The 72089-nt window shown below is 38.7% G+C and overlaps 1 protein-coding gene and 2 pseudogenes across 1 annotated transcript; all 3 read right to left on the bottom strand.

Moving 5' to 3' along the window:
- Window positions 1–33543: 33543 nt before the first annotated feature.
- On the bottom strand, window positions 33544–34440 carry Vmn1r226 (vomeronasal 1 receptor 226). Its single transcript, NM_134191.1, has one exon. The coding sequence runs from the start codon at window positions 34438–34440 to the stop codon at window positions 33544–33546; it is 897 nt and encodes a 298-aa protein (NP_598952.1).
- A 24206-nt stretch (window positions 34441–58646) lies between these two features.
- Gm52311 lies at window positions 58647–59873 on the bottom strand (annotated as a pseudogene).
- On the bottom strand, window positions 59880–60466 carry Gm5492 (predicted gene 5492; annotated as a pseudogene).

Raw genomic sequence — 72089 nt, 5'->3', positions numbered from 1 at the left:
CAACCCCATCCCTCACTTGATGTCCTGTCTTCCTGCTGGAGGTGGACTCTACAAGTTCCCTCTTCTGACTTTCAGGCATTTCATATAAGGTTCCCCCATTTTTTTCCATTTTTTATTAGGTATTTAGCTCATTTACATTTCCAATGCTATACCAAAAGTCCCCCATACCCACCCACCCCCACTCCCCTGCCCACCCACTCCCCCTTTTTGGCCCTGGTATTCCCCTGTACTGGGGCATATAAAGTTTGCAAGTCCAATGGGCCTCTCTTTCCAGTGATGGCCGACTAGGCCATCTTTTGATACATATGCAGCTAGAGTCAAGAGCTCCGGGGTACTGGTTAGTTCATAATGTTGTTCCACCTATAGAGTTGCAGATCCCTTTAGCTCCTTGGCTACTTTCTCTAGCTCCTCCATTGGGAGCCCTGTGATCCATCCATTAGCTGACTGTGAGCATCCACTTCTGTGTTTGCTAGGCCCCGGCATAGTCTCACAAGAGACTCCTTTTGATTCCTGAGAATCTCTGACCTCCAAGGTCTCTGGTGCATTTGGAGGGGGGGTCCCCACAAGCTTCCATTTCCTGAGGTTGCCTGTTTCCATCCTTTCTGCTGACCTCAGGGTTTCAGTCCTTTTCCCTCAGCCAGTACTAGGTCAGGTTCCCCACTCTATTCTCCCCACTCCCCCTGCATCCACTTTTCCTCCCAGGTCCCTCCCTTCTTCCCCAGTTGTGATTGCTTTCTTCTCTCTCCCAAGTGGGACTGAGGCATCCTCACTTGGGAACTTCAGCTTGTTGAGCTTTTTGAGCTCTGTGGACTTTATCTTGGATATTCTGTACTGATTTTGTTTTTGTTTTTTTTGTATCCACTTATTAGTGAGTACATACCATGCATGTCCTTTTGGGTCTGAGTTACCTCACTCAGGATGACAGTTCCATCCATTTGCCTGCAAAACTCAGGATGTCCTTGTTCTTAATAGATGAGTAGTATTCCATGTGTAAATGAACCACATTTTCTGTATCCATTCTTTAATTGTGGGACTTCTGGGTGGTTTTCAGCTTCTGGCTATCACAAACATGGCTGCTATGAACATAGTGGAAGATGTGAGCCAGTGGCATGGTAGGGTATCTTTTGGGTATGTGCCCAAGAGTGGTATAGCTGGATCTTCAGGTAGATCTATATCCAAATTTCTAAGGAATCTCCAGATTGATTTCCAGAGTGTTTGTAACAGTCTGTAATCCCACTAGCAATGGAGGAGTGTTCCTCTTTCTCCACATCCTCCCTAATATGTGCAGTCACCTGAGGTTTCAATTTTAGCCATTCTGATTGGTGTAAGGTGGGATCTCAGGGTCTTTTTGATTTGCATTTCCCTGTTCACTAGGGACTTTGAACATTTCTTTGAGTGGTTGTCAGCCATTCGAGATTCCTCTGTTGTGAATTTTGTTATTTCCTACCTCCTTTTTTTGATTTGGTTGTTTGGTTTTTAGCTGGGTAGCTTCTTGAGTTCTTTTGTATTTTGGATACTATCCCTCTATTAGATGTGGGGTTAGTGAAGACTTTCTTCCAATCTGTAAGTTGCCAATTTTTCCTATTTGTTATGTCTTTTGCCTTACCAAAGCTCTCCAGTTTCATTTGGTCCCATTTATCAATTTGTGATCTGAGAGCTTCAGCCATTAAAGTTCTGTTTAGGAAATTTCCCTCTGTGCCAATATGTTCAAGGCTCTTTTCCACTTTCTCTACTATTAGATTGATTGCATCTGGTTTTGTGTTGAGGTCCTTTATCTACTTGGTCTTGAGCTTTGTGACAGGTGATAAATATGGATCTATTTTCATTTTTCTACATACAGACTGCCAGTCAAACCAGCACCATTTATTGAAGATGCTTTCTTTTTGTCCTTTCATATTTTTGGCTTCTTTGTCAAAGATGAAATGTATGTAAATGTGTAGATTTTCTCGGTTTTTGATATGAAAATCCAATAACATAATCCACTATATAAACAAACTCAAAGAAAAAAAACCACGTGATCATCTACTTAGATGCAGAAAAAGCATTTTACAAAATACAACACTCGTTCATGTTAAAAGTATTGGAGGTATCAGGAATTCAAGACCCATATGTAAACATAATAAAAGCAATTTACTGCAAACCAACAGGCAATATCAAATTAAATGGAGAGATACTTGGAGCAATCCCACTAAAATTGGTAACAAGACAAGGATGCTCACTCTCCCCTTATCTATTCAATATAGTACTTGGAGTTCTAGCTAGAACAATAAAATAACCAAAAGAGATCAAAGGGGTAGAAATTGGCAAAGGAGACATGAAGGTATTACTATTTGCAGATAATATGATAGTATATATAAATGACCCCAAAAAAATCTACCAGAGAACTTCTACAGCTGAAAAACAACTTAGACAAAGTGGCTGAATATATAATTAACTCAAATAAACCAGTAGCCTCCCTTTATTCAAACGATAAACAGGCTGAGAAAGAAATTAAGGAACCAACTCCTTTCACAATAGCAGCAAAGTATATAAAATATCTTGGGGTAAATCTAACCAAACAAGCGGAATATCTGTATGAAAATAACTTCAAGTTTCTCAAGAAATAAATCAAAGGCCCTTTCGGTCCTAGCAGCACCAGGGTAGCTAGGGCGCACAGTCGGCTGACTACCGCCAGCTAGCCACAACACCCACCAAGCAATCTTAAGACTTCTGGTGAGTGGAACACAGCATCTGCTCCAATCCAATCGCACGGGACTTGAGACTGCATTAGTCAGGGAAGCAGAAAACCTGGTCTGAATAGGGGCACAAGCCCCTTTCGGTCCGAGCAGCACCAGGGTAGCTAGGGCGCACAGTCTGCTGACTAACGCCAGATATCCACAACACCAGCCACGCAATCTTAAGAATTCTGAGGATTGGGATCTGCCCGGTGAGGAGCGCTTTGCCTGAGCATTGGCAGCAGACATCTCGGTTCCCGGACCCTGCCAAGTGTATCCTGCACAGACAGCTGGCCATTTTCCCGGCCAGAGGATAGGGATCTGCCCGGCATGGGAGCATTTTGCCTGAGCATTGGCAGCAGACATTTTGGTTCCGGGATCCCACCGAGTGTATCCTGCACAGGCAGGTGACCATTTTTCTGGCCAGAGGATAGGGACCTGTCCGGCGCGGGAGCTCTTTGCCTGAGCATTGGCAGCAGACATCTTGGTTCCGGGACCCTGCCAAGTGTACCCTGCACAGACATCTTGGTTCCAGGACCCCGCTGAGTGTTTCCTGCACAGCTCCAGAGAATACCAGATGGCGAAAGGCACTCCCACGCCACCTAGTCCTGGGCACCCCAACACAACCGAAAAGCTAGACCCGGATTTAAAAGCATATCTCATGATGATGGTAGAGGACATCAAGAAGAACTTTAATAACTCACTTAAAGAAATACAGGAGAACACTGCTAAAGAGTTACAAGTCCTTAAAGAAAAACAGGAAAACACAACCAAACAGGTAGAAGTCCTTATAGAAAAACAGGAAAACACATCCAAACAGGTGATGGAAATGAACAAAACCATACTAGACGTAAAAAGGGAAGTAGACACAATAAAGAAAACCCAAAGTGAGGCAACACTGGAGATAGAAACCCTAGGAAAGAAATCTGGAACCATAGATTCAGCAACAGAATACAAGAGATGGAAGAGAGAATCTCAGGTGCAGAAGATTCCATAGAGAACATCGACACAACAGTCAAAGAAAATAGAAAACGCAAAAGGATCCTAACTCAAAACATCCAGGAAATCCAGGACACAATGAAAAGACCAAACCTACGGATAATAGGAGTTGATGACAATGAAGATTTTCAACTTAAAGGGCCAGCAAATGTCTTCAACAAAATTATACAAGAAAATTTCCCAAACCTAAGGAATGACATGCCCATGAGCATACAAGAAGCCTACAGAACTCCAAATAGACTGGACCAGAAAAGAAATTCCTCCCAACACATAATAACCAGAACAACAAATGCACTAAATAAAGAGAGAATATTAAAAGCAGTAAGGGGGAAAGGTCAAGTAACATATAAAGGCAGACCTATCAGAATTACACCAGACTTTTCACCAGAGACTATGAAAGCCAGAAGAGCCTGGACAGATGTTATACAGACACTAAGAGAACACAAATGCCAGCCGAGGCTACTATACCTGGACAAACTCTCAATTACCATAGATGGAGAAACCAAAGTATTCCACGACAAAACCAAATTCACACATTATCTTTCCAGGAATCCAGCCCTTCAAAGGATAATAACAGAAAAGAAGCAATACAAGGACGGAAATCACGCTCTAGAACAAGCAAGAAAGTAATCCCTCAACAAACCAAAAAGAAGACAGCCACAAGAACAGAATGCCAACTCTAACAAAAAAATAAAAGGAAGCAACAATTACTTTTCCTTAATATCTCTTAATATCAATGGACTCAATTCCCCAATAAAAAGACATAGACTAACAGACTGGCTACACAAACAGGACCCAACATTCTGCTGCTTACAGGAAACCCATCTCAGGGAAAAAGACAGACACTACCTCAGAGTGAAAGGCTGGAAAACAATTTTCCAAGCAAATGGTCTGAAGAAACACGCTGGAGTAGCCATTCTAATATCGGATAAAATCGACTTGCAACCCAAAGTTATCAAAAAAGACAAGGAGGGACACTTCATATTCATCAAAGGTAAAATCCTCCAAGAAGAACTCTCAATTCTGAATATCTATGCCCCAAATGCAAGGGCAGCCACATTCATTAAAGACACCTCAGTAAAGCTCAAAGCACACATTGCACCTCACACAATAATAGTGGGAGACTTCAACACACCACTTTCATCAATAGACAGATCATGGAAACAGAAACTAAACAGGGACACAGTGAAACTAACAGAAGTTATGAAACAAATGGATCTGACAGATATCTACAGAACATTTTATCCTAAAACAAAAGGATATACCTTCTTCTCAGCACCTCACGGGACCTTCTCCAAAATTGACCATATAATTGGTCACTAAACAGGCCTCAGCAGATACAAAAATATTGAAATTATCCCATGTATCCTATCAGACCACCATGGCCTAAGGCTGATCTTCAATTACAACATAAATAATGGAAAGCCAACATTCATGTGGAAACTGAACAACACTCTTCTAAATGATACCTTGGTCAAGGAAGGTATAAAGAAAGAAATTAAAGACTTTTTAGAGTTTAATGAAAATGAAGCCACAACATACCCAAACCTATGGGACACAATGGAAGCATTTCTAAGAGGGAAACTCATAGCTCAGAGTGCCTCCAAGAAGAAACGGGAGAGAGCACATACTAGCAGCTTGACAACACATCTAAAAGCTCTAGAAAAAAAGGAAGCAAATTCACCCAAGAGGAGTAGATGGCAGGAAATAATCAAACTCAGGGGTGAAATCAACCAAGTGGAAAAAGAAGAACTATTCAAAGAATTAACCAAAGGAGGAGTTGGTTCTTTGAGAATATCAACAAGATAGATAAACCCTTAGCTAGACTCACTAGAGGGCACAGGGACAACATCCTATTTAACAAAATCAGAAATGAAAAGGGAGACATAACAACAGATCCTGAAGAAATCCAAAACACCATCAGATCCTTCTACAAAAGGCTATACTCAACAAAACTGGAAAACCTGGATGAAATGGACAAATTTCTAGACAGATACCAGGTACCAAAGTTAAATCAGGATCAAGTTAACGATCTAAACAGTCCCATATCCCCTAATGAAATAGAAGCAGTCATTAATAGTCTCCCAGCCAAAAAAAAAAGGCCAGGACCAGATGGGTTTAGTGCAGAGTTCTACCAGACCTTCAAAGAAGATCTAATCCCAGTTCTGCACAAACTATTCCACAAAATAGAAGTAGAGGGAACTCTACCCAACTCATTCTATGAAGCCACAATTACTCTAATACCTAAACCACAGAAAGATCCAACAAAGATAGAGAACTTCAGACCAATTTCCCTTATGAATATCGATGCAAAAATCCTCAATAAAATTCTCGCTAACCGAATCCAAGAACACATTAAAGCAATCATCCATCCTGACCAAGTAGGTTTCATTCCAGGGATGCAGGGATGGTTTAATATACGAAAATCCATCAATGTAATCCATTATATAAACAAACTCAAAGACAAAAACCACATGATCATCTCGTTAGATTTGGAAAAAGCATTCGACAAGATCCAACACCCATTCATGATAAAAGTCTTGGAAAGATCAGGAATTCAAGGTCCATAACTAAACATGATAAAAGCCATCTACAGCAAACCAGTCGCCAACATCAAAGTAAATGGTGAGAAGCTGGAAGCAATCCCACTAAAATCAGGGACTAGATAAGGCTGCCCACTTTCTCCCTACCTCTTCAACATAGTACTTGAAGTCCTAGCCAGAGCAATTAGACAACAAAAGGAGATCAAGGGGATACAAATTGGAAAGGATGAAGTCAAAATATCACTTTTTGCAGATGATATGATAGTATATATAAATGACCCTAAAAATTCCAGCAGAGAACTCCTAAACCTGTTAAACAGCTTCGGTGAAGTAGCTGGATATAAAATTAACTCAAACAAGTCAATGGCCTTTCTCTACACAAAGAATAAACAGGGTAAGAAAGAAATTAGGGAAACAACACCCTTCTCAATAGTCACACATAATATAAAATATCTTGGCGTGACTCTAACTAAGGAAGTGAAAGATCTGTATGATAAAAACTTCAAGTCCCTGAAGAAAGAAATTAAAGAAGATCTCAGAAGATGGAAAGATCTCCCATGCTCATGGATTGGCAGGATCAACACTGTAAAAATGGCTATCTTGCCAAAAGCAATCTACAGATTCAATGCAATCCCCATCAAAATTCCAACTCAATTCTTCAATGAATTAGAAAGAGCAATCTGCAAATTCATCTGGAATAACAAAAAACCTAGGATAGCAAAAGCTCTTCGAAAGGATAAAAGTACCTCTGGTGGATTCACCATGCCTGACCTAAAGCTTTACTACAGAGCAATTGTTATAAAAACTGCATGGTACTAGTATAGTGACAGACAAGTCGACCAATGGAATAGAATTGAAGACCCAGAAATGAACTCACACACCGATGGTCACTTGATCTTCGACAAGGGAGCTAAAACCATCCAGTGGAAGAAAGACAGCATTTTCAACAAATGGTGTTGGCACAACTGGTTGTTATCATGTAGAAGAATGCGAATTGACCGATTCCTATCTCCTTGTACTAAGGTCAAATCTAAGTGGATCAAGGAACTTAACATAAAACCAGAGACACTGAAACTTATAGAGGAGAAAGTGGGGAAAAGCCTCGAAGATATGGGCAAAGGAAAAAAATTCCTGAATAGAACAGCAATGGCTTGTGCTGTAAGATCGAGGATTGACAAATGGGACCTCATGAAACTGCAAAGCTTCTCAAGGCAAAAGACACCGTTAATAAGACAAAAAGACCACCAACAGATTGGGAAAGGATCTTTACCTATCCCAAATCAGATAGGGGACTAATATCCAATATATACAAAGAACTCAAGAGGGTGGACTCCAGAAAATCAAATAACCCCCTTAAAAGATGGGGCTCAGAGCTGAACAAAGAATTCTCACCCGAGGAATACCGAAAGGCTGAGAAACACCTGAAAAAATGTTCAACATCCTTAATCATCAGAGAAATGCAAATCAAAACAACCCTGAGATTCCATCTCACACAAGTGAGAATGGCTAAGATCAAAAATTCAGGTGACAGCAGATGCTGGCATGGATGTGGAGAAAGAGGAACACTCCTCCATTGTTGGTGGGATTGCAGGCTTGTACAACCACTCTGGAAATCAGTCTGGTGGTTCCTCAGAAAATTGGACATAGTACTACCGGAGGATCCAGCAATACCTCTCCTGGGCATTTATCCAGAAGATGCCCCAACTGGTAAGAAGGACACATGCTCCACTATGTTCATAGCAGCCTTATTTATAATAGCCAAAAGCTGGAAAGAACCCAGATGCCCCTCAACAGAGGAATGGATACAGAAAATGTGGTACATCTACACAATGGAGTACTACTCAGCTATTAAAAAGAATGAATTTATGAAATTCCTAGCCAAATGGATGGACCTGGAGGGCATCATCCTGAGTGAGGTAACACATTCACAAAGGAACTCACACAATATGTACTCACTGATAAGTGGATATTAGCCCCAAACCTAGGATTCCCAAGATATAAGGTACAATTTGCTAAACACATGAAACTCAAGAAGAATGAAGACTGAAGTGTGGACACTATGCCCCTCCTTAGAATTGGGAACAAAACACCCATGGAAGGAGTTACAGAGACAAAGTTTGGAGCTGAGATGAAAGGATGGACCATGTAGAGACTGCCATATCCAGGGATCCACCCCATAATCAGCATCCAAATGCTGACACCATTGCATACCCTAGCAAGATTTTATTGAAAGGACCCAGATGTAGCTATCTCTTGTGAGACTATGCAGGGGCCTAGCAAACACAGACGTGGATGCTCACAGTCAGCTAATGGATGGATCACAGGGCTCCCAATGGAGGAGCTAGAGAAAGAACCCAAGGAGCTAAAGGGATCTGCAACCCTATAGGTGGAACAACATTATGAACTAACCAGTACCCCGGAGCTCTTGACTCTAGCTGCATATGTAACAAAAGATGGCCTAATCGACCATCACTGGAAAGAGAGGCCCATTGGACACGTAAACTTTGTATGCCCCAGTACAGGGGAACGCCAGGGCCAAAAAGGGGGAGTGGGTGTGTAGGGGAGTGGGGGTGGGTGGGTAGGGGGGACTTTTGGTATAGCATTGGAAATGTAAATGAGCTAAATACCTAATAAAAAATGGAAAAAAAAAAAGAAAATTGGACATAGTACTACCGGAGGATCCCGCAATACCTCTCCTGGGCATATATCCAGAAGATTTCCCAACCGGTAAGAAGGACACATGCTTCACTATGTTCATAGCAGCGTTATTTATAATAGCCAGAAGCTGGAAAGAACCCAGATGTCCCTCAACAGAAGAATGTATACAAAAAATGTGGTACATTTACACAATGGAGTACTACTCAGCTATTAAAAAGAATGAATTTATGAAATTCCTAGGCAAATGGTTGGACCTGGAGGGCATCATCCTGAGTGAGGTAACCCAATCACAAAAGAACTCAAATGAAATGTACTCATTGATAAGTGGATATTAACCCAGAAACTTAGTATAGCGAGATATAAGGTACAATATGTAAAACATATGAAAGTGAAGAAGAACAAAGACCAAAGTGTGGACACTTTGGTCATTCTTAGAATTGGAAACAATTACCCATGGAAGGAGTTACAGAGACAAAGTTTGGAGCTGAGACAAAAGGATGGTCCATCTAGAGACTGCCATATCCAGGGATCCATCCCATAATTAACCTCCAAAGGATGACACCATTGCATACACTAGCAAGCCTTTGTTGCAAGGACGGTGATATAGCTGTCCCTTGTGAGACTAGGCCAGGGCCTACCAAACACAGAAGTGGATGCTCACAGTCAACTATTGGATGGATCACAGGGCCCCCAATGGAGGAGCTAGAGAAAGTATTCAAGGAGCTAAAGAGATCTGCAACCCTATCGGTGGAACAACATTATGAACTAACCAGTACCCCAGAGCTCTTGACTCTAGCTGCATATGTATCTAAAGATGACCTTGTCGGCCATCACTGGAAAGAGAGGCCCATTGGTCAAGCAAACTTTATATGCCCCAGTACAGGGGAACGCCAGGGCCAAAAAATGGGAATGGGTGGGTAGGGTAGTAGGGGGTGGGGGTGGGGAACTTTTGGGATAGCATTGGAAATGTTATTGAAGAAAATACGTAATAAAAAAAAAGAAAAGAAAAGAAAAAAAAAGAAAAAGAAAAAGAAAAAGAAAAAAAGGAAAAAAAAAAAAAGAAATAAATCAAAGAAAACCCCAAAAGATGGAAATATCTCCCATGCTCATGGACTGGCAGAATTAACATAGTATAAATGGCCATCTTGATAAAGGCAATCTACAGGTTCAAAATAATTCCCATCAAAATCCCACAATTCTTCAAAGACATGGAAAGATCAATTATCAAATTCACGTATTTGAAAAAGCAAGAAACCGAGAATAGCGAAAATAACTCCTAACAATAAAAGAAGTGCTAGGAGAATCACCGTCTTTGACCTCAAGTCATACTACAGAGCAATAGTGATAAAAACTTCATCATATTGGTACAGAGACAGACAAGTTGATCAATGAAATCAAATAAAGACTTTGTAATTTTTACTGGAAAAAAAGTCTGTTTTTAGTTGTGGTGTAACTTAGCCTTACCACAGACCTTAATCCAAAAACTTTCTGCTTGAATATTTTAAGCAGGATTAAATAAAGTCAACCATATGTCAAAACCCATAAGGACCATATCCAGTCTTCAGTTGAGAGGCATTTGAGCTTCTAAATATTTCCAAAGTACTCTACTTCTGATCAAAAGTCATTGAGATTTGCCATCCTGAAGTATGCATCTATTTCACATGGATCTCTTTTATATACGCAGTAGATTTTATCTTACACTTTGAGTGATGCTTTATACAATTTATCTTTTCATGTATGCATGTGTATGTGACATCATTCCTTTTAGCTCTAATATAAAATAATCACTACCTGAGTAGATATCAGTGTTCAGATTTGTTCCCTTCTTTCGCCACTTGATTACTTTTTATAATGTTGAGCATAGAATTGCTTTTTAACTCTTGGTAACATTTTTTTATCTTCATAATATTGTTAACTATTTCTTTTTTCCTCTCTTAATCTCTCTGTTGTTGTTCTGAGTTGGGAGAGTTGATCAGAGAAAGAGGGTCATTCTAGAATATAGTCAGTCTCTGAGGCAGCAGAGTTCACCCTAGACAAAACAAACTTTGAGAAGCCATAAAAAACTATATTTACCAATTTTTACAGCAAAGCCACTAATTTAATCTCAGGCCTCAGGCACAGAAGATACTATAGAAAACACTGACACAACAATCAAAGAAAATGCAAAATGCAAAAACATTCTAATTCAAAACATCCAGGTAATCCAGGACAAAATGAGAAGACCAAACCTAACAATAATAGGTATAGAAGAGCTCAAAGATTCCCAAATTAAAGGGACAGTAAATATTTTCAACAAAATTATAGAAGAAAACTTCACTAACCTAAAGAAAGAGATGCCCATGGACATAAAAGAAGCCTAGAGTACACCAAATAGGTTGGATCAGAAAAGAAATTCCTCCTGGCACATAATAATCAAAACACCAAATGCACAAAACAAAGAAAAAATATTAAAAGCAGTAAGGGAAAATGGTCAAGTAACATATAAAGGCAGACCTATTAGAATTATACAAAACTTCTCACCAGACACTATGAAAGCCAGAAGATCCTGGGCAGGTGTCATATACACCTTAGAAGAAAACAAATGACAGCCCCGGCTACTATACCCTGCAAAATTCTCAAATAACCAGAGATGGAGAAAGCAAGATATTCCATGAGAAATTTACACAATTCCAAAAATGTACACATTATCTTTCCACAAATCCAGCCCTTTGAAGGGTAATAAATGGAAAACTTCAATACAAGGGGGGAAAATACACCCTAGACAAAGTAAGAAAATAATCTTTTAATAAGCCAAAAAGAAGATAACCACAAAAAACATATTTCCCCTTCGAACAACAGAAATAATAGGAAGGAACAATCATTTTTCCTTAATATCTCTTAATATCAACGTACACAAATCCCTAATAGAAAGACAAAGACCAATGGACTGAATATATAAACAGTACCCAAATTTTGCTGCATTCAGGAAACCCACCTCAGTGACAAACACAGACAAACCTCAGAGTAAAGAGTGGGAAAAAATTCTCCAAGCAAATGGTACCAAGAAGTATGCTGGAGTAGCCATTCTAATATCAAATAAAATCAACTCCCAAACTAAAGTTATCAAAAAAAATAAGGAAGAACACTTCATATTCATCGAAGGAAAAATCTACCAAGGAGAACTCTCTATTCTGAATATCTATGCTCCTAATTCAAGCGCACTGACATTCATAAAAGAAACTTGACTAGAGTTCAAAGCACACATTGCACCTCATACAATAATAGTGGGAGACTTCAACACCATACTCTTAGCAATGGACAGATCATAGAAACAGAAACTAAACAGAGACACAGTGAAAATAACAGCAGTTATGAACCAAATGGATTTAACAGATATTTATAGAACATTTTATCCTAAAAAAAAGTACATACCTTCTTCTCAGCACCTCATGCTACCTTCTCAAAAATTGACCAATACTCAGTCACAAAACAGGCCTCAACAGATACAAGAAGATTAACATAATCCCATACACCCTATCAGACCACCTCTGTTTAAGGCTGGTCTTCAATAAAAACATAAACAAAAGAAAGCCCACTGTATTAGTCAGGGTTCTCTAGAGTCACAGAACTTATGGATAGTCTCTAGATAGTAAAGGAATTTATTGATGACTTACAGTCGGCAGCCCAATTCCCAGCAATTGTTCAGTCGCAGCTGTGAATGGAAGTCCAAGGATCTAGCAGTTACTCAGTCTCACGCAGCAAGCAGGCGAAGGAGCAAGAAGAAGAGCTAGACTCCCTTCTTCCAATGTCCTTATATTGTCTCCAGCAGAAGGTGTAGCCCAGATTAAAGGTGTGTTCCACCACACCTTTAATCCCAGATGAAAGGTGTAGCCCAGATTAAAGGTGTGTTCCTTAAACTCGGATTCAATCTTCTGGAATCCATAGCCACTATGGCTCAAGATCTCCATACCAAGATCCAGATAAGGATCTCCAAGCCTCCAGATAAGGGTCACTGGTGAGCCTTCCAATTCCGGATTGTAGTTCATTCCAAATATTGTCAAGTTGACAACCAGGAATAGCCACTACACCCACATACAGGTAGAATCTGAACAACACTCTACTCAATGATAATTTGGTCAAGAAAAATAAAGAAATTAAAGACATTTTAGAGTTCAATGAAAATAAACCCACAACATTTCCAAACTTATGGGACACAATGAAAGCAGTCCTAAGAAGAAAACTCATAGCTCCGAGTGCCTCAAAAAGAGACTGGAAAAAGCATACACTAGCAGCTTGACAGCATACCTGTTGAAAGCTCTACAACAAAAAGAAGCAAATTTACCCAAGAGGTGTAGATGCCAAGATATAAACAAACTCAGTGCTGAAACCAATGAAGTGGAAACAGAAAGAACTATACAAAGAATCAACCAAACCAGGAGCTGGTTCTTTGAGAAATTCAATAGATAAACCCTTAGCCAGACTAACTAGAGGGCACAGGGACAGTATCCTAATTAACAAAATCAGAAATGAAAAGGGAGACATAACAACAGAAACTGAATAGATAAGACATATAAGTGACAGAGATAGATACTATCTCAGAATAAAAGATTGAAAAAGATTTTTCTAGAAAACAAGCCCTATAAATAAGCTGTAGTAGCAAATCTAATATCTAGTACAATACATTTTAAACTAAAATTAATCAAAAGGGATTGGAAAGAACACTTTATACTAATCAAAGGAAAGAGCTATCAAGATGACCTATCAATTTTGAATATCAATGTCCTAAATGCAATAGCACCCATATTTGTAAAAGAGAGATTACTAAATGAACCCACATTCCTTTTGTTACTTGATCTAGGACAAAGGAGCTGTATTAGTCAGGGTTCTCTAGAGTCACAGAACTTATGGACAGTCTCTAGATAGTAAAGGAATTTATTGATGACTTCCAGTCGGCAGCCCAATTCCTTACAATCGTTCAGTCGCAGCTGTGAATGGAAGTCCAAGGATCTAGCAGTTACTCAGTCTCACACGGCAAGCAGGCGAAGGAGCAAGAGCAAGAGCAAGAGCTAGACTCCCTTCTTCCAATGTCCTTATATTGTCTCCAGCAGAAGGTGTAGCCCAGATTAAAGGTGTGTTCTGCCACACCTTTAATCCCAGATGAAAGGCGTAGCCCAGATTAAAGGTGTGTTCCTTAAACTCGGAGATTCAATCTTCTGGAATCCATAGCCACTATGGCTTAAGATCTCCAAACCAAGATCCAGATAAGGATCTCCAAGCCTCAAGATAAGGGTCACTGGTGAGCCTTCCAATTCCGGATTGTAGTTCATTCCAAATATTGTCAAGTTGACAACCAGGAATAGCCACTACAATCCACCCCTTGTCAACTTGACACAAATAATATCTCATGTTCACATGAAACAATAACAAGGTTGTAAATACGCCTAACATGATATAACTATCCCTCGTACAATCGCAAACGCATTAGTAAATTTACAATGGGCATTCATATTACTTTATAATCCTCGTTTCTGCAACTGGTTACGTGGCCTTAATTGGTATTTATAACTACCTTCCTCTACTACCCATTCTGTATTTCCTTCACCTTCAGCCAGCACCTCAGCAGGTCTTGGCTCTTTTCCTGGAGGATTGACCCATACCTTCATTCCTGATGGGTCTGCGTCCTTTGTCATCCTGCTTGGATTAGGCTGTTGTAGTTTCCCATTGACTTTAATCACAGGACATGGTAGTACTAAGAGACGCCCTAAGGGATCTCCTACACTCCAGACATAATCTTGCTTACCACCATTGTGAAGAGGTAGTCCAATTTCCCCATGGTAATCTGGATCTATCACCCCTCCTAACACTGTTATTCCTTTTTTAGCCTGTTGGTTTAAGGGCATTAGAAGCCCAAAATGACCAGGGGGAAGTCTGAGCTTCCAGTTCAATGGAATGTTTGTTGTAGCTCCTGGTAGGAGCACTCCCCTCTCTGGAGCCAAAACTTCTAAGCCAGCAGATCCTAGAGTTATGGGGACAGGAAGCAAAAATTTTCCTAGAGGGTCACTAGGAGTGATAGTAAGTGGAACTATTCCTTTTTCCACCCCTTGATTCCTGGACCCATGAATCCTGGCTATGGGTGAAACTGTACCATATATCGAGCGCTGATTCAAAGCATATACTGCCTTCTGAAGAACTCTACCCCAGCCTTCCAAGCTGTTACCACCTAATTGGCGCTGTAACTGCGTCTTCAAAAGGCCATTCCATCTTTCTATCAGCCCAGCTGCTTCAGGATGATGGGGAATGTGGTAAGACCAGTGAATTCCATGATCGTGGGCCCACTGTCGTACTTCTCTGGCTGTGAAATGAGTTCCTTGGTCAGAAGCAATACTGTGTGGAATACCATGACGATAGATAAGGCATTCTGTCAATCCGTGAATGGTGGTTTTAGCAGAGGCATTACGTGCAGGAAAGGCAAATCCATAACCAGAATAAGTATCTACTCCAGTAAGAACAAAACGCTGTCCTTTCCATGAAGGAAGTGGTCCAATGTAGTCAACCTGCCACCAGGTTGCTGGCTGGTCACCTCGAGGAATGGTGCCATATCTGGGGCTCAGTGTTGGTTTCTGCTGTTGGCAGATCTGGCAATCAGCAGCAGCTGTAGCCAGGTCAGCCTTGGTGAGTGGAAGCCCATGTTGCTGAGCCCAAGCATAACCTCCATCTCGACCACCATGGCCACTTTGTTCATGTGCCCATTGAGCAATGACAGGGATGGCTGGGGAGAGAGGCTGACTGTCCACAGAACAGGTCATCTTATCCACTTGATTATTGAACTCCTCCTCGGCTGAAGTCACCTTTTGATGAGCATTTACATGGGACACAAATATCTTCACATCCTTTGCCCATTTGGAGAGATCTATCCACATACTTCTTCCCCAGATGTCTTTCTCACCAATTTTCCAATTGTGATCTTTCCAAGTGCCTGACCATCCAGCCAATCCATTGGCTACAGCCCATGAGTCAGTGAATAATCGTACATCTGGCCATTTCTTCTTGCAAACAAACTGTAAAACCATGTGTACTGCCCGAAGTTCTGCCCACTGTGAAGATTTCCCTTCACCTGTGTCTTTCAAGGTTGTCCCAGAAAGGGGTTGTAATGCTGCAGCTGTCCACTTCTGGGTGGTGCCTGCATAACGTGCAGAGCCATCAGTAAACCAGGCTCTAGTCTTCTCCTCTTCGGTCAGTTGATCATAGGGAACACCCCATGAGGCTACAGGCGCATGCTTGGCAGCAGATGGCATTGTAACAGGAGTAGAAACCATAGGCATTTGAGCAACTTCTTCATGTAACTTGCTTGTGCCTTCAGGACCTGCTCTGGCCCGATCACGTATATACCACTTCCATTTGATAATAGACTGCTGCTGTGCGCGTCCCACTTTATGACTTGCAGGGTCTGATAGTACCCAGCTTATGATCAGGTCGCATAGTAACTTGGTGTCCTATTGTCAAACGTTCAGTTTCCACTAAGGCCCAATAGCAGGCCAAGAGCTGTTTTTCAAAGGGAGAATAGTTGTCTGCAGATGATGGTAGAGCTTTGCTCCAAAATCCCAAAGGTCTTTTCTGTGATTCACCTACAGGGGCCTGCCAGAGGCTCCAAACAGCATCTCTATCAGCCACAGACACCTCAAGTACCATCGGGTCTGCTGGGTCATATAGTCCAAGTGGTAGAGTAGCCTGCACAGCAGCCTGAACCTGTTGAAGGGCCTTCTCCTGTTCCAGGCCCCACACAAAGCTAGCAGCTTTCCGAGTCACTTGGTAAATAGGCCTAAGTAACACACCCAAGTGAGGGATGTGTTGTCTCCAGAATCCAAATAGGCCCACTAAACGTTGTGCTTCTTTCTTGGTTGTAGGAGGGGCCAGATGCAATAACTTATCTTTCACCTTAGAAGGAATATCTCTGCATGCTCCACACCACTGGACTCCTAAGAATTTCACTGAGGTAGATGGTCCTTGAATTTTGGTTGGATTTATTTCCCATCCTCTGATACGCATATGTGTCACCAATGAGTCCAAAGTGGTTGCTACTTCCTGCTCACTTGGTCCAATCAGCATAATGTCATCAATATAGTGCACCAATGTGATATTTTGTGGAAGATCCAAATGATCAAGATCCCTTCTAACTAAATTATGACACAGGGCAGGAGAGTTAATATATCCTTGAGGCAAAACTGTGAAGGTATACTGTTGGCCTTGCCAACTGAAAGCAAATTGCTTCTGGTGGTCCTTATGGACAGGTACTGAGAAGAAGGCATTTGCCAGATCAATAGCCGCATACCAGGTGCCAGGAGATGTGTTAATTTGCTCAAGTGACGAAACTACATCTGGTACAGCAGCTGCAATTGGAGTTACTACCTGATTTAGTTTTCGATAATCAACTGTCATTCTCCATGATCCATCTGTTTTCTGCACTGGCCAGATAGGAGAGTTAAACGGAGATGTGGTGGGAACCACCACCCCTGCATCTTTCAAGTCCTTGATAGTGGCAGTAATTTCTGCAATGCCTCCAGGAATACGATACTGTTTTTGATTCACTATTTTCTTTGGCAAAGGCAACTCTAAAGGCTTCCATTTGGCCTTTCCAACCATAATAGCCCTCACTCTACAGTTCAGGGAACCAATATGAGAATTCTGCCAATTTCTGAGTATATCTATCCCAATTATACATTCTGGAACTGGGGAAATCACCACAGGATGTGTCCGGGGACCTACTGGACCTACTGTGAGTCGGACATCAGTCAAAACTCCATTAATCACCTGCCCTCCATAAGCCCCTACTTTAACTGGAGGGCCACAATGTTTCTTGGGATCCCCTGTGATCAGTGTCAACTCAGAACCAGTATCCAGCAGACCCCGAAAAGTCTGATTATTTCCTTTTCCCCAGTGTACAGTTACCCTTGTAAAAGGCCGTAGGTCCCTCTGGGGAAGAACTGGAGAAAGGGTAACAGCAAAACCTTTGAGTGTCTTATCAAGATCCTTCCTCAGCGGAACCTGGCCACCCCTTCATTCAAGGGGTTCTGGATCTGCAAACTGTCTCAAGTCTGGAAATTGATTCACTGGCCGAGATTGCTGTTTACCACGATCTAATGTAGCCTTTCTTTCATTTGGCTGTTTACCACGATCTAATGTAGCCTTTCTTTCATTTGATTGAGAATTTTTCTGCTTATACAGATCAAACAAATATGCAGTAGGCTTCCTATGTATTTCATTCCTGGAAACACCATGATTGGTTAGCCAGTACCAAAGGTCCAACCGAGTCATGCCATTATAAATTTCACCTCTCCTGTGCTGACCATTACTGGGTATGTTATTATAAACATTCTTTTGTCTACGCTGTCCATTATAATAACTAGAATCACCTTGTCTCCGGCGATTCAATGCTGCCAACTGGCCCTTGTTACCTCGGAATCCAACTAAACCCAGTGCATTTAATTCATCTAATTGAGCAGAAGCATCCCCAATGCTAAGATCTGGCACAAGGAAAAGGGAAAGAACAAAACCCTTCAAATGTGCTGGTGCCCCTCTCACCAATTTGCGTCTTATAGAGCTGGTGAAAGGCATATCTTCTGGACCTTCCCATTGTGGACAATTATGCTTTACACAATATATCCACTCTAGCATTGCAATTTCTCTAAGTCTTAAAATCCCTTCATCAACACTAAGCCACGGAATATCAGGCATCTCCAAGTCATTTCCAGTAGGCCATCTTTTGATAAACACCTCAGCCAACCATTCAAACAAACTTTTGACACCTTTTTTAACTATGCGAGCTTCCATATTAAACCTAGAATCTCTACTCAGAGGACCCATGTCAATAAACTCAGCCTGCTCTAGTCTTATGTTCCTTCCACCCTTATCCCATACCCTTAAAATCCATTCCCACACATATTCACCAGGTTTCTGCTTGAATGAATTAGCAAACTCATTAAGCTCCTTAGTAGTGTAGCAAATTTCCTCATGGACTACACTTTCTACCTCCCCTCTAGGAGCCTGTTTTGCTTTGAGTCTGGTTACAGGTCTAGAAGAAACTATTGGTGGGCCTTGAGAAACATCAGTAGTGAAAGTCATTGCTGGTTTATCAGACTCTGCAAAATTAATTTCCTCATGTGGGGAAGGCATTATTTCAAGGGGTGGGGCTGAGGGTACTACTTCCTCAGGTGGGGCAAACCCTTGAGAATCTGAAGATTCAAAATTCTCAGCTTCAACATGGTCTTCAAAATTCTCTGAGCTCCCAGGAGGGAGAGAATCTGTAGAGGTTTCAATAGTTGAAAGTGCTGGTGGATCAACAAGCCAATTCCAGTATTTTAAAAGATTCATCCTTGTACTTCTGTTACTCTACCCCACTCCTGGTACCAACTTCTGTATTAGTCAGGGTTCTCTAGAGTCACAGAACTTATGGACAGTCTCTAGATAGTAAAGGAATTTATTGATGACTTCCAGTCGGCAGCCCAATTCCTTACAATCGTTCAGTCGCAGCTGTGAATGGAAGTCCAAGGATCTAGCAGTTACTCAGTCTCACACGGCAAGCAGGCGAAGGAGCAAGAGCAAGAGCAAGAGCTAGACTCCCTTCTTCCAATGTCCTTATATTGTCTCCAGCAGAAGTTGTAGCCCAGATTAAAGGTGTGTTCCGCCACACCTTTAATCCCAGATGAAAGGCGTAGCCCAGATTAAAGGTGTGTTCCTTAAACTCGGATTCAATCTTCTGGAATCCATAGCCACTATGGCTTAAGATCTCCAAACCAAGATCCAGATAAGGATCTCCAAGCCTCAAGATAAGGGTCACTGGTGAGCCTTCCAATTCCAGATTGTAGTTCATTCCAAATATTGTCAAGTTGACAACCAGGAATAGCCACTACAGGAGCTAAAACCATTCAGCAGGAAAAAAAAAAAAAAGACAACATTTTGAACAAATGGTGCTGGTTCAACTGGCCATTAGCATGTAGGAGAATGCAAATTGATCCATTCTTATCTCCTTGTACAAAACTCAAATGTAAGTGTATCAAGGACCTCCACATAAAACCAGATACACTGAAACTTATAGAGGAGAAAGCAGGGAAGAGCCTCAAGTACATGGGCATAGGAGAAAATTTCCTGAACAGAACACCAATAGCTTAATGCTCGAAGACCAAAACTTGACAAATAGTACCTCATAAAATTACAAAGTTTCTGTAATGCCAGGGACACTGTCAATAGCACAAAACTGCCACCCACAGATTCAGAAAAGTTATTTATCAACTCTACATCCAATTGACGGCTAATATCCAATATATGCAAAGCACTTAAGAAGTTAGACTCAAGAGAAACAAAGAACCCTATTAAAAATGGGGTACAGAGCTAAACAAAGAATACTCACTTGAGGAATACCAAATGGCTCAGAAGCACCTAAATAAATGTTCAGCATCCTTAGTCATCAGGAAAATGCAAATCAAAACAACACTGAGATTCCACCTCACAACACTCAGAATGGCTAAGATCAAAAACTCAGGTGACAGCAGATTCTGGCAAGGTTGTGGAGAAAGAGGAACACTCCTCCATTGCTAGTGGGATTGCAAGCTGGTACAACTACTCTGGAAATCAGTTTGGTGGTTCCTTAGAAAATTCGACGTAATACTATATAAGGACTCAGTAATACCACCCCTGGTCATTTAACCAGAAGATGCTTCAACATGTAACAAGGGCATATGCTCAACCTTGTTCATAGCAGTCTTATTTATAATAGCCAGAGCTGGAAAGAACTCAGATGTCCCTCAACAGAGGAATAAATATAGAAAATGTGGTACATTTACACAATGAAGTACTACTTACCCATTAAAATTGACTTTATTAAATTCTTAAGCAAATGGATGGAATTAGAAAACATCATCCTGAGTGAGGTAACCCAATCACAAAAGAACACCCATGGTATGCATTTACAGGATTTTAATGGAGAAGTTCAGAATACCAAAGATACAATTCACAGGCCACATGAAGCTCAAGAAGAAGGAAAACAAAATGTGGCTACTTCAGTCCTTTTAGAAGGGGGAAAAAAGTTTTCCCACCTGGGGATCCATATAATATATTGTTACCAAACACAGACACTATTGTGGATTCCAACAAGGGCCTGCTGACAGGAGCCTGATATAGCTGTCTCTTGAGTGGCTCTGTCAGAACCTGACAAATACAGAATTGGATGCTCACAGCCAAACATTGGACTGTACACAGTGTCCCCAATAGAGGATCTAGAGAAAGGACCCAAGGATATGAAGGGTTTTGAAGCCCCATAGGAGGAACAACAATATGAACCAACCAGTACCCCTAGAGCTCCCAGGTGCTAAACCTCCAACCAAAGTGTACACATGGAGGGACCTATGGCTCCAGCCACATATGTAACAGAGGATGGCCTTGTTGGACACAAATGAGAGGAGAGACCCTTGTTCCTGTGAAGTCTCAATGCCCCAGTGTAGGGGAAAGCCAGGACAGGGAAGTGGCAGTGAGTGGGTTGGTGAGAAGGGGAATTGGGAATGGGATAAAGGGTTTTCTGAGGGCAAACAAGCAAAAGTCATACATTTGAAATATAAAAAAAGAAAATATTTTAAAAATAAAAGTCAAGATGTATTCCACTGTGTTAAAAAAAAGACTATCACTGTGGATTAAAACTGGACTTTAACAACAGAAAACCTACAAACTCAGACTCTGAAGAACTCTCTACTCAGTGATTACTGGGTCAAAGAGAAATAAAGAAAGAATAAAAGACTTTCTAGAATTCAAGAAAAATGAAGGTACCATACCAATTTATGGGACACAAAGTAAGCACTACTAAGAGGAATATTCATAGCACTAAGTGCCTTCATAAAGAAATTGGAACACATACTAACAGATTTAAGAATACCTTTGAAAGAAGAAGAAGAAGAAGAAGAAGAAGAAGAAGAAGAAGAAGAAGAAGAAGAAGAAGAAGAAGAAGAAGAAGAAGAAAAAGAAGGGGAGGAGGAGGAGGAAGAGTAAGAGGAAGAAGAAGAGGAAGAGGAAGAGGAAGAGGAGGGGGAAGAGGAGGGGGAGGAGGAAGAAGAAGATGAAGAGGAAGAAGAGCAGTGGCAGCAGCAACAAGAACAAGAGAAGGAGGTGAGAGGAGGTGGCTGGGAAAGCAAGATCAAACACATCCTAGAGGAGTAGAGTACAGGAAATAATTAAACTTGGGACTGAAATAAATCAAATAGAAGTAGAAAAAACAATAAAAGATCTTTGAGAAAAATCAACAAGATAGTCAAGCCCTTAGCCAAACTAACAAGGAACCAGAGATACAATATCCAAAATGACAAAATTAGAAATGAGAAGGGGAATATAACAACAGACATTGAGGAAACCCAGAGAATCACCAGGTCTTGCTTTGAAAGCTTGTTTCCACATTATTTGAAAATCTTAATGAAATTAATGACTTTCTTCATGGATTTTAATTACCAAAATCAAATCAAGATTGGGTAAGCAAATTAAACAGTCCCATGAACCCTAAGGAAATAGAAGAAATCATTAAAATCTCCCACCCCCCCAAAAAAGCCCAGGGCCAGATTGTTTCAGTACAAAATTCTACTAGACTTTGAAAGAAAAGCTAATACCACTACTTCTCAAACTATCTCAAAATATAGAAACAGGGGAACATTGTGAAACTCAATAACCATCATCAAATTAAAGAATGAGAAAATTTGAGGGAATTATACTAAAATCAGGGATGAGACAAGGCTAACAACTCTGTCCCTCTCTCCAATATAGGACATGAAGTTCTATCCAAAACAATAACACAACAAAAGGAGATCAAGTGGTTTAAAATTGGAAAGGAAAAAAGGCAATGTATCACTGCATTATAGATGATATGATTATACAGAAATGACCCCAAAATTTCTACCAGGAAACTTCTAGAGCAGATAAACAACTTCAGCAAAGTGGCTCTATACAAAATTAACTCAAAGATATCAGTAGCTCTTTTTACATAAATTAAGAGATGGGGTCAAAAGGAAATTAGGGAAACAACACCAGTAACCACCAATAAAACAAAACAAGCAGTAGTGTAGTTCTAAATAAGCAAATGAAAGACCTATATGACAAGAGCTTCAAGTATAGCAAAAGAAAATTTTGTAAATGACATCAGACAGAATTATATTCTATGCTCATGAATCAGTAGTATTAACACAGTGAAAATGGTCATCTTACCAAAAATAATCTACAGATTTGTGCAATTCTCATCAAAATTCCAACACAACTCTTATGATCCTTGAAAGAAAAAATTTCAACTTTATGTGGAAAAACAAAAACCCAGGATAGCTAAAATACTCCTAAACAATAAAAGAATTTCTGGTATTATCATTAACTATGACTTTCAAACTGTACTACAAAACAATAGTAATAAATACTGCATTGGTATAAAAAAAAAAGACAAGTTAATCAATGGAATCTAAATGAAGACACAGGAATAAACCCACACACCTATGAACACTTAATTTTTGACAAAGAAACCAAAACCATACAATAGGGAGAATATCTTCCACAAACGTTACTGGTTTATCTGAATGTCTGTATGTAGAATAGTGAAAATAAATCTGTATTTATCACCCTGCACAAAACTCAACTACAAGTGGATCAAATACCTCAATGTTAAACCAGATACACTAAATCTAATAGAGCAGAAGTTGGGGAATAGTCTTTAACTCACTGGTAGAAGAGACAACTTCCTGAACAGACATCAGTGGCTCAGTCACTAAGATCTACAATTAATAAACAAGACCTCCTGAAATTGAACAGATTTTGCAAGCCAAAGGACACCTTCAGTTGGACAAAATGAAAGAAAACCAATTGGGAAAGGATTTTCACTAACCCTATTATCTGACAGTTGGCTAATATTCAAAGTATAAAGAACTCCAGAAGTTAGACACCAACATCTCAAATAACACAAATAAAAATCATACAGAGGTAAACAGAGAATTTTCAACAGAGTAATCTCTGTTTGTTGAGAAACACGTATTAAAGCAATGTTCAATTTCCTTAGTCATCAGGGAAATGCAAACCAAAATGACTCTGAGATTTTACTTTATACCTGTAACAATGGCCAAGATAAAAAAAAAAAAAAAAAAAAAAAAAAACACCTCAGGGGACAGCCCATGCTGGCAAGAATGTGCACTCCTACTTTGCTGGTGGGAGTATAAACTTGAACAACTACTCTGAAAATCAATTGACATTTTCTCAGAAAACTAGAAATATTTATACTCCAAGATCCAGCTATATTCCTGGGCATATACTCAAAAGATGTTACACCAGTTCACAAGATCACTTCATCAACTATGTTCACAGTAACTTAATTTATAATAGCCAGCAACTGGAGACAACTTAAATGAAGAATGGGAAAAGAAATTGTATAAATAAATGGTATAAACTCATTTATACGTGGATACTAGTCATAAAATACATGATAACCATGGTTTCATCCACAGACACAAAGAAGAAAAGTAACAAGGAGGGCCCAAGAGATGATGATGTAATCTTCTTTGGGGGGCGGGGCAACCTCTGAAGTGGGTAGATGGAGGGAATTTGGTGATGAAGGGGATGGTGGGAGATTAAGTGTAGGAATAATAGAGGAGGGAGAATGGAAATCTATGTTAGGAGGTGGGGCAATCTTTTTAGTGTGCCAGGGACCTATGATGTGGGGAAGACTCATACTCTAGCTGGGACTCCAAGCAGTGGGGGGATATGGATCTTGAAGTTGCCATTTCCTGTAACCAAGTAGAACTCTCAGTGGAGGGATAAAGATAACAACTCACTCATAAAAACCTTAGATGCAAAATGTCATACTTATAAGATATGCAGACACAAAGTTAGAGCAGAGAAGGAAAAAAATTACCAACCAATGACTAGCCTGAATTGAGACACATCCCATGAGCAAGAATGAAATCTTGGCACTTTTATTAATTCTGTGTTATGCTTGCAGACAGGAGTCTAGCATAACTGTCCTTTCAGAGGAACCACCCAGCAGCCAATGAAAAGTGACTCAGAGACTAAGAGCCAAATATTAGATTGAGCTCAGGGAGTTGTATGAGAGAGTTGGGTGAAGGACTGAGGGACTAGATGAGGACAGGGACATCACAGGAAGACCAACTGAGTAAACTACCCTTAGTTTCAGAGACTGAAACATCAGTGAAAAAGCAAGCATGGGCTGGAAACTAGGCTGTGATGAATATTTCTCGTTGTAAACTTAACTACATCTGGAAGGAACTGCAATCCAGAAATGAAGGGCACATCCATGATCCAGATATTAAGACTCAAAGGTACAGGCTCCTGACCCAGATATTGATAAGGAGATCTTGAGGGATAAAAGCCATGAAAGGCTTAGACCCAAGCAAGGTAGTACATGCATTTAATACCAGAAGACTGAGGCAAACAGATTTCTGAGTTTAAGGCCAGCCTGAGTTCAAAGATAGAGCAGTGCCAGGTTCAGGAGTGGTGGTACTCACCTTTAATCTGGGACATACATTTTTCTGGGGGCCTACATAAAGACATTCTTTGCCTGCTTTAACTCACCTGCCAGTACATCTGGCAGAACCTACTTTTTCAGCATTCGATCTTATACAGAAGACCAGGTAAAAATAGCCTGGTGGGACTGAGCAACTACTAGATTTTGGGACTTCCCATTCACATTTGGGTTAGGTACACTACAGACTATAGTCATTACAATAAATTTCCTACATATATAAAGATGTTCCATAAATTCTTTGACTCTAGAGAACCTTGACTAACACATACATTGCAGATATTCAGCCCTGGTCTTCATGGTGGTCCTCAAACAACTAGACCTGGGGCCCAACCTAATTCTATTGCCTGCTAATTGTTCCCCTAACTGGACTTTCTTCCCCTAATTGTTCCCCTAGCTTGTCCTTCATGTGTATTTCCAAACAGCCAGAGAAGGAACTTTCTCTGACTCTGTTGCCTGTTTTAGCACCCTTTTCCCCTACTGGGATAACCTTAACAAGTGAAATTGTGCCTAGATTTACTACAACCTAATATTCCAAGACTGATTTATATGCAGGGAAGGCATCAACTTTTCTGAAGAGAAAGGTTGGAGTACTGGTAGGGGAAATGGTAGGAGGGATACTGGAAGAAAAGGAAGGATGGGAAACTGGGGTCTGGATATAAATTTAATAAATAAATTAATTAATTTTAAAAGAAGAATGGGTGATGTTGTCTGATCATTATTTAAACAGTGAGAGGGGTGATATCATGGCAAGACTGTAACCAGCAGTTTCCAGAGTGTGAAAGGAGAAAGCTTGGAATGTTGTTTGCTCTTAAATTTAATTCTGTTAAAATTATGAAGGGATTGCAATATTTTTGATGCTGTCGTCCCTACCTGGATGCCTGATTAGGTCTTTTCTTTTTCTTTTTTAAAAAACTGCATTGGTTATTTTATTTATTTACATTTCAAATGTCATCCCCCTTCTCAGTTACACACCCTATCCCCTTCCCCATTTCCCCTGCTTTTATGAGGGTGCCCCCTCTTACCCAACCACTCCCTCCCAACTCAGCTTCCTAGCATTCCTCTATGCTGGGTCATCAAGCCTCTACAGAATGAAGGGACTTCCCTCTCATTGATTCCAGATAAGGTAATCCTCTGTTACATATGCAGTTGGAGCCATGGATCCCTCCATGTGTACTCTTTGGGTGATGGTTTAGTCCCTGGTAGCTTTGGAAGGTCAGCTTGGTAATATTGTTGTACATCTGTCAGGTCATTCAGTCTTTCCCCTAACTCCTCAATTGGGGTGCCCATGTTCAGTCCAATGGTTGGCTTTGACCATCCATATCTGTATTTGTCAGGCTTCTCAGGGGACATCTATACTAGACTCCTGTCAGCAAGTGCTTCTTGGCAAGAACAATAGTATCTGGTTTGGTGTCTGCAGATGTGATGAATCCCTAGGTGGGGCAGTCTCTGGACTGCCTTTCCTTCGGTCTCTGCTCCACTCTTTGTTCCTGCATTTCATTTTTACATAAACAATTATGAGTTAATATTTTTGAGATGGGTGGGTGGCCCCATCCCTATCCCGGGGCCAAGCCTATCCACTGGATATGGTCTCCACTGGTTCTATCTTCCCTTTTTGGGGGTATTTGAGCTAATATCATCCCTGTTGTGTCCTGGGAACCTTTTGGGTCCCTGGCATCTGGGATTTTCTATTGGCTAGTCCCAGTTCCTCATGCCCCACTGTTACACACCTACTTTCAATTCCTGACCCTGTATTCTTCCTTCCACCCTCTCTCCCTCCCAGGTAGCTTCCTCCCTCTATCTATTCTTATTATTTTCTTCCCTCTTCTGAGTAGGACTGAAGCATCAAACTTTGGTCTTCCTTCTCCTTGTATTTTATATGGTCTGTGAATTGTATCATGGATATTCCTAGCTTTTACCATAATATCGATTTATCAGTGAGTACATACCATGTGTATTCTTTGGTAAATAGGTTACTTCACTCAGGGTGATATTTTCTAGTTCCACCCATTTGCTTAAGAATGTCATGAAGTCATTGTTTTTAACAGCTGAATAGTATGCCATTGTGTAAGTGTACCTCATTCTCTATCCATTCCTCTGTTGAGGAATATCTGGGTTGTTTCCAGCTTCTGACTATTATAAATAAGGCTGATAATGAGGCATGTGTCCTTGTTATATGTTGGAGCATCATTTGGGTATATGCTCAGGAGTGGTATTGAAAGAACCTAGTGGGGAAACCCCCACTCACCTCCCAATTCGGGGTGCACCCAAGAATCACAAACAAACAGACCTCCTTGATGTAAAAACACGAGGTAGTTTAATGGAGGAGCTCCAGGTCGAAACATATCTCATGCAGGAGACAGTGGTTTCGACCATGAGGCTTGGAAGCTAGGGGTTTTTAAAGAAAAGAGGCTGGGGGAGGAATTGGTGCGGTTTCAGATGATTGGTCCTTTTAAACATCAGCAGCCTGTTAACATTTAACTTGGGTCAGAAGGGAGGGAGATAGGGAGGCGCTAGGCCAGTCCGGACCTGTAACAACAGGCCTGCCCGGGCATGTCCTGGCCTGTTCTGCTATGTTCTCAGCCCCAGGTTAAAGCTCACAAACAACTCTTTGGGCTATTTGATATAAATTACACGAATCACAGATCTCAAGTTTTATTTCCTTTCAGTATAGCTGGGTCCTCTGGTAGTACTATTTTTAAACTTCTGAGGAACCACCAGACTGATTTCCAGAGTAGTCGTACCAGCTTGCAATCTGAATTTTTCTTGTAGGTTGTACTATCATTGGAGTAATGGCAAATGCAAGCATAAGTAGATCGATGAAATTTTCATTAGAATTTTCAAGAGACACTGAGAAGAGGCAGTGTATAACACAGAGGCCTGTGGACACCATAACAATCTTTTACCTACAGTTGTGAATTTGGACGCTATATAGAAATATAGAATACAAGATGTTTGGATGACTGATTTTTAAGATTCTGAAAAGATAAAGCTGTACACATGGAATAGACATAATATTTGGCGAATATGTATGTTATGCTAAATAATTGAAGGTGTGCCCTGATCTAAGCCTTTGAACTTAAAGTTTCAGAGAGTACATATGGAGGCACAAGCTTTGGTAATATCTCTGTTGAGTTTCTGTATTGCTTAGATCCAGTATTTCCTTACCATGTGCTCACTTCTCACTGGAAATTGAAATGGATATTTTCTACCATTCTTTGTTTGGAAGCATTAAAATGATTTGAAGACATCACACTTAAGAAATTTTACTGTGTCTCAAAAGAACTTTTCTGCCAGATGTGGTGGCATACACCTTTAATCCTAGCACTTGGGATGCAGAGGCAGGCAGATTTCTGAGTTCGAGGCCAGCCTGGTCTACAGAGTGAGTTCCAGGACAGCCAGGGCAATACAGAGAAACCCTGTCTCAAAAAGAAAGAAAGAAAGAAAAAAAAAACAACAAAAAAAGAACTTTTGTAATATAAGATGTCCATGAGTCTAAGATAACAACAACAAAAAAATGAAGTCTAGTTGTTTGATTCATAAATGTATTCTATAGTATGAGGCTTGTGAACATATAGGTCCTAGTTGACTGTGATCTGTAAGGAACTTGGGAAATATATCAATAAAATGGGCTCTATGAAGTAAGTATTTACTTGTGATAAGTTGTAGGATTTCATAGACCCTTCTCATTTCATTCCTCTATCTTTGGGACCTGTATATACTAATGTAATTATTTGGCCTCCTATTTGGCCACCTATTGGCATAATTCTCCCTCTTTTATCTATACTCCATCTTTACACATTATCCCAAATTAAATAATTTGTTTTGACCAAGCCTGCTCAGTCAATCACCAGGTTCTCCAGCACAGGAGTGAGGATTAAAAAGAAAAAAGACAGACAACATTGTAGCATAACCCAAGTCAATTCTGAGACTGAAGGCAAATTTAATTTTCCCTATCCACTTTTTATACTATTTTAAATACATACAAGTATGGCAAGCAGTACAATAAGGAACTAAAAGGACAATAGTCAAGGAACAAGCAAGACAATAAACACAAATGATCACTCAGGTGATAGCTGTTTCTAAGGATGATCAAGACATAGGAGCCTACATCTTTGTTCTGCCCTAAGACCAGATTCTTACTTCCTTGTCCTTGGCCAATGTTAGGACTCTGCCTGGACTTACTTTTTTGTCATGGCCTAATGTCAGATTCCTGCCTGAGCTTACTTCCTTGTCATGGTCAATGTCAGATTCCTGCCTGAAGCCCATTTCCTCATCCTTGGCCAATGTCAGACTCCTGCCAAGTGGCACCCCAAAAGGCTTTTCATATTGTTTATAAGTTTGATTGGCCATGGTATTTGACTAGAGCAACAAAAAATAACTTACATGTCTTCTGGATGCTGTGCTCCCAAATTCCTTTATTTTTTCTTTGTTATTTTATCTTCAGTGTCAGTTTTGCTCCTCTTTGCCCAAATGATTTTACTGATATGATTTTAATACAATTCTTCACGTACAATGAAAGTTTGAATACATGGTTTTATAAGTGATGCCATACTTTAAGGAGTATTTGGAAAGCTTGAGATCTAGAATACACCTAGAAGAAGTATTTTTTTTTAATCAAACCTGTGTAGGAAGATCCCTGGCAGATCCATAGAGCTATTTTAGTGTTCTGGGATCCTGATCATGAATTTCAAGTATCTCTTAATTTCCAGTGTCATCTGTGTGAGTTAATCTAGAATTTTTTCATACTTGTTACTAGTCTGGTTGTTGAAAACTCCTCAGAATTAGGATTTGTATAGGCAGCATACTCATTTTGTCATGCCCAATTAGAACAGCACAAGTAAGAAGGTATCATTTGATATAAACATTATGCGAGAATAATACTACAACATAAGATGAGTGAGGAGAATAGACTTAGAACTTTCATATTAACTAAAGAAAAAAGTGAAGAGCCTCTTTATTTTACCATAAGAAATAGCACATGCAATATACAGATTTAAATTTCACCAGTTGCAACCACATGTTTATAGCTCCCATACTTTTAATATTCATGAAGTGCTTGTGAAATTACCTGGTAACAGTGTCTTATATATACTAGCATACTATTGTATCTATGTGACATCAGGCCATGAAGCACAAGGCTGTGATCAGCCAGATGTCAATCAAAGGTTGAAAGTAAGTTACCTTCAAATAATTCTAAACACTAAAGACCTGGAAGATCTCTCAGTAACATGATGGAACATTCATATATTCATCAAATATCTAGAGAGATATGATTCCCTGGAATCAGTTTTTACTTCTTTGTATTTAATCAGCACAGGGTATGTGTGGGGGCTTTATCTCTCTTTTTTTTTACTGTGATTTCTACATTTATTATATTTACAGACTTCAATTATCTCTTCCTTAAATTCTTAAAGACATTGTCCATTTGTCAATTTAAGGAGCTATGACCTAACTCATTACACCCTCAAGGAAAACTACTTAGAATTTCTGCCAATAAGCCATCCCTTGAATATGTAAAGTAGAATTCACCATTGTATTTTTAAAAGAAATATACATTCCAGTCATTGTTCCCTCTCCTGGTCCCTCTCACACAGTTCTTCATTCCATTCCTCTCCCCACCCCCTTGCTTCCAAGGGGTACTTCCCCCATTACCTGGGTCTCACCCTTCCCTGTGGCCTCATGTCTTCCATCATGATCAAGATAAAGCTCATCTTCTCCCACTGAGGCCAGAGCAGGCAGACCACTGCTACATATGTACCAGGGGCCTCAGAACAGTCCCTGTATGCTCCTCATTGGTGGCCCAGTCTCTGGAAGCTCCCTGGGGTCTGGGTTAATTGAAACTGTTGGTTTTCCTAGGGGTCGCCTTACCCCTATTTGCTTCTGTCTCAGTCAGATGCTGGTAGGACCTCTCAGAGGATAGCTATGCTAGGCTTCTATCTGTAATCATGTCATAGTATCAGTAATAGTATCAGGTCTTGGTGTCCCCTCAAGTTGGCCTGTCATTGGGCTGCCTTTCTTTCAGTCTATTCCCCATTTTTGTCCCTGCAGTTCTTTTAGATAGGAACAATTCTGGGTCAGAAATTTTAACTGCGGATTGGTTACCCTGTCCCTCCACTTGGAGCTCTGTCTATTTATTGGAGGTAGACTCTGAGCACCCTTTCCACAATGTTGGGCATTTTGGTTAAGGTCACTCCTGGGTCTCAAGTACTTTCTAGAGGATCCTCCCCAACACACACATCAGGCTGTTTATTTCCATTCATTTTTCCTGGCCATCTGGCCTTCTCTGCTACACCCCTATACCTGATGCTGTTCATATTTTCCCTCCACCCTCCCCTCTCCAACCCAGGCCACTCACTCCATCTGACTCCCATGAATATTTTCTCCCCCTTATGAAGTGGGATTGAAGCATCCTCACTTGAGCCTTTCTGTTTGTTATACTTCTTACAGTTTGTGGGTTGTATCCTAGGTGTCCTGTACTTATAAACTAATATATACTTATCAGTCAGTACATAGCACACATGTCTTTGGGGTCTGAGTTACCTCACTTAAGATGAAATTTTCTAGTCTCATTCATTTGCCTGCAAAATTCATGATGTCATCATTTTTAATAAACTGAACAGTATTCCATTGTGTAAATGAATCACATTTTGTATATCCGTTCTTCAGGTAATGGACATCTGGGGTTTTCCAGCTTCTTGCTACTACAAGTAAGGCTACTATGAACATAGCAGAACAAGTGTCCCTATGGTACAGTGGGGCATCTTTTGGTCTTATACCCAAGAGTGGTATAGCTTGGTCTTCAGGTAGAACTATTTCCAATTTTCTGAGGAACGACCAGTGTGATTTACAGTGTTTGTACCAGTATGCAATCACACCAACAATCAAGAAGTTCTTTCTCTTTCTCCACATCCTTCCCAGCATATGCTGTCACTTGAGTTTTTGATCTTAGTCATTCTAACTGGTGTGAATTGGAATCTCAGGTCATTTGATTTGCATTTCTCTGATGACTAAGGAATTCGAACATTTTTTTATGTGCTTCTCAGCACAAGATTCTTCTGTTGTGGATTTTCTGTTTATCTCTGTACCCCATTTTTTAATTGGGTTATTTGATTTTTTGGAGGATATCTTCTTGAGTTTTTTTTTATATATTTTGGATTTTAGCCATCTGTCAGATGTAGGTAGGTTTAGGGAACATTTTCTCCCAATCTGTAGGTTGCCTATTGAGGGTGTCTTTTCATTACCAAGACTTTCAAGTTTCACTGTACCAGATGAAACCAATTAGAGTTTTTTTGTGTTTTTTTTTTTTAAGATAAGTGACTTCCACCAGAACTTTTTATATTTTTATCAATTAGTTAAAAGCTTCATACACTATATCTTGAACATAGTCATCCTCTCTCCCGAATTCTCTCAGATATTCCTTATTCTTAAAGTTCTTTCACTATAAGTTCCATAAAGTTTACTTTGTGTTGCTCAATTACTCTTGGGTTTACTGCCTGTTACTGAATGTGCTTAGTCTAACAGATAGCCCACCATTATACAAAGAGGAACCGCTCTTTTCACCAGCAGTGTTCAGATATTGTCTTATATCAACATACACAGGTCTTGTGCATGCTGTCACACAATAACTGTGCAGAAATATATTTAAATGCAAAACACTAGAGTCATAAAGCATGAAGAAATGAAGCAGTTATATTTATCTTTATTTCTTAGCTTTTATAATGCTGATAGTTGTTTTGTTGTCTAGTGTAGAAAGAATGAGCTGAATCATGAATCTTTTGAAAAAAGACCAGGCTGTCAAGTGGGGTCACTTAAACAATAGTGGAAAAAATATAATTCAAGTAACCAACCATATTATAAAAAAATCTTAGGCCCACTAATTGAAATGGGGCATATACTTAGAATAGTTAATTTGTTTCTCCAGTCCATAATCTATAAGGGAAAATATAGCACTATTTTCCTGTGAAATAATCATTAAATGGATATCATCTCCCATATATTATGTCCCTATTACAGTGATATTTAGAATGACACACATTTTCTAAGACTCACTCTTCATTATTAAAAATATCACTTTATTATAAGATTATGGTATTTTCATCTTTCTCATCTAGGTAAAGCAGAATCTGGAAATAGCGAAATCAGGACTTATCACAATAGGGCCTAATGTAGGAAAACACATGGAAATTATTGCTGTGATATTCATTACCCACCAACTGGGATTATTTGAAAGAGCAATATAGCCTTGTAAAATTGAAGAGAGAGTATAAAATGCTAGAAATGTACAAACCAGAGTCAAGATGTTGTGTGTGGCTCTGTTTTCAGCAGAGTTTCTGATGGAGGCATGAATGTGGAGAGTGTGTTGAACCCTCTTCTTATGTCCATAAAGTATGAAAATCATAAAAGCACTGGAACTTACAATGAGCAGAGAAAATATGACTTCAGGAAATACACAAAATGCTGTATACATTATATCTACTAGTTTGTCACGACCTATAGAGTGGCAGAATTCAAAGTCTCTCTTTTGTGTCTTATTTTTTTTATTCCTATTGGTAGCTGTATAAATGGGGAAAAGCATATTTACTAGAATGAAAAGGATCCAGCAGAGAGAAAAGAACAGGCCCATAAACTTTGTAGTTTTGGTTTTATATTCCTTCAAGCAGGAGTTCCTGGGGCTAATGGTGATTGCTTGAAAGACACTCAAGAAACAGGTGGTGCTGATGGACATACTCCTGGCTAGTCTTTGAAAATAATTAGTAAGTTTGCACCCAACATCACTGAATAACTGCTTCCACCCAAAAGCTTTCACTACTTCAGGGAGTCCTTTGGAAAGAATAGTTAAGAAGTTGGATGTGAACACATGTATAAGAATCATATCTATTTTCTTCATTGTGTGTTCATTGTAATAAATGATTAGGTAGTAGAAAAGAAGAGAGACGTTTCCTAGAATACCAAGTGCCGTCTGAAGTGAGAGCACTATTCCAACTATCATGGTCCTCAAGTCCATTCTGTTATTCAGCAATTCTTATTTATTTATGTAGTTTTTTACATCATGGCAACAATAAAATATGAGCCATTGCATATATTGAAGTTTCTTGATTGGGAACTGTGTGTAAGAATCACAAAAGAACTATTTTGAACCACAAAGCCATTTTGTAGAGTATAAGAAGACTCTGTCTAAAAATAAATATGTTATCACCATTAATAGTTTCCAGTGAAAAATTTGACGTCTATAAGTGCTCATATTTATGAACTGAAATTCCCTTATATTTTAATGAAATGTTAGCAATAAGAATAATGGTGTTCCATCCAGTGGGAAACACTGACTAGTGAATTCAAATGGAATGAATGCTCACTTCTATAGTTCAGAGTAGACAGTCACACTGGAAGAAAATAGACATTAGTTAACATTTCAGTACGAAAGAAATTAATATTTTACTCCTGTGATACTGAAGCCATAAAATTGTACGTCTTATAAAACAGAGTGAAAATGTACTCCTTGAAAAAGTCATTTATTATAAGAAGTAGATGAATGAACAATAAGTTCATGTTAAAAATTGAAACATGTGCCCCATAAGAAGGCCTACAGTATCAACTAACCTAGACTTCTGGGAACTTCCAGAAACTAAGCTACCAACAAAAGAGCATGGTTCATGTCCTCCCCCCACAAACACACTAGCCCCATCACACAAGTAGCAGAGGTCTGTCTTGTCTGGCCTCAGTGGGAGAGCAGGCAGCTAATCTTGTGTAGAATTGATGCCCCAGAGAAGGTGAATGTGGGTGGCAGTGTGAGGTGGGGGTGGGTGTGGGGGTGGGTGAAGAGGATGGGGAGCAAAGGGGAGGAAAATGGGGTAAAGAACTCTTGGAGGGGAGACTGAGAGGTGGGCAACATTTGTAATTAAAATAAATAACACAGTTTAAGAAAATGGAACATGTTACTCTGATGAAGAGCTCTCAACAAATTTCACAAAAATGCATACTTAATGACATAATTATGCTTGCTCATTTAGCATCAGATTGTGGGAGAGAGCCACAGCAAAACTACCCTCTGTGGTGATCTTCAATTCCAATAGGTGGCTCAAAGCTACCTATAATCCTGAGTAAACAAGTGAATTATTTATATAATAGCATAAGTATAAGGGAAAGACTATTGGTGATATTGGGTCTGATTAAGGATGAGGTTAAAGTAGACATCTCATGAACTGTTCCTAGTTTTCTCAGGGATAAATATGTTAATCAAGGATAGGTATGAATGCATCTGTCAAAAAGTGTTCTTCTGGTGATAATATCCTCAATGAAAAAAATCACAACATAGAAATAAGCAGTAATATCTAACAAGGGATCTCCCCACATATCCATTATAAGTGTACTGCCCCAGCTGATAGTGAGACTCTCTTCAACAATATAACTAAAAAGCGAAACCATTTACAAATGTAAAATTTCTCAAAAGCCACCCAGAAAAACATGGGTTCTTATATTATGATTGTATTTATGTAAAACACAGTATATGTCTATATTGATTAAGTCTCCTAAAGAATAACCTAGACATGAACTTATGCACTTATAATCACACATGAAATAATGCCACCTATTGATTTAATGACAAAGAATTGTAACAAATATAGTTGTGTATATTCTACTTCCATTTCATGAGGTACCATGACACCAGGGAAAAAAGAGGCTGCCAGGACTCAACAGGGATGATTCTAGTCAAAATGCGCAGAGAAGGGGGGGGGGGTTGAACCTGTAGAGACCACCTCTAGTAGATAGGTATAGCCCTAGGTTGAGGGATGGGGGCATCCACCCATCTCAAAAATTTTAATGCAGAAATGTTAAAAGACTTTCTAAACTTAATTGAAGACTGCAAAGAGAAGTAGCAATAATCACTATTTAGCTAAGGTCATTTCATACCATCTATACAGTCTGAGTTTTAGAAGATTGCCTAATTTCAAAAGATAATTTGGGGCAGTTTAGAGACTTAAGAAATGAGAACATTACCTGACTGCTTGCACAGATAGTCACATAATTTTGTGCTCAATGATACTATGTAAAGCACAAGTTGAAATGTTCAGCTGATACTTAGATTATTTCCCCTGTATGTTAAATTGTCCATATCATATATAAATAAAATTTATATACGGTGTAAATCAATAGAAATTGCCTATGTCTAATTTGAATTTGATATGTTAAGATAGACCAAGTGTTTTTTACATTAAAATGTTTTTATGATTTCATGATGAAAACATGATGGGATATCTCAGATGAAGATTAGCAGAGTATTATTTCATGAACATTGTTCAAAACTCATTATCAACTATGAAACATGAAAACTAGTATGTGAAATACTACTGTGGCATAGACTAGTAGTGAGGAGAAGATTAGTTGTTAAAGGGCTTGCATCACAGTTGGAGGATTCATATTCAATCTCTAGAACTCAAATAAAATAACTAATGTGTTGTCATGCAATCTTTAAAATGCATCATTATTATGTTTTTATTATAACATAATTAAATCATTTTCTCCTTTTAAATCATTTTATCATGTATGTTATCAGCATTGACCATTTAGAACAGAAAAACCAAAGCAAATTGGAATGCAAAATTTGTCTTACGAAGATGTCTATAGTTCAATGCTTGCAAATAAGGCTCCTTGACCATTTAGAAAAGAAATAAGTAAGATTGTAGTAGCCTGAGCAAAAATAGTTTGCTTTGAGGCTGTGTCTCCTAGGAATGTCAGAAAGTATATACATAAAACCTGGAACATAACAGAAATGAAAATATACATGTTAATGTCATTCACTTTTGGTCTAAGCACTGGAGAGTGTGAATCAAAAGTTACTTGCAGTCACTGAACAGCAAAGCTGGTCTAATTGGAGTTACAGTCAACTGAGATCCCAATTTCCCAAAAGTAATAACACAAACTTTATTTAAGGATCTCCAAATGAGATAGTACTATGAATAAATGAACATAGTCAATGGAGAATGCATCTGAACTTACATAGAAACTACACACCAATACAAGTATACAAACAAAAGATATTGTTATCAGCTATTTAAAATTAAAGCCTTTGATTTATGAATCCCTAGATTTAGTGAAACATTTTAGTTATAATGTCAAACAGTGGATGGAGATTGGGGAGTTTTAAGGAAGAACAGGTGGAAGGATTGCAATCTCTAAGGGGATAGAAACTCCCCAACAAAGTCAACTAATCTGGATCCTTTGGGCTTCCAGAGTCTGAACCATTAAACACAGTAAGTTTATGGGCTAGCCCTAGGCATTCTGGCACATATGTAGCAGATGTGCAGCGTGGACTTCAGTGGTCCAGGACAACTGGAATGGGTCCTATCCCAAAAGCTGTGTCTGTATGGCAGGATATGTTACTCTAGCTGGGTTGCCTTGTCTGGCCTCAGCAGGAGGGGAAGCACTTGAAGTGACAGAGTGGCAGATTATTCAGGGGATCCCCACCACCTCAGAGAAGTATAGAAGGGTAGATGGGGGAAGGATTGTAGGAGAGGGTGACTGGGAGGAGGGATGCGAGTGGGATGTAAACTGAATAAGTAAAAAATAAAATAAAATAAAATAAAAGCTAGTGAAAGTCATTTAACTATGTCATACGCAAACAGTCTAAAATATAAAAAATTGTGCACTGTATATATTTAAACAAAGAAAAATATTTGTGAGGACATATATGATTAAATATTTGCATGCCATGACCATAACTATAGGTTCCATCAACATCAACTATGAAAACTGGGGAACACAATATTAAGCTTTTAGGAAAAATTGATTATTTCTAAACAAGGGAGAAAGAAATAATGAACATATAGTTGATCTTACCTTGAACATTGTACAAAACTCCCAATGTTGATGTCCCTTTCCCTTCAGTGAATGTTCCAAAATTCAAAGAAGAAAGTAACCCTTGCAATCGGGTCATGTCCCTGTTTACTATAGAAGCTGATTCAGATTCTTGATTTTTTACATATTAGCATGACAATAATTTCATTTTAATCCTTGTCAAACATGAGACACTTTGATTCCTGCTTCTATGATTTCCATATTTAAAAATTTGTGTATGATTAATGTAAAATTTAGAAAGGGAGAAAACACATATGGCATAATTAGTATAATCATAACACGTCTTTGAGATCAGATTCACTATATCATTGGCATGATTCACCTAGAGTCAGCAGCAGAGAATTTATCACTTTTTTGCAATACCAGGAATTAGTACCAGTTCAAAGAAATACTTCTCATTAGCTCTCTACTTAAAGCCCAGAAATTTCTCTTACATGGGTTTCCATTCCAGAATCCCTTCTCCAGAGTAAAACACTTACCAGACCTCTTTTATTTTCTCTGCTTAAGAGACTCAGTACAAATTACATACTTTACTCTTTCCCTCAGCAGAACCTTCAGCTGTATGCAGCTGCTAGCATGCTGTCAGCACTGTAGAGGTGTGACAGAAAGAGAATCCCTGATAAAGGTTCTCTGTGACTTCATTTCCCTTAGAATGGGAATCATCACTTCCCCTGCAGTGACAACAACAGTGTTTGCTTGGGGAGACAATAATCACCAGAGCTGATTTCTTGTTTCTTGTGATTGTCTCAAAAGAGGTAGAGTGTTTGGAGAGTTTCTTAGAATCCCAAGATTGCTGAAGACTGGCAGGGAGGAAAGGTTCTTGAAGCATCAGGCTTTGACTTGTCAAGAGTCTTGCACAGAAGCCTGTGTGTCTCCTTGGAAATCACACTTCTCTGGGTTTGTCTATACAAAATATGCTATTAATTTTAAGATCCCTCAACTCTTTCATTTTAGAGCACTAATAGAAAACAAAAAAGAGTCAGTCAGGAAGTTAGGGATAGCTAATGAAGTACCAGTAACAGGAAAACATGACCTCATAATCTACACTGGGAACTATAGCCTTCTTTGTACATGTTGCAAATTAACTAAAACTGGAGGTAACTAAACATATTAGCAGAATTGCAAATATCACACCAGCAGTGGCAAGAAGGCACTACTTTTACATATATAACTATACCCCACAAAATGTCACCAGTATTCATTAAATTCCACATATCCCACTGCTTCATTCCTAATCTAAAATCATAGAATAAACATCAGAGCAAACTACAGTTGTTTCTTATGAAGAAAATAATGAGCAGTTATCATTCATAAATTAGTGAGTACACTTCCTCTATCCACTAAGGATCCCAATGTTGAAAGGTTGAAGTAGTTAGAGTAGAATCTAAAGAGGAATCACTTCTGTCATCCTTTCTTCCCTAAGCTCACAGATACCTAGAGATTCTATCATTCACTAGAATATTTTTTTGAAACAGAAAATTATACTTCTGGTTCCAGCATATCACAGGAACTTTATCTTAATTAAAATTACCCAAAGAATGAAGATGATGAAGCAGGATTCTGAAAAGTTATTTATATTTTGTGACTTAAAGTTCCTTGTCCTGATAGATGTGGTCTACCAATGAGATAACATTTAGAAAACAACTTAGGTGGAAATAATCAGCAGTGCAATACATTCATAGAATAAATGAAGAAATCTACATTTACAATTCTGAGAGCAGCAATGTACCAATAGTGAGGCTTCTTCTGCTGTCCACACATCAGGAGACTTTATAGTAGAGAAAACGGATAGTTCCTTTTCCAACAGCTATCAAATGCTAATAACTCAACTCAGTGTCCAATTGCTTGCCCACTTTTTCCAGTCTATTTTGGGATTGTTTTCAATCTTGGCTGAGCATATGTCTTCATTAGTTTCACACTTGCAGAGAATCACATGTGCATATGCCCAATTATGTCTAGAATACGTTGTTTCCTTATGTTTTGAACAATTTTGTCTCTTATTACCTTTCCAGTTATATTTTAGAGAAGATCAATAATCTAAATTGATATATTCAATATGTATGTCCCATTCACATATAGGAACACTGTAGTCCTTTATTTTTTCTGATCATTCATGACTTGGTAGCAGGCCTTATGTTAATTATCATATACTTAAAGAAATCCATCTAAGAAATATTAAGAGATATTGTGAACTATAGTTTTATTAATAAATCAAGAGGAGTCAGTGTAATAATACTATTTGCATTTAGCAAAATGTTAACATTTTGTTTTTTCTATGACTTATATGCTATCTAGTCACATAATAAGAGTGGCATGACATTTTTATGATATTAAGGTTGGTGTGTGGAAAGGACTAGAGTTGTAGTGCTCACTTATACAAACTCCCACATTCTTAGGCAGAAGAATATTTCTCCAGCATGTTTACTATTTCATGTCTTGTAAGTTTTTATTCACTGAAGTTTTCACAGATATATCATTCTCCTCAATATGAAAGAAAAATCAGTGAGTTGGACTTCAAATGAACCATTGTCTTCTATAGAATAAAAAGTTACAAGAATGAAAAGAACAAATATGAATAAAACATAGCTCTGAATAAAAACACATCTGTTCATATTTTATTATTTTAATATTATATATTTTGTTATATACTATATTGATATTATTATAAGCTATATTAGTTTACAAAGGTATATAGAAGATAAATTTTAAGCCATTTCAAATATGAATGACTGCCATGTCATATGTGGATAGCCCTGGGTCTAATTATATTTGATGCTAATTTCATTCTCCTGTGAGTGGCTGGGAATAAGAAATGAGTCAGCACCCAGTTGATTTCCTGTAAACCTGCTTCCCACCTTAATTTGTAAAATAAAGGAGAATTGATGATTGGGCAGATAAAAGGGAAGGTGGAGCAGAAGTGAGAGAGAGAAGAAGGAGAAAATAGAAGAGGGAGAGGACGCAGAGGAGGAGGAGGAGGAAGAAAAGCTGAGCAGAAGCACATGGCCTGGGGAAACCACAAGTTCTAAGGGGTCTCATAAGATGGGAAAGATGGTAATGTAGTGGTAGATCTGCCCAATCCAGGCACACAGCATGTATTCATATTACCTGAGTTGTGTTTTCATTGCCAGGGCATATTTGGGTTGGAGATTTACTACAGCAAATAATATTGTACAATATAATGTTTTACAAAGGTATTTTGAAGATAAATTTTAAGCCATTTCAAAAATGAATGACTGCCACGTCTCTGTGGTGATAAGCTTCGAATAGAGAGTGGTCATATTTAATATTAGAGGTTCTTTTGGAAAGATATAGCCACAAGTGATACGTAAATGTCTTGGGAAGCTGCTATTGAGTATATCCTGTGATATCTAGACAAGGATCAGGAACTCTGTGTCATTCAGGATGAGCTGTGGTCATAAATTGTCAGCAGGTTGGTGAAAACTGAATTATTTTATTCTCTGAGGTCAGATTGAATACCACAATATATGGGATCTTAATTTTCAGAAGTCCCATCAATACAATGAGTAATATGTAGGTTTCAAATGAACTGCTATAAAGACAGGAGTAAAGAAGAGCACTGGTAGAAACTGAGTATCTAATTTTTGGGTAGATATTTCTAGAGTTCACTGGGGTTTTTTGTTTGTTTGTTTTTGTTTTGTTTCTTAGATTTTTTTTATTGGTTATTTTATTTACATTACAAATGGTGCCACCTTTCTGGGTTTCCCCTACACAATTCCCCTATCTCATGACCCCTCCCCTTTCCCCTCTGAGTGTGCTAGTCCAACCACCCACCCATTTCTGCCTCACTGCCCTAGCATCACCCAACACTAGGACATCAAGCCTTCACAGGCCCAAGGGCCTCTCCTCCATTGTTGCCAGATTAGGCAGTCCTCTGCAACATATGCAACTAGAGCAAAGGGATTCTTCATGTGTACTCTGGTTTTAGTCCCAGGAGCTCTGGGGGATTCTGTTAGTTGATACTGTTGTTCTTTCTATGGGCTTCCAATGACCTTCAGCTACTTCAGTCCTTCTCCCAACTCTTCCATTGGCGTCCCAATGCTCAGTCTGATAGGTGGCTGCAAGCATCCACATATGTACTGGCCAGGCCCTGACAGAGCCTCTCAGGGGACAGCTATACCAGACACCTCTGAGCAAGTCTCCTTGACATCAGCAATAGTGTCTGGGCTTGGTGTCTGCAGACAGGATCCCTAGGTGGAACAGTCTCTGGATGGCCTTTCCTTCAGTCTGTGCTCTATTTTTTGTCCCTGTATTTTGTTTAGACAAGACCAATTCTGAGTTAAAATTTTGAGCTGGGTAGTTGGCCCCATCCCTCAGTCAGGGACCATGCCTACATACTGCATATGGTCTATATAGCTTCTATCTCCTCTTGGTTGGGTATTTCCTCTAATGTCACCCCACTATGTTCTGGGAACCTCTTGCTTCAACAGCATCTGGGACTTTCTAGTGGCTACCCTCAGTTCCCCATCCCCCACTGCTACACTCTGTACACTCTACACTCTGAGTTCTCCACTCATCTCCTCTCACTCATGATCCTGCCCGCCTTTTTCCTTCCCTTCCTCTCTCCTTCCCAGACCTCTTCCATCTACTATCTCCCATAATTATTTTGTTTCCCTTTCTAAGTATGACTGAAGCAACCAGTTTGGTCTTTCTTCTTCTTGAGCTTTGTATGGACTAATAGATGTATCACGGGTACTCTGAGCTTTTATCAAATATTCATTTATCAGTTAGTACATATCATATATGTTCTTTTCTCACGTCTTTTTGTCACTCTAGATGATATTTTCTCATTCCATCAATTTGCCTACAATTTCATAAAGTCATTGTTTTTCATAACTGAATAGTACTCCATTATGTAAATGAACCAACTTTCCTGTATCAATTCTTTGGTTGAGGGACATCTCAGTTGTTTCCAGTTTCTGGTTATTACAAATATGGCTACTGTTAACATAGTGGGACATGTGTTGTGTTATGTGGTGGCATTTTTTAGGTATATGCCAAAGAAGCATAGCTAGGTCTTCAGGTAGAACTATTTCCAATTTTCTGAGGAAACACCAGATTGATTACAAGAGGTGCTATACCAGCTTGTAATCCCACCAACAATGGAGGAGTTTTCCTCTTTCTCCACACCTTCACCAGCATCTGCTGTCACCTGAGTTTTTGATCTTAGCCATTCTGATTAGTGTGAGGTGGAATCACAAGGTTGTTTTGACTCGCCTTTCTCTCATGACTAAGGATGTTTAACATTTCCTTAAGTGCTTCTTGACCCTTTGAGATTCCTCAGTTGAGAATTCTTTGTTTAGTTCTGTACCCCATTTTTCATAGGGTTATTTGGTTCTCTGGAGTCTAACTTCTTAAGATCTTTGTATACATTGTATGTTATCTATCAGATGTAGGGTTGGTAAAGATCTTTCCCAATTTGTAGTTTGCCGTTTTGTCCTATTGACAGTGTCCTTTGCCTTACAAAAGCTTTTCAATATTTTGAGATCCCATTTGGTGATAGTTGATCTTAAAGCATGAGCCATTGGTGTTCTATTCAGAAAATTGTCCCCTATGCTCGTGTGTTCATTGCTCTTTCCCACTTTCTCTTCTATTAGATTCAGCATATCTGCTTTTGTGTGGAATCCTTAATCCACTTGCACTTGACCTTTCCACAGAAGTTAAGAATGGATCAATTTGCATTCTTCTACAATGGGACTGCCACTTTAACCAGCACCATTTGTTGAATAAGATATATTTTTTCCACTGGATTGTTTTGACGTCTTGGTCAAAGATCAGGTGACCATAGGTATGTGGGTTTATTTCTGCATCTTCAATTCTATTCCATTCAACAATATGTCTTTCTCTGTACCAGTACCCATGCAGTTTTTATTACTATTGCTCTGTATTACAGCTTGAGGTCAGGGATGGTGATTCTCCCTGAAGTTTTGTTATTGTTGAGAATAGTTTTTGATATCCTGTTTGTTTTATATTTATTTTTATATTTATTATTCCAAATGAATTTTAGAATTGCTATTTCTATCTCTGTGAAGAATTAAGTTGGAATTTTGATAGGGACTACATTGAATCTATAAGTTACTTTAGGTTAAGATGGCCATTTTTACTATGTTAATGCTGCCTATCCATGAGCATGGGAAATCTTTCCATCTTCTAAGGTCTTCTTTAATTTTTTTCTTCAGAGACTTGAAGTTCTTGTCATACAGATATTTCATATGCTTGGTTAGAGTCACACCAAGATACTTTATATTATTCCTGACTACTGTGAATGGTGTACTTTCCCTAATTGCTTTCTCAGACAGTTTATCCTTTCAGTAGAGGAAGGCTACTGATTTGTTGGAGTTAGTTTTTTACCCAGACACTTTGCTGAAGTTATTTATCAGCTGTATGAGTTCTCTAGTTGAGTTTTTGGGTCACTTATGTATACTATCATATCATCTGCAAATAGTTATATCTTGACTTCTTTATTTCCAATTTGTATTCGTTTGACCTCTGTTTGTTGTCTAATTGCTCTGGCTAGAACTTTCAATACTATATTGAATAAATAGGGAGACAGCAGGCAGCCATGTTTTGTCTGTGACTATAGCGGGATTGCTTCAAGTTTCTCTACATTTAGTTTGATGTTGACTATTAGTTTGTTGTATATTGCTTTTATTATGGTTTAGTATGGGCCTTGAGTTCTTGATCTTTCAAAGAGTTTTAACATGAAGGGATGTTGTATTTTTTTCACATGCTTTTCTAGCATCTAATGAGATGATCATGTGTTTTTTTTTCCCTTTGAGTTTGTTTATATAGTGAAATACATTGACTAATTTCTGTATATGGAACCACCCCTGAATCCCTAGGATGAAGCCCACTTGATCACTGTGAATAATCATTTTGATGTGTTCTTGGTTCCTGAGAATTTTATTGAGTATTTTTGCATAGATATCCAGAAAGGAAATTGGTCTGAAGTTCTCTTTGTTATTTCTTTGTGTGGTTAAGTATCAGTGTAACTGTAGCTTCACAGAATGCATGTTCTGGACATTTTGAGTTAGGAGCATTTTGCATTTTGCATTTTCTTTGATTGTTGCATCAAAGTTTTCTATGCTGTCTTCTATATCTGAGATTATTTCTTCCATCTCTTGTATTCTGTTGGTGATGCTTTCATCTATGACTCCTGATCTCTTTCTTATGTTTTCCATCTCCAGTATTTTCTCCATTGTTATCTCTTTAATGGTTTTGCTGCGGACTGCCAGACTGCCCTCAGTCACACCCCCACACCCAATCTGTGGGAGAAATCAGGGTTCTGTTTACAGGTGGGCAGGAGTCTCCGAGAAAAGGTCGACAAACAGACACAAACACAAGGGAGTGTGTGGTATCTGAATGCAATTTGTCAAAGTGAGCATCAGTCTTATATATAATTTTACAACAAAACAGAGGAATTCATACTTAAAAGCTAACAGGAACCAACTGGGATCAATGTTAACAACTGGGATCAAAAGCAGCTCTATCTAAAGTCAGCTTAATCTTAGAAGCCCTTGCCATAGTTCGAATTCTAGTCTATTGTATAGTTCACCTTCCCCCTAGGCCATTGTATATTCCTGTGTATGGGAATGGCTCAGCTATCTATAGTTTTAAGTATTTACTCTAGTTCCTTCTTAGACTGAAACCTTCCTTCTTCCTAGGTCATTGTAAATTTCTGTGTAGGGCAGTGACTCAGCTATTCATGCCCAGGGTTGGCTCAAGGAATGCCTAGGACATTGGAACACTGGTGAAGGCTTAATCTAACTTAGCTATATGTCAAAATCAATCCTTAGAAGCTCTTATAAAAAACAATATTGAGGGAAAGCACACAGATCTGTTCACTAACTAAAGTAAGGACAGATTTGGAGCATTGGTTTTATAGGATGCCATGGTTCCAGGAGACTAACTTTCTGTGAAATATTCACCTCAGGACTGCATCCAGGTTTCTAGGTCACAAGAGTCACTACTAGAGTGGATGTAGCATGCTTCTATTTCCATTTTTAAATCCAGGATGCTTTTGTTCAATTCCTTCACCTGTTTGTTTGTATTTTCCTGTATTTCTTTAAGGAATTTATATGTTTCTTCTTTAATGGCTTCTACTTGTTTTCCTGTATTCTTCTGAATTTCTTTAAGGGAGTTATTTATGGCCTTCTTAGAGTTCTCTATCATCATCATGAGACAGGATTTTAGATGAGAATCTTGCTTTTCAGGTGTGTCTGGGATAACTAAGGCTTGCAGTGGTGGAAGAACTGGGTTGAGATAATGCCAAGTATCCTTGGTTTTGTTGCATATTTTCTTGTGCTTGCCTCTCATCATCTGGTTATCTCTGGTGTTAGCTGGCCTTTCTGTCTCTGACTGCAGCCTGTCCCTCCTGTGAGGTCTTTGGGTGTGTGAGTCTAGGTGTGCCAGAACTCCTTGGGGTCTCTCTGTCTCTTGGTGTGATTGTGGTAGGGAGAGATGGAACACAGGATCCAGTCCTGGGGCAGATGTGAACAAGAAAGAACACATGTCTCTGAGTGGGTGAAAGTACCTTCATTTCCTGGACCCCAGGTGGTTCCCCAGTTAGGCCAGGTATTGGGGCAGTAGTGGTGGACTCACAGGTGAGTCTGAGTGTGTCAGAACTCCTGTGGGTCAAGCTGTCTCTGTGTGTGACTAGGATGGAGAGGGGTATAGTACAAAGTCAGGTCCTGGGCACTGATGCAAACTGGTAGGATCCTGTCTCTAGGGTTCACTGGTTAAAGGTACCTTTTCTCCATCTGTATAGAGTGACTTAGTATATCTATATATTTCACAACTATGTGAGGGTCCTGTGTGCTTCTGCTTGTTCAACTGAGGATGTCATAGTCACCAACTGCTCAAGAACAATTGAATTCACAGTTCTGTGGTTTGGTGGCTCTCATTCATGTCAATGGTTTTGTTCTCTTCAATATAAGAAAATAACTGACAAAGTGAATGTACAGTACTGGTAAACACTTCATAGATTCAGAATACTTATTTAACAGTAAGTGGTATTGCATTGCATATGTTAGGTGTTTTCAACAAACTGAAACCTTTTATTTCTGCTGGTTAATGGTATATACTCTATCCTGCCATTTTTCTGAGGTGCAACTTTGTTCAGTCCCCTCAGGCTGTGCAATCCATAAAAAGAAAGCTGAGATTTTTATAGTACAACCCCAAAAATCAAGCATGTGGTAAAATCCCTGATCTCTTAACACTCAGCACTATATCTTAGGAGAGTTAGTGGTTAGGCTAGAATCTCAGGAGCTGTTGTGTGATCTAACTTCACTAGTCCAACACACTTTGGCACCAGGTTTGGTCAATGGTTTATGATTTTAAGTCAGGCAACCTGTACAGTATTCCATATCCTAACTCTTGTCACCTTTAGAAAGTCAGTCATACTTATTACCCCTGTTATCCACCTAGTCTTTATAGTATATGATACGTACTGTAGCCTATCATCATTCCAACATGCAACTTTATTCAGTGCCCCCACCTCTACCTCTTAGGGCAGCACAATCCATTACCCCTAGGTCTGTGTGATCTGGATGGAATGCAAAAGTACCCTTAATAAACACCTTTAATCCCTCTGGCTGGAATACAGACACATCTTTAGTGCATACCTTTAATCCCAAACAAGGACATATAAATGAAGAGAGGTTCACTGAGTTCTAGGAATTGAGTTTAAGTCAAATGAGTTTGGTTCAGTTCAGAGTTGAATAAGTATGGAGTCAGTTCTGTTCTGTCAGTTAGTTATGAGTCAGTGGAGTGAGTGCCATTCAAGGGAGATTAGTTCATTTGTTAATTCATGTGGTCCAGGGCAGGCCAGCAGAGGCAGTTGAAGCCAAAGAATGGGAAGGATTCAGAGATTAAAACACACTTAATGTGGACAAAAATATGTGGCTAGTCATGTTAAGACTTTAAGATTTGAAGAAATAACAGTAGTATAGAGTTACTTATGCACTCAAAACATTTACCATCATTGGTAGGACCCAGAAGAGTGAAATAGATTGGCCAATGAACCTTAGAACTTTAAATTTAAGATCTATTTAGCAGGAGTTCCTGGTACTGGTCTGGGAGAGACTCAAGTGACAATTGATGCTGATAGGCATACCTTTTTCAACTCTTAGACCATATACAATAAATTGGTTCCCAAATTTTAAGAAAAAGAAATCAACAACAAAGCTCTATCTTGGGATGTCTCCTTAAAGAAAATGAACAAGGAGCTGTTTGTGAATTGGTATATTGTGGATCTTTGTTCCTTGCTGGCCACAGACTTTTGGGGAGGCAGAATGTAGTGAGTTTGACTGTGCTTATCACATGTCCACTGCTGTAGCAGGTGCTGGGTTGTAGAGAAGGGCCAAGACACTGTTCCAGTGGTGAAAAATCAGTCTGAGATGGGGAAAGCCAGGATCCAGAGCACGTAATGAGGTCAGACCATGGGGTTCTCAGACTCTTGAACATCCAGGTTGCCCTGAGAGTTGGAAAAGAGCAGAGAACAGAATCTGGGGGCTGTGGGCTGACAGTATGTTGCTCAGGGCACAGGAAAAGATAGCTCTAGCTTGTCCCAGTTGTGATTGTCCTTACCTTGGCAAAGGCAGTCTTGGTGGTGGTTGTGGTTTTAAGTGTAGAGAGGCCTTCTACAGGAGAATTAAGCTGCGGCTCTGTAGTAGCATTCCACATAGTGCTTTCTGCATGCCTTCTCTATGGCTTCCCATGGCAGATCTTGACGAAAGAGACAGTCCATAGTTCTAAACATTTTATTGGCTGTTCATGGCAGAAAACGGATGCATAACCCCTTTCTCAGGATCTGACCTGAGACTAAATACCTTTTGCAGGGAGGAATGTCTGGAAAGGGAAGTCTATTGGCTAAGTCTTCAGAGCCTCTAAGTACTTCATTATCATGGAGAACTCTGCTTTGGGCCTATGTGACCATAGGACATGTTTATTTTATTTGAGAAGCATGGCTGGTGTTCCAGGGCAAGAATCAAGCAGGGAGTGGGGATTCAAGTAAGTCTCAGCTATGAGTCCACTGAGTTTCAGGGGGTCTCAACCTGCTCTACCTTATCAAACTTCCCAGTATGGTTTTACTGTCCAGCAATATACAAAAATCAAATCTTGGTGTTTAGTGTGCTTTCATTTTATTTTATTTGACTGTTTGTTTCTACTGATACAGTTTTAATCCTCATCCCTATCCCTGAATCCAGAGTTTGAATTTAAGCTTCTGAATGGTGCCATATTTTTAGAGAAGTACTGGAAATTTAGCAGGTTCAATTTAATTACAGAAAGCACATGCCGGTCAGACAGGTCATTGATAGATGTTCATTGTCTCCATAATTTCTTTAGGTCTCTTGAGCTTTTCCAATATTCTTGGATCCAGGCAGTAGCTTTCTGCTGACTACTATTTCCCACAGTCTCAAATATATGATAATTTTCCAAGAATCTGTCTATCCTTGTAGCTAGTGCTATGGCTTGAAGATCCTAGCTCCTGTGCTCTACAGAAAACCACTTCAGCATGTCCCACCCTGCCTTCCTAATGATAAACAACAAAATGTAAGAAGAGACAACTGTTAAACATGGGGTAAGTGGCCATTGGAGAGAACAACAATAACAAAAATCAAAGCATAGGATTTGTACTGTCAATAAAAGATTATTTGTAATATATACTGTAATGCTACCACTCACAGGCTTGTGAATGGATGTTTCTGGGTTATACCAATAAGCCTTTATTTTTTAAGTGTAAGCCTTACAGAGAAACCAATAAAAAGTCTACATTAGTGCACCCTCCTTTTGGTCATTCAAAAGTTGGAGTGAGTGTTAAAATGAGGCCCTCTTTTGACTCTCTGACAATGTAGAAAATGGTAATCCTGATATAAATCAGTGTAATGGCACATTTTATAGAACTTCTGGAGCATTTAGGAGACAGATTATAAATGTTAAAAGTATATTACTGTGGAGACATTCCTTGAACAAAGACTTTTATCTCCTAATTTTTGTAGCTCTTATGAGCTTTCCCAATACTTTTGATCCAATTTTTGTCTTCTGTTGCAGGTATGTTCACTGAGAGTTTTTTTTTCTGAAAGGAAGTTTCTATTACCACTAAAACTTGGGGCAGTGCTGGCATGAGAAGGCCTCCTGAAATGAATGTTATGGTTTCATCTGAAATGAGAAAAAGTTTCCTTTAAAGTTAGAGTGAGGTTCCATGGAGTTATAGTAAAATGTTAAATGAAATCAGGATGTCCTGAAGTCAATTTTTTCCATGTACTAGAGAACTATTTGGTCTACCCTTCATCAGGATTTCTGGGCAAAAGGCAATAGTCTGAGAGCTGTCACCAAAACTGTAGGACTCATCTAACAATTACCTCAAAAAACAAAGACAAAACAAACAAACAAACAAACAAAAACAATTACTAGTGACTTACCAGGAGAATCAAGAATATAAAGATTTGTTAAAATAATTTTCAGTAGACCTCTCCCTCAGGGAGGATCCCAAAGATTTCTCATACGTCTTGAGCATACTTCTTTTGTTTATGATTTTCTCCATTTTTAGTGTTTTTCCTTCACAGCTCTCAGTATTCTCCTATTTATCTTCTTTGCACAATTTGTGTCTTTAAGAAACAAATACCTTGGGTAGTCTAAGTTTCTGGATTAATATCTGTTTATCAGTGAGTGCATATCATGTGTGATCTTTTGTGATTAGGTTACCTCACTCAAGATGATATCCTCCAGTGCCATCCATTTGCCTATGAATTTCATAAACTCATTGTTTTTAATAGCTGAGTGGTACTCCATTGTGTAAATGTACCACATTTTCTGTATCCATTCCTCTATTGAGGGACATCTGGGTTCTTTCCAGCTTCTGGCTATTATAAATAAGGCTGCTATGAACATATTGGAACACGTGTCCTTATTACAAGTTGGGACATCTTCTGGGTATATGCCCAGGAGAGGTATTGCTGGATCTTCCTGTAGTACTATGTCCAATTTTCTGAGGAACCACCAGACTGATTTCCAGAGTGGTTGTACCAGCTAGCAATCCCACCAACAATGGAAGAGTATTCCACTTTCTCCACACCTGAATTTTTTTTTATCTTAGTCATTCTGAAGGTTTTGCTGACAGGACCCTGATATAACTACCTCTTGTGAGACTATTCCAGTGCCTGGCAAGTACAGAAGTGGATGCTCACAGTCATCTATTGGATGGAACATAGGGACCCTAATGAAGAAGCTAGAGAAAGTACCCAAGGAGCTAAAGGAGTCTGCCACCTATAGGAGGATCAACAATATGAACTAACCAGTATCCCCCAGAACTATGTATCTAGTTGCATATGTAGCAGAGGATGGCCTAGTTGGCCATCAATGGGAGGATAGGCCCTGGTCTTGTGAAGATCATATGCCCCAGTACAGGGGAATGAGAAGGCCAGGCAGTGGGAGTGAGTGGATTGGGGAGCAGGGCAGGGAGAGTATATAGGGGACTTTCAGGATAGCATTTGAAATGTAAATGAAGAAAATATCTAATTAAAAAGGAAAAGAAACAAATGCCTAAACTATTCAATTTGCCTCAACAAAAACAACCTAACAATTTTGACAGCAAGTTGTTAGTTGTGTGTGATAGAATAACCTCCTTCAGTCTCTGGCTTCATCTTACAAATATCAGTATTAATAAGATGGAAAGCAAAAAATCCCAATTGGTAGAGTTTGACTTCAACATACAAGTAGCTTCTGTCAGGTATTAAGACATTTTTTCAATTAATTCTTCAAGAATTCCTTTTCCACCTGTCAAAATGGCTAAGGGTATGGCTAAAAGCATGATTAAGTACATCACCTGCATAATTCTGGTGGCACTACAAACTTCTCTAGACATAGTGGAATATACAAGGACTGTTCTTCAGAAAAATATAAATTGATCTACCTCAAGGTCAGCTATACCACTCTTGGGCATATACTCAAAAAAATGTTTAATCCTACCACAATATCATTTGCTCAACCATGTTTCTTTCTGCTCTACTCATAATAGCTGGAAATTTGGAACAAGCTAGATGGAGAAATGGATAAAGGAAATGTCATATGCTTTGCTGTCTGGACCAAGTTAAGTTTCCCTAAGCAGCCTGCCATCCCAGAGGGACATCAATTCTCCCACTACCTTTCCTCCACTTCCAAAAACCTGCTGAATTATACAGGTAAACTGCCTTTCCTCCACCCATCTTCCCTGCTCTTTGACCCTATGGGCCAAGCCAAGCTGCCCTGAGCAGCCTGATAACCCAGGGGGGATTTCAATTTTCCCATTGTCTCTCCTATACCTCCATCAGATTCCCAAACCAGACAGGCAGCTGCCCATTCCCTAACCATCTTCCTTGCTCTCTGATCCCTCTGGGCCAAGCCAAGCTCCTCTGAGCAGCCTGGTAATCTAGGAAGACCTCCATTTTCCTGTCATCTCTCTACTCACATTCAGTAGACCTAAGGCTCCTGAACCATACAGGATTGCAGATCCAGAACCATACAGCCAAAGGATATCCATCAGAGGCTTCCCATACCAGAACAATAGAGGTTCACCAACTCCCGTTACCTACTACAAAAAGAACACCCAGGTACTACAATATCCAGGTGGCTAAAGGCTCTGGAAACAACATAATCAACAAAAGCCAGGGCAATATGAAACCTCCAAAGCACAGCTACCCCACTACAGCAAGCACTCGATATCCTAACACAACTGAAACACAAGGAAATTAAATACAATCTCATCACAATACTATAGGTCTTTAAAGAGGAAATGGCTGAATTCCATAAAGAAATACAGAAAAATACAATAAAAAAATAGAGGACTTTAAAGATGAAACACATAAATCCCTTAAATATGCAATGAAACAGGTGAACGAAGTGAATAAAACTGTGAAAGACTTCAACGTATAGATAAAAGCAATAAAAGAAAGCGCAAGCTAAAAAAAAAAAAAATAAAAATAAAAAAAAAAAAAAAAAAAAGAAAGCGCAAGCTAAAAATAAAATCCTGGAGATGGAAAAAGGTAAGAGAATAGGAAAAACAGATGCAAGCATTATCAACAGAATACAGGAGATGAAAAAGAAATCCCAGGCATAGAAGATACAATAGAAGAAATTTATATAGTGTTCAAAGAAAATGCAAAGTGCAAAAAGTCCCTAACACAAAATCTTAAAGCTAAATAATTTCTGACAAAAAATTCTAGGAAATCTGGGATACCATGAAAAGACCTAAGCTAAGTAATAAAAGAAGGTAAAGAGTACCAGCTCCAAGGACCATTAAATATTCTCAACAAAATCATAGAAGAAAATTTTCCCATGAGAGTGGGTTGTTGAAGTCTCCCAATATTATTGTGTGAGGTGCAATGTGTGTTTTGAGGTTTACTAACATTTCTTTAATGAATGTTGCTGCCCTTACATTTGGAACACAGATATTCAGAATTGAGAGTTCATCTTGGAAGATTTTACCTTTGATGAGTATGAAGTGCCCCTCCTTGTCTTTTTTGATAAATTTGGGTTGGAAGTCAATTTTATTCGATATTAGAATGGCCTACTCCAGCTTGTTTCTTTGGACCATTTGCTTGGAAAATTATTTTCCAGCCTTTTACTCTGAGGTAGTGTCTGTCTTTGTCCCTGAGGTAGGTTTCCTGTAAGCAGCAAAATATTGGATCCTGTTTGTGTAGTTAGTCTATCCATCTATGTCTTTTTATTGGGAAATTGAGTTCATTGATGTTAAGAGAAATTAAAGAAAAGTGATTGTTGCTTCCTGTTATTTTTGTTGTTAAAGTTGGGATTCTGTTCTTATGGCTGTCTTCCTTTAGGTTTGTTGAATGCTTACTTTCTTGCTTTTTCAAGGGGGTAGTTTCCATCTTTGTGTTGATGTTTTGCCTTTATTATCCTTTGAAGGGCTGGATTCTTGGAAAGTACCCAAAGTGGGGGGGGGGGCTTCCCCTTCTCTGGGGACAAGTGGAGATTAATGAGGAAAGGCATTTGTAATGGTGGAATTGGAAGGAGACTGTGTTGTCGATCAGAATATAAAGTGAATGAATGAATAAATTAATAAATATTTTGTCTTACTGTAAAGAAGTGTGTTTTATTTAGAATATCTGCAATGTAGACTATAAAGGAATGGGTGGAAGTGAGGAGGACTGTTGAAGGAAGTAGAATTGGATTATAGTGTTATAAATGGATAAAGAAGAAATTAGAATAAGAGGGTTAGATGGGGAGAAAGTGGGAGGACAGGGTAAATAAGGGAATATGAGATGGTATAGCTAACACTGAAGACCCGTTGAAAAGCCATATGGAAACCTGCTACTGTAGATCATATATATATATATATATATATATATATATATATATCTTCATTATATGGTAATTCCACTTAAATATACACCCCCACATATAATTTAAGTCTAATTACCATATAATGAAGGAGACAATAACCCTCCTTACATGAACCTTAAACTGTTAAAGAAAACCAAGAACCTGATGTTAAATAGGTCATGTGCCTAGGAAAGAAAACAATGCTATTACTCAGATAAATGTATATCTCAATAGAAATGTCTTCAAATAGCATATTATCCATATATTAGTGCAATGCTTAACATTCATCAAAAATGTTTCTTTGTGACGTAGATATCAATTAACACAGAGACCCACAACTGGACAGTATACAGACACTGAGACCTTGAAGCACTCTGCCTGAAATGATATTTTTCACATCTCTCCTGTCAAAACTCATGGACCTCTGCATGAGATTGAAATGGTGGTTGAAATATATTAAGAGTCACAGGAGGGCTAGTCTAACAAAATAGCAGCTTCAAGACACAAAAGTGCTGATGCAAATGTGATCTCACAACAATTTGTGAAAACCAGACAAAACTGTCCAAATTTAAGCTGGACAAACTCTCAGCACAGAGAAAAGTCCACGAAGTCCCATATAGAACAATGAAGGTAGTTTTAATCGATTTGTTTGGAGAGGAAAAATCAGTGTTTGTTTTTGTTGCTTTTCAATGGAGTTACACTGAATATGTCAACTACTCCCGAGCAGCAGGGCCTCATGATGAGTAGTTGGACAACAAAAGCTTTCTTTTTCCACCTTCTTCTTCTTCTTCTTCTTCTTCTTCTTCTTCTTCTTCTTCTTCTTCTTCTTCTTCTTCTTCTTCTTCTTCTTCTTCTTCTTCTTCTTCTTCTTCTTCTTCTTCTCCTCCTCCTCCTCCTCCTCCTCCTCCTCCTCCTCCTCCTCCTCCTCCTCCTCCTCCTCCTCCTCCTCCTCCTTCTTCTTCTTCTTCTTCTTCTTCTTCTTCTTCTTCTTCTTCTTCTTCTTCTTCTTCTTCTTCTTCCTCACTTGTTAGGAACTTGTGCTTTGCCTCTCAGCATTCTCCCTCTTGACACACTAATAATAGAGGGACATTATCTGTACTAATGATGTTTTCACATCAAGGTGATGACACTGATAATTTTTAAGACCAAGAGTTTTATGCTTCTATGTGCTTTATCAATAATCCTTGTCGTTAGTCTCCCTGATGATCTATTAAGCAAAATATTCCACTTTCTGGTAAACATGGTTTACTGATTGTATAATATCTGTGCATACAATAGCCACTAACAGTCAGCATTGGGGATAGTCTGCATCCTTAGAACTTCTTAAATGCTTTTTTTGGTCCCCAGTCTCTTGTGTTAAAAATGCACATTCTAGACTAAGATCCCCTATCAATGGCAGGTTTCTGTTTTCTGTTTCTATGTCTGTGGTTGTTTTTAGTGTTTTATTTTTTTAATATTTGTATTTGTGTTTTTTGTTTTTGTTTTTATTTGTTGAGAAAGATAGAGATCATGAAGTTGGGAATAGGACTTGAAGGAAAACAGAATATAATCAAACTATGCTGTGGGAATAATATAGAATTGTCTTAAGATTTAATGACAATTTTAATAATAATTATAATAATAAAATTAACCTTAAAATCTGTAATAATAGAAACAGTAGATTGTGTCCTCCAAGAAATAACTTGTGGTACTCTAGTCTCAGCCTCTCAAGTAAGATGGAATAAGAGCCTGTACTACATGGCCTAAAATGAAAAGGTATCCTTTCAAGTTTTCTAGGAGAAACTGTTAATAGAGATCAGACAAGAAATATATATGACTCAAAAATCACAATCATATAAAGAAAAAACAGTGGTACATTGAACTTCATAATTTTCACGTTTTCTTACAAGATAAAAATAAGCTATATGTAGGGGAAATATGTTAAAAATGTCAAATCCAGCATATATAAAGTACTCAATAAATCTTATAGTAAGGCACAAACATTCCAACTGAGAAATGAACATATCTAAGTAAGCACTTTCTGGAAAATACTTAGATGGTAATAAGCACTGTTACACACATAATGTACTGACAGTAGTATGTGCAAATTTGGATATACTGAGATTTTCATGAATTGCTGTTGAATATTGGAAATGGAACATACATTGGAGATTAGAAAGCTGCTTTGATTCTCAATTTAGGATACACTTACTAAAAAGTACTAACCACTTTTTTTCTTCCTTTCTTCCTTTCTTCCTTTCTTCCTTTCTTCCTTTCTTCCTTTCTTCCTTTCTTCCTTTCTTCCTTTCTTCCTTTCTTCCTTTCTTCCTTTCTTCCTTTCTTCCTTTCTTCCTTTCTTCCTTTCTTCCTTCCTTCCTTCCTTCCTTCCTTCCTTCCTTCCTTCCTTTCTTTCTTTCTTTCTTTCTTTCTTTCTTTCTTTCTTTCTTTCTTTCTTTCTTGCAAAGTGTTACAGTGTTTTTATTAGTTCATTTTTTGGCTTTGTTTTCTTTTTTCTTTTTTTTTACACTCTATATTTTATTCCCTCCCCGCTATCCACCCTCTGACTCTTCCACATCCCATACCTCCTCTCCACTCCAGTCTCCATGTGCACGTCCCCACACCCTACCCAACCTTAACTCTAAATTCCCTGGGGCCTCCAGTCTCTTGACAGTTAGGAACATCATCTCTGAATGAACACAGACTCAAAAGTCCTCTACTGTATGTGTGTTGGGAGCCTCATATAAGCTGGTGTGTGCTGCGTGTTTGGTGGTCCAGTGTTTGAGAGATCTAGGGGGTCCAGATTAAGTGAGATGGCTGGTCCTCCTACAGGATTGCCCTTTTCCTGAGCTTCTTTCAACACACTTTCTAATAATTACTTTGAAAACTGAAAACAATAAGATAGTACAGAAGTTTTGTATAAGAACATTCATTGTTCGTTTATTTGCAGTAGCAAAAATAAGGAAATGGCCCAATTGTCCTTTAGCAATTTACTTTCAATCGTGTAATAATTTCATTTTCCTATGCCTCATAAATTAACTATGATTACATATCTTTGTGAGATAATGAGCATTTAGGCACTTATTTTCATAAAACTCCGAATCAAAACATACCTCAAAACAGAAGGTGAATTTATAATTATGTTTATATTAACTGCCTAAACTGGATGTTACCCACAAAGTGGCAAATATGTTCAAGTTTTTTATATTATTTTAATATATTTTAAGCATTTTGAAATATATTAGAATCCCAGATAACAAGTTACTAAGATTGTATATGCAAACATCTCTCCTACACTATAAGTTTTTAAACTTAAACCTCTGATGGAAGTAACTTTACTAGGTTAAAATTTACCAAATCTATGACAAGACAACCAGAAATATCATTCACTGTATCATGTTCCTAAATGCACATCAGGTTAAGGTTTTGTTTTGTTTTTAATATAGCAAGGGGTCTTAACCACTGAGACATATCTCTGCCCACTTATCTCTTGAAGATATTCTATTTGTCACTTTTCTCAAGGCTCCATTACTTCAGTAATATCTCCAATATTGTAATAAAAGTTACCCACGTTAAATATCTTTATAAATTATGTGTTTCTTGTTTTCAACTATCAAGTATTGAACTTAGAACATCTTACATACTGGTTAAGTGCAGTAGCACTAAGCTATATCCTCCAGTGTCCTAAGTACTGATAGAGTCCTGATAAATGACGATCCAATATATTATTGAAAGGTCTGATACACAAAGGTATTGCTTTAGTGTGAATTCTAAATCTATACTTTATCAATGGAAAAGGTATTCCAAGATTTATGATCATTTACTAGTGCCTATGTTACTACTGATACTTTTATCTGTCACATTCATGTGACTTTCTCAGCATATACTTTTTACATTATATAATGTTTTGAAACTCTCTCTCAATAATAAATCATTAAATTAGTCATCTTACAATTCCCTTTGACATAAAATATAGGTAATTTATCTTTAGATATACCAATATAAATTTTATTCTCATTGATATTCTTTGCAGATACTAAAATTCAATTATAGACAATAAGAGGTTTGTTGACTGTGAATTCTCTTATGCTTAACAAGGGTTGATAAGTGTGCATAGGCTTTCCCACAATCACTACATCCATAAGGCTTCTCTCCTGTATGTTTTCTTTGATGAGCATTGAGCCAAGACTTTGTAGTAAAGGCTTTCTCACACTCACGGCACTCATATGGTTTCTCTCCTGTGTGAGTTCGCTGATGGGTAATGAGATCATTTTTGTGCAAGAAGCATTTTCCACATTCAGAACATTCAAAGGAAGTCTTTCCTAATGCAATCTCTGATGTACTATGAGCCATGTCTTTTTCTCAAAGATTTTGCCACAGTCATTACATTTATATGGCTTTTCCCCAATATGAGTTTGCGGATGTATACTTAGTATACTTTTCATGGTGAAGCTCTTCCCACATTCATTACATATATAAGGTTTTTTCACCACTATGAGCTCACTGATGTGCAATGAGCATTTTTTTTTCTCACTTAAGCCTTTACCACACTCACTGCATACATAAGGCTTCTCTCCTGTGTGAGTACGCTGATGTCCATTTAGTTGACTCTTCTCAGGAAAGCCCTTCCCACATTGGTTGCATTTATAAGGTTTTTCTCCAGTATGAGTCCATTGATGTATTATCAGCCGTATCTTTGTTGGGAACTGTTTTCCACATTCATTACATAAATATGGTTTCTCTCCTGTGTGACTTCTCTGATGTACAATGAGGCGGTTCTTTAAGGCAAAGCCTTTTCCACACTCACTGCAAATATATGGTTTATCTTCTGTATGGGTTTGTTGATGTATTATCAGCTGTACCTGTGTTGGAAAACCTTTTCCACATTCATTACATACATAGGGTTTTTCTCCTGTGTGAGTTTGCTGGTGCACAACTAGGTGGCTATTCAAAGCAAAACCTTTCCCACACTCACTGCATGTATATGGTTTTTCTCCAGTGTGAGTTTGATGATGTGCAATTAGATCACTCTTCATGACAAATTTCTTTTGACAATTAGTGCATACAAAGGGTTTCTCTTCAGAATGTATCCGCTGATGTAACAAGACTATTCTTTAATGTGAAGCCCTTCCCACACTTACTGCAGATGAAGGGTTTCTCACCAGTATGAGTTCTATGATGTCCAAGAAGATGTCTCTTCTCAATAAAGCCTTTTCCACATTCACTACATATATAAGGTTTCTCTATTGTATGAGTTTTTTGATGTGCAGCAAGACTGAACTTTAAAAACTGTGCTGAAGACTACTGTGACTCTGTCTTTCTGAGATTCCACATACATGGTCTCATCATCCCTATAATGGATAACTGCTATGTTCTCTCCTTCTTTGCCCTCTTCTTGGAATTGGAAGTATTTCTCAAACATAGAGGCAAAACAATTTCGCTTCAACATGCCAGCCTGATGCACAATAGAATTCTTGGATGCAGGTAGATTTTCCAAGTCATATAGCAAAGAAACATTATATCCTGGTTCTGGACTTACCAAGAAACTCCCATATACTCTCTTTAATAACTCATCAGCTCCATGTGCCTGAAGTTCCTTGTAGAATTTCAAGGAAATACTGACCATCACTTTTGTTTTGTCTCCATTAGGACTTGAAATATGATAAAGGACACCATCAAAATCTGCAAATGTTACTTCTACAGCTTCTGGTTTGTTTCCAGCGGACACGTTCTCGAACTTGAGTGCGAGCTTCTCCTCAATAATGCGGTTGTTCACCTCCAGCAGGATCATGGCAGTGGCTGTTCCCCGAAGCTTCAACCCGCCTGCCTTACTTGACGATCCGGGTTCCTGCCCAGTCCCCGGCTCCTTCAGGTAAACTTTTGCGTGTCCAATAATTATTCAGTACAGAGGATAGCATTCTGAAAGTCAGGCCTGGGACAGTTTTTCAAAATTCTGAGGAAACAGAAGCATGAAACTGGGAAGATATAGCAAACCATGGTTTCCTTATAGAATATAGTAAATCTGTTTAATTAAGGTACAAGTCAGTCAGGGAATGAGCCAACACTTGTTGCCTACACATTTGTTTATTTAAGTTTTAGAGTCATTATTTTTGGAACTGAAGCATGGGTGGATAACACTTTCAATACATGGAACTGTTTGCCAAAAAATAAAGTTATTTTTAAAAGTTGCATATAATCTCAAAATTTTAAATGTGCCCGACAGATGAGAGATCAACAATGACACCAGAGCTGCTTCAAGGGAACATAAGTTTTCTTGCAATCACAATATTCTATCAAAAAAACTAGTCAGTCATAATAATCACAAGGACTGGACTTTAGCCATTACTGCTCAGGATTTAAGAAAACTGTTACAGGTGTTACTCAAACACAATTTTTACTATTGTTCTACTTAATTTTCCAGAACACGAAATATAATCCATTTGACTAGTTTATGGCTTCTGGTTGAGTACCTGAGATTTACATTTCTTGCAAGAAGTGTTAGGTGAGAGAAAAGCAATGAAAACCAATCATGTGAAAATGACTATAGATTTTTAAAAATATTTCCAGAAGCTTATAAGTGTGTTGTCATTAGAGTCTTTGTGGCAAATAGAGAAATAGAGAAAGATTTCCTGTTTGACCTTATGTAGGGCACAAGATGTCAGTCTTCTCAATTTTGGTGTTCAGATATCTGGGTGTCTAGCATAGAAATTCAGTAAAATACATAACAAAATGATTACTAAGAATGAAATATTAGATACAACTAACAATAGGAGAGTTGCCTTTCAGGTAAAATTCTGTGTCCAATAATTATAATAGTTCTTAGGAAAATAATATGAGTGTTTTTTCACACAAAAAAGTTATAGAGATCTCTGTGGCTATAAACTGAGTGCATATGCTTCACCAGTTTCCTAGTTTTACTGAGATTCCAGCAAAATGCTAGAACTAGTATGGGAAAAAATCATGAAAATATTTGGATTGTGTTCATTTTCCATGTTTTCTCTCTTCCTTATCCCTCCCTTGCTCCATCTCTGGTTTTTCTACACTCTGTTTCTGTGTCTCTGTGTCTCTCTCTGTGTCTCTCTCTACCTCTGTCTGTCTCTGTCTTTGTCTCTGTCCCTCTTTGTCCCTCTTTCTCTCTCTCTCTCTCTCTCTCTCTCTCTCTCTCTCTCTCTCTCTCTCCCTCCCTTTCTCATGTTATCTCTTCCAAACTTGTGCCACATATAAGCCAAAACTGGATTTATATTTCTGGTTCTAATATCTGCACATCATAATACAGGTATTGAGTTGTAAATCATTACACAGAGTTAATGCAGAACTTCTAGCATGTGAAGTAAGGACTGTACTATCTATTATGTGGCAACCATAAGATAAAAAATAACATGAACTGGTATGTTTTGTTTGAATTTTTCCATTGTGAAGGAGGCTCATAAATGGAAACATTGCCTCAGAATAGAGCAGAAAGAAGCATGCAGCTCAGTAAGTAAACAACTCACAATTATCAAGTAATTCCTGAAAGAAACAAGACAATATCAAAAGTTATAGAAAAAGTAATGAAAAAATAGGGAGAATAGAGGTGTCAGAACTACCTAAAAATATCTGTCTGATCCATTAAGATGACAAGGCCCACAAAATGTATGCAGATTTCATGAATCACTACACATGCTCTTTACAGATTTTTAGTGATGCAGGTGCATTTGTGTTCTTGTAATCCATTTTTCCTTCATTTCTAAGTAACCACAACAAACTCTCTAGTTCACAAAGTTTGACTTTTGTATAGTCATTATTTTCTCCTTGGTTGACTCTCTAGAGAAAAGTGTATGTTTGTGCTACATGTACCCAGAAAACAGTTCTAGATCATTAAATTTGCTACAACCCTAATATGTGGCCATGTTATGAAAAGCAGTATGATAATTTAAGTGACAAGAAGTTATCATGAAAGTAAGAATATCTAAGTAAACCTGAATTGATTTGTTTTCTTGTATTTGTGGAAAAATAAACATAAACTGAATGTCCTATATTAGCAATTTTTATGTCATAGTTCTTTATCCTAGATGTCCAAGATAAAGAAAGTTTCTTCTTCTAAGAACTATTTCCTTCTAACACCTATTTCCTTCTAACACCTTTTTCCTTCTAAGATCTATATCCAAGTTATCAAAATCAGAAATTTAAAAGACAGGATAACCATATACACTGAGGAAACCCAAGGCATCATTATGTTTTACTTCAAAAACATGTACTCCAAAAATATCAAACATTCACAGGTTATAATTGGACATATCAAAGCCCAGCACAGCGAAGGGCTAATAATCCTTTTAATGTATGGTTGTTATGTAGGGTAAATGGAAACTGTACTGATTTGTCACCTCTAAGTATACTGATGGGAGGGGCTTGGGAAAATGCTAGTTGTTATTGGAACGGGTTTGATTTGTTTGAAAATTCTGTGAGTGTTTTGGCTCTGAGAAACGTTGTAGTGGTAATTGCTTTTATAGTATGTATTGGAATTCATCTGTATGTTCCTTGGCTGTGATAACCCCTATGCCTAGATTTGTACCCTGGCCAGTGCAAGCTCCATCTGTGATGACACTGTTTAGACCTAAAAGAGATTTTGAGATTACCGCTGCCATAGTCACAGCAATATTGCACCTCAAGGAATGGGCTGGCATAGGAGGGCTGGCATTCATCTGCATTGCCACAGGAGTAATGGCCCTGTGGTGCATTTGCCATATGCAAAAAAAGGCATACCCGTGCACAGGCACTGTTGATTCAGGCTTTTGCAGCACTAGACCTGGGACAATCTTCTCAAGTGTGGCTTGGCATGCTAGAGAAGTAGTCAATGACTGGTAAGACTCCCTGGAGGTGTTACCAACCTAAGACAGGGACCAGATCCACTGCTGTCTGTCCTCCCGATGACAGGTAAGGAGCATTATCGCAGGGGACAACCTAAGACAGGCATTCTCTCTGCCTAAATAATAAATAATGAGGAGATGTGAGGAGCGGGTGCAGCCGCCGCCCCAAGATGGCACCCGGGACAGCTGCCAGGTCTTATGACCTGCGCCTGACTTCCTCACTACCTCAGACTTAGCCACATCCCAGCTGCATGCACTGCACAGATGCCATGCTTCGTCAGCTCGCCTGAAGTGTCATCACTTGTTGTGAACCAATGGACTGCCGTTACGTGACTGGGGTGATTGGGAGGAGACAGTAGGGTATTTAAGGCATGCTCCGGGGTTGTTCAGGGGATTCCTGTTCCTACATTGCAATGTGTAGTGTTCCTGAATAAACCTGCTTGAAGAAGGACAATGTGGTGTTGCGTCTTTCCTGCTGGTCGGGGTGGATGCGACAGATGATATAATAAAAGAAATTGATATATCAGTCAAACAAAATGTTAATGCAAATAAAGCATCTTGACAGAAAATATCCAGGAAGTCTGATATACCATAAAAGACATAAACCTTCGAATAATAGGAATAGAAGAAGGCGAAGAGTCCTAGCTCCAAGGTTCAGAAAATATTTTCAACAAAATCATAGAAGACAACTCTCCCAACCTAAAGAAAGAGATACCTATAAACATACAAGAAATATATAGAACACCAATTAGATTTGACAAGAAAAAAATACTCCTACCACTTAATAAATAAAGTAAAAAATGTACAGAATAAAGAAAGAATATTAGCAGCAGCAAGCAAAAAAGGCAAATAACAGACAAAGGCAGACATATCAGAATTACACTTGACTTCTCAACAGACTCTCAAAGTTAAAAGGTCCTGGGAGTTTCCAACCTCTAAAAAATGGAGAAAACAATATATTTAGAATTAAATCTGAATTCAAACAATATCTATCCACACATCCAGCCCTACAGATAATAGCAGAAGAACCTCAACAGAAGTAGGATAACTACATCCAAGAAAACATAGGAAATATGTATTTCCATACCAGCAAAATCAAGGGATGCATGTGCGCACACCACCACCACCACCACCACCACCACCACCACCACCACCATCCACTACCACCACCACCACCACCAGCAACAACAACATCAAAATAATAGCAAATAACAATAACTGGTCATTACTATCTCTCAACCTAAATGGACTCAATTATCTAACAAAAAGCCATTGGGTAAGAGAATGGTTGCAAAAACTGGGTCGATTATTTTGCTTCATACAAGAAACCCCACAGCAGTGACGATAGACATTCCATCAGCATAAATATCTGGAACAAAAATTTCCAAGCAAACAGACCCAAGAAGCAAGCTGGGATTGCCATTCAAAAACATAGACTTTCCACAAATACTAATCAAGAGAGAGAGAAGGACTCTTCATACTCATCACAGAAAAAATATTCCATGATGATATCTTAATTCTCCACATCTATGCCTCAAGCACAAGGGGACCCACATTTGTAAAAGAAACTTTTCTAACACTTAAATTATACACTGTCCCCAACACTTTAAGAGTGGGAGACTTTAACAGTCCACACTCACCAATTGGTAGGTCATTCAGATAAAAACTAAGCAGAGAAACAATGAAACCAACAGTCATTATTAATCAATTGGCCCTAATAGACATCTATAGAATATTTTACCGACACACAAAAGAATATGCCTTCTTCTTAGCACTTCATGTACCCTTCTTCAAAACTGACCATAGGAAGCAAACCTCAACAGATACAAGAAAACTGAAATAACTACTTGTATATGATCAGAACACCATAAATGAAAGCTGGACTTCAAAAATATAAATATCAGAAAGCCTGCACACTCACAGAAATTGAACTTCCCTCTGCTTAAAGATCTAGCTAAGGAAAGTAATAAAATTCAATGTAAATGAAAGTACAGCAGCGAAATTTATGGGACATAATGCAAGCTGTGATAAGAAGAAAGTTTGAAGCATTAATGAATCAATAAAAAAGTAAACTCTCAGCCAAGAATTTAAAAGTACACCTGAAAGGTCAAGAAGAAGGAGGAGGAGGAAGAGGAGAAGGGGGAAGAGAAGGATAAGAGGAGAAGAAGGAGGGGTAGGAGGAAGAGGAGGAGGAGGAAGAGGAGGAAGAGAAGAAGGAAGAGGAGGAGGAGGAAGAGGAGGAAGAGAAGAAGGAAGAGGAGGAGGAGGAAGAGGAGGAGGAGGAGGAGAAAAAGCAAACACCAAAGATGAGTAGAAGGTCAGAAATAATCAAAGTCGGGGATGAAATTAATCAGTTAGAAACAAAGAAAATAATACTAAGAATCAAGAAAACAAAGATTTGGTTCTTTGAGAAAAATAAATAAGATAGACCAAACTATAGACAAAGTAATCAAAGTATCCAAATAAACAAAATAAAAAATTAAAATTGAGGCATAACAGAAATTGAGGAAATTAAAAGAAATTTTTTGTGGAAACTTTACTCCACAAAACTGAAAAATCATAATGAAATGAACAATTTTCTGGGCAAATTTACTACCAAAGATAAATAGAGATAAAGCAAATTATTTATACTTTCCTGTATCCGCTACAGGAATAGAAGCAGTCATGAAAAATTTCTGAACCAAAAAGAAAAAATTCCAGGTAGAATTCTGCCGGGCTTTTCAAAAAAGAACTAATACCAATACTCATCAAACTATTCCATAAAATTCTATTAGAAGAAACACTGACAAAATCATTTCATAAAGCCAGAGTCACCATTATACCTAAACAACATAAAGACTCAACAATAAAAGAGAACCTCAGACCTATTTATCTAGTGAATATTGATGCAAAAACAGCCAATGAAATACTGACAAACCTAATCCAGGAACACATTAAAAACATCATCCATCATGATGAAGCAGTCTTCATGCCATTAATGGAGGGGTGGGTATAATATAAGAAAATCCATGAACTGAATCCACCATGTAAACAAACTGAATAAAAATCAAACGATCATCTTATTAGATGCTGGAAAAACCTTTGACCAAATTACATGCACTTTCAAGTTAAAAGTATAAGATAAATAAGGGATACAAGGTACATACCTAAACATAATCAAAGAAATATACAGCAAGCCTATAGCCGACATCAACTTAATGGAGAGAAACTTTAAGCAATTCCACTAAAATCAGGGACAAGAAAAGTCTGCTCATCCTTTCCCTGTCTATCCCATATAGTATTAGAAGTTCTACACCAAGCAATAAGAAACCAAAAGGAGATTAAGGGGATATAAATTGGAAAAGAAAAAGTTAAATATAGATATTTGTAGATGATATGTTAGTATATATAGACAACTCCAGAAATTCTACCAGGAAATGACTATAGCTGATGTACAGGTTCACAAAGTGGTTGGATACATATTAACTCAAAGAATTCAGTAGTCCTCTTTATACCAATCATAAATGGGCTTAGGTAGTACTTAGGAAGACAATACCCATTACAACAGCTGCAAATAACATAAAATATTTCTATATCTCTAACTAGGCAAGTAAAATTTATGTATCATGAGAACTTCAAGTCCTTGAAGAAAGAAATTGAAGAAGATATCAGAAGATGGAAGGATCCCCCATGCTCATGGAGAGGTAGAATTAACATAGTGAAAATGGCAATCTCACCAAAAGCAATCTGTGGATTCAGTTCAATGCCCATCAGAATTCCAACACAGTTTTTTATAGAACTGGAAAGAGCAATTCTCAACTTCATAAGGAAAAACAACAGCAACAACAACCACAAAAAACAACTTTGGTAGGAATTATCATCCTTGACATCATGTTTCACTACAGAGCAATAAAAATAAGAAGTGCATAGAATTGGTACAGAAAGAGACTTGTTGGTCAATGGAATCACGTCAAAGATGCTGAAATAAACTCATATTCCTATGGATACTTGATTGTAGATGAATAACACGAAACCAAACACTAGAAAAAAGAAAAGCATCTTCAACATATTGTCCTGTTCTAACTAGATGTGCACATGTAGAAGAACAAAAATACATCCAAAGTTAGCACTTGTTACAAAACTTGAGTCCAAGTAAATCATAGACCTCAACATAAAATTTGATACACTAAATCTCAAAGACGGGAAAGTAGGAAATACTATTGAATGCATTGGTACAGGAGATAATTTCATTAACAGATCACCAATAGCTCAAGCTTTATGATCAACAGTTGATTGATGAGAAGGCAAAAAACTGCAAAGATTTTATAAGGCAAAGGACACTGTCAATATGACAAAACATCAACCCACAGATTGGGAAATGATCTTCACTAACACAAAATCTAATAAAGGGATAATATCAAAAATTTATAAAGAACCCCCAAAATAAAACATGAATAGCCCAAATAACACAATTAAAAAATGGGTCACAGAGCTAAACCATCATCAATTCTCAACAAAGGATTCTCAAATGGCACAGAAGCACTTAAAGAAATGTTCAGAGTCCTTGGTCATCAAAACAAATGCAAATCAAAACAACTCTTAGATTCCATCTTACACAGTTCTAAATGGTTAAAATAAAAAACTCATGAGACAGCACATGCTGGTGAGGATGTGGAACCAGGGAAATACTCCTCCATTGCTGGTGGGAATTTAAACCTGTACAACCATTTTGGAAATCAATTTGGTCATTTCTCAGAAAGCTGGGAATATTTTTGCCTCAAGACACAGCTATACCACACCTTGGCATTTACATGCTCCACCATCCCACAAAGGTTCTTGCTCATATACATTCATGGCAGCTTTATTTTTTTATTGGATGTTTTATTTATGTACATTTCAAATATTATCTACTTTCCCAGTTTCCTCTCTGGAAAGCCCCTACCCCTACCTCCTCCCCCTGCTTCTATGAGGGTGCTCTCCCACCCACTCACCCACTCCCACCTCACTGCCCTAGCATTCTCCTACACTGGGGTATCAAGCCTTCAAAGCACCAAGGGCCACTACTCCTAGTGATGCCTGAAAAGGCTCTTCATCTGCTACATATGCTTCTGGAGCTATGGGTTGTTCCATGCATATTCTTTGGCTGGTAGTTTAGTCCCTGGGAGTTCTGGAGGGTCTGGTTGGTTGATATTGTTGCTCTTCCTATGGGATTGAAAACCCCTTCAGCTTCTTCATTCTTTTCTCTAACTCCTCCATTGGGTACCCCATGCTCAGTCTTTATTTTTAATAGCCAGAATCTGGAAACAGCCTAGGCATCCTTCGAATGAAGAATGTATAAATAAAATGTGATATATTTAATCAATGGAATACTACTCAGCTGTTGATAACAAAGAATTCATGTATTTTACACACAAATGGATGGATATTAAGACTATCATCCTGAGTGAGGTAACCCAATTCTAAAAGGACATGCATGGTATGTACTCACTTTTAAGTGGATATTAGCAATAAGATAAAGTATATCCATGTGACACTCCAAAGACTCAAAAGAAGCTAAACAAGAATGAAGGTACAAGATTCGATGTTTGGATCTCACTTATAAGAGGGAATAAAATAGTCATGAAGCAGATGGAGAATCGGGACTAGATGGGAGAAGGGATATAAAGGGGAGTGGAGAGCTCAGGATCACATGTCAGGAGGGACAGGAGGGATAGCCAGATGACCATGAGAATAAATGTAAATATTTACATGACAGGGCTGGGGAGGTAGACGACATCTTGAGGAAGAGACAGAGACTTGGGATAAGGGAGGCACACAATAATCAGTGGGGGTCTCGGGTCTCCTTAACTGTGACTCACAGCATTGGGGATATGGAAACCAAAGGAACCCCAGTGGAGCAATAGGAACACCAACCCAATCATAAAACTTTCAACTCAAAAGTTTATGCAGTCTCCAGGAAATGCAGGAAGAAGGATGGAGCAGAGATTGTGGGAAGGGCCAACCAGTAACCAGACCTGATTGATACCTCACTGGGCAAGCACTAATCCCTAACACCATTAATGATACTCTGTTATGCTTGCTGACAGGAACAATTTATCCTCTGAGAGCTCTACCCAGCAGCTGACTTAGACAGGTACATAAACCCACAGCCAAATAGTAGATGAAACTTCTGAACTGGAAGAATAGGAGGAAAGATTTGTGGGTCACAAAGGGGATAGGAATTACAGAGGAAGACCAACAGAATCAAATAACCTGGACCCCTGGGGCTCTCAGAGATTGAATCACCAACTAAAGAACATACATTGACTAGACAAGGCCTCCTTGCACATATGTAGCAGATGTGTAGTTTGGTATTCATGTGGGTCCCAAACAACTGTTGTGGGGGCTATCCAAAAAGCTGTCACCTGTATGTGGATTATGTTCTTCTAGTTGAGCTGCCTTGTATGCCTTCAGTTGGAGATGATGCCCGTAGCCTCACAAAGATTTTTTTTTTTTTGTGTCAGGGGATAAGTCGGGGGTTGATAAACACTCAGAGAATGGCAGGATGGATTGGGGAAAGATAGTAGGAGGAGGTGACTAAGAGGGGTCAGTGATGGGAATGTAAAGTGAATAAGAAAAATAAGAAATGAGATTTAGTGAGTTTTAATGGTACCTTTAAACACTAAAGGTACCCTTAAACACTAGGAATTTGTAAGTATTCTATGGTGTGTTTATGCAGATCTGCTTGATAACTCTAGATGATTCATTAATTCCAGCTTTACAAAAATGAACTTATATTCAGAACAACTATTAAATTTCCTGAAGACCACTTAAATATTGATAGAGTAAGAGTTTTCCTCTGGATTTCTCTGACCATCAAGTATGTTTTCTAGCACACCAAATGTGGAAGGTTTTTCTAGGTGAGTCTACCAAGCAGTACCTGCTCAACTTTTAACATTGGTGAAACAAATGACAGTTTTATTCTGGGAAGGTATTCTTACTTCCCCTTTTGAGTATAATCCCAAAACAATCTTCTGTATTTCAAATGACCTTTGTTCCAGGAGTTATTACTCATACCATACACACATTATGGAGTTTTGGAATAGAGACCACCATATTGAAAAATATAGTGAAATTATATTTCTATTAAATCAAAAGTGTTGACATTGTCTGTATCCTGAGAGCAGATCAGGAGTTCTAGCTAAACTTAGGGGAAAACAAGTTTAAGGCTAGTTAATATTGCATGAGACTGTGCAAACAAAAACAACAAAAAGGCAATTTTAAATCATTTCCAAAAGTTTCGTTCTCCACAATGATTCTCAGCCTCATGATTGACCCTGTATATTTTTTTAAGACCTTCCTATCTCTTCTTGGGTCTTCTACTCTGCACTCAGTTCAAGTTTTACATTTCAATGTATTGAAGAAAAAAGTCATTGGACATACCATAAGCTTTGCTTTCTCTACACCTTTAGATTTAGATACTCTTTTTGAAAATTGTTTTATTTATTTACATTCCAAATTCTGGACCCCTCTCCAAGGGTTCTTCACCCAATTCCCATACTGTGCTGCCTCTGGGAGAGAGCTCCCAAAACCCACAATCTCTTACCCCCATTCCCCACTCACACCCCACTGAACCCACCCCTAGACATCCAACGCCTCACTCATCTACCCCCATTTCACCCCACACGCTCCATTCCCTGAGGCATTAAGTCTCTAATGGAAAAGGTATATCCTTTCCCACTGAGGCCAGACTAGTCTGTCCTCTGCTAAATATGAGGTAGGTGCCACAAACAAGCCCATGTATGTTTTTGGGTTGGTGGCTTAGTCTCTAGGAGCTCCCAGAGGTTCAAGTTAATTGCTGCGGTTGATCTTACTATGACATTTCCATGCCCTTCAGCTCCTTCAACGTTTTCCTTAACTCTTCCATAATGGTGCCTGCCATCAGTACAATGGTTAGCTGTTTGTTTCTGTATCTGCCCCAATCTGCTGCTGGTCAAGTCTCTCAGAAGACAGCTATGTTAGTCTTCTCTCTGCATGAACAGCATGGCATACTTAAAGTTTCAGAGTTTGATGCCCACTCACAGGATAGATCCCAACTTGGGCCAGTCACTGAATAACGTTTTCTTCAGTCTCTGCTACATTTTTGTCTCTGCATTTCTTTTTATAGAGGAACAATAATGGGTCAAAAAAATTGAAAGTAGGTTGATGACCCCATCACTTCAGGTTACATCTTTCCACTGATGGGCATTTCAGTTAAGGCCAGGCCCACTGAGTCCCAAGAGCTTCTCAAATCCCAGGTCTTCGAGACTTTCTAGAGGTTTTTCCTCACCCTCCACTCTCTGCTGCTTCATATTTCCATCATTCTTCTGTCCCTCTGGGACTCTCTACTGTTTATCTCTATACCTGATCCTGCTCTCCTTTTCCTCTCCCCCTCTCCTCTCATACTCAGTTCTTTCCCTCCCTCTGCTTCCTGTGATTATTTTGTTCTCTCGTCTAAGTGGGATTTAAGCATCAAAGCTGTAATGGAAAAGAGCCAAGTAATACATAAAGGCAGACCTATCAGAATTGCACCGGATTTCTTAAGGGAGAAGCTAAAATCCAGAATATCTTGAACAAATATAATATAGACTCCAAGAGAAAATATGTGCCAGTCCAGGCTAGTATAACCAGCAAAACCCTCAATCAC

The sequence above is a fragment of the Mus musculus genome, chromosome 17, assembly GCF_000001635.26.
Source record: "Mus musculus strain C57BL/6J chromosome 17, GRCm38.p6 C57BL/6J".
Classification (NCBI taxonomy): Eukaryota; Metazoa; Chordata; class Mammalia; order Rodentia; family Muridae; genus Mus; species Mus musculus.
This window is presented reverse-complemented; position numbering and strand designations above follow the sequence as displayed.

Bases quoted from the DNA above. Each gene is read 5' to 3' on its own strand.
- Vmn1r226 (NM_134191.1), bottom strand. From the start codon at position 34,440: ATGGACTTGAGGACCATGATAGTTGGAATAGTGCTCTCACTTCAGACG.